Source organism: Anabrus simplex, chromosome 2 (assembly GCF_040414725.1).
Source record: "Anabrus simplex isolate iqAnaSimp1 chromosome 2, ASM4041472v1, whole genome shotgun sequence".
In the NCBI taxonomy this organism is placed as follows: Eukaryota; Metazoa; Arthropoda; class Insecta; order Orthoptera; family Tettigoniidae; genus Anabrus; species Anabrus simplex.
The window spans coordinates 1,076,064,444-1,076,136,532 of record NC_090266.1 but is presented as its reverse complement, the minus strand read 5'-3'; positions in this window follow the sequence as shown (position 1 = coordinate 1,076,136,532).

Sequence of the window (72,089 nt, the reverse complement as noted above, 5' to 3'; positions counted from 1 at the left end):
TTTGAAGAAATTTTGTATTCATAAGTTTGTTCTTTACTAAATTACGTTCATTCATTTTTGGGTTGGCAATACTGATCTTTTCTTTCCGCCAGTTTTGAATTCAGCCAATCCCTAATTTCTGTAATTAATTTACGACCAATCATGTATTTCTTCTTCGATTTTGAGTGTAACTTTTGAAGTTAACCAATAAACACCGTGGATGTGTCTTGATCATTCTTGAAAGGTCTCTGATTTTTACGTCTCTTGGCCACTTGATAAACATCTAACTAAGTGTGTGGAGGTGAAGCTGGAGGCGGGTGGCGCCTCTTTCATCAGGCAGCAGGTCTTCAGCAAGGTAATGGCCGTTTAACTTCTTAATTTCTTGCTAGCTCAGCAGTTTAACCCGCGGGAAAGGTCCGAAACCTCTACCATATAACCTAGTTTTCTAAACATATAATTTTCTGCCGGCTTATATAAAAACTTAATAAAATCTGTAACTGTAATTCGGGCATAGAGAGCGATTTACCCTCTCGAGCTCCCCTTCGTATTGGTTTGAGGTGACGACGTTTTGGTAACTGATTTTCTTCCTTTCCATAATGTCTTAAATTACTCTTGTACGAGTCACCTCCATAGTTTGGGATTAGCCCCTGTATCATCGGCCTAGTGCCTTTTAGGTTTTAAAATGAGTATTTATGAGGGCAAGCACACGCCTCCATTCAATTTGGTATTTCGAGCCATTTACTTAACCTGTTCTTTTTCTGCTAAGGCCCAGTAGGTTGGGTACAAGATACCCCCGTTTTATTTTTGTAAGTTGTGCCTTGATGGCAATTTATTGTAAAGTCTGGTATTGCCTTTAATAGGCATGAAAAACTGACAGCACGTCTGCTCTTTTCAAATGTTCGAAAAGTGCCTCTAGGAGGCTCGATGTTGTAAATTAGAGAGCAAGTGCTCCAGGTATTAGGGGATTTCTACCCTTTTATAAATTTATGCCCCTCTGTAAAATTTGATCTTGAAAATCAAAATTGTAAAACTAGGGGCTTGTAGCCCAAGAGTGTTAAAGTTTTGAAGTCTTGGATTTTTTTCTAAGCCCTGTTTTTAAATTGCTATTTCATTGTTATCTCACTAAGTGAGAACTTGTTAACTTGTTGCTTTTTGAAAATATAACCTTCCAGCTCAGTTTAAATTCCTTCTTGACATAGTAGTTAGACCCATTCACCCCGGCACCTTCTTTCACCTCTGCTGATCCACCAACCACGGTAACAATAATAATAATAATAATAATAATAATAATAATAATAATAATAATAATAATAATAATAATAATGTCTTCGGCATTCTTAATACCGCTTATTTTATTTCAACTTTATTATGTCTTTTGTCTTTTAATTATATTTTATTTAAACTGCTTATTCTGGAAAGACAATAGAAATATTCAGGGGAGACGTTGGACGTGGCATGAAAGGGCCGAGGATGACTGCCGTGGTGACCCTCACTTTGGGGGGTTACGTTTCCGGAGTATCCGAGGAATTTCATGGCATGTCCAAGGAGTACGTTTGATTATTATTATTATTATTATTATTATTATTATTATTATTATTATTTTGTTTGTTCATTTCTGTTTATTGCGTGTATTACTTTTCTTTTTTTCTTCCTGTGCAGAATGTGGAGTTTGAAAGAGTGAATTTTGGTATAGGCTGGACATTGATATTTTTGTAATTTAACGGATCAAATGGGTATTTGTTACTGTCGATCTCGAGAAAAATAATAAAGTATCAAGTGAGCAGCCATACCATCCTTAACCATCCCCTTTCCCCACCAAAAGTGGTACAGTGACCACCATCCCACTGAGGTACTTCTGCTCATCCGAGAAAGGGCAGATGACACAACATCGCAAGTGAGGAAAAATGCCGAAGAAGTTGCAACATTAAGGGAGAAAATAGGACGATTGGAAGAGGAGACGCTGAAACTGAAAGCAGAAGTGGAAGCCAACACTCGAAATCGTAGGAAGAAATGCCTATTTATATATGGTGTGCCTGAGGAGAAGACAGAGGACAAAGTGCTTACAATTTATAAAGTGGTGGACCTAATTCAGGGGAAAATGAAAATTAATTTTAGTGAAGTGGATATAGACGACGTGCAGAGAGTCACAAGGTAAAAAAGATTGATATGGTCGAAAGAACACCTCCATTGGACTCCTGAAGCATGGACAAATTTCGCCTGAACTGATGAGTTGAGGTAGCAATTGAAGAGGTGGATTTCCAAAACGCACTAAGTCAATTTTCTGTTATTTTAAATTTGTTATTGTTTAGAAGGCATAGATGTATCTGTTGAGAGAATAATATTTGACAAGCGGTTCTTAGTCACGTAGATAATCAGGTGGAAAAATTGAGTTCTTTTCCAAACTGTGCTAAGGCAGTTGATGTAATATTCCATAATGTTCTTAGTCACGATCTGCTGTATTGCGCATGCTCAGTAGAAAACGCAGTGTCCACTTCTTTTGTTTACACATAGTTTGGTATTAGTAATATTTTACCACGACATTTCTTGTGGAACAATGTACGATTTTGATTTAGAGTGCTTATTTAATGCAAAGGAGAATGAGAAGAGTAGTAAGAGAAAACTGAATCCAGAAAATTGGGACAAAGCAAACGCAAGTATTCTCGGAATAGCAGTAGTGCAATCCTTTTATAACGAAGCAATGCATGACAGGGGGGTTTGAATAAAAAAGGCATTGTTGGTTTTCAAAGTAAGTTGTATGTTTTTAGAACCAAACCAGAGCAAGACCATTTTCTTGTCAGGTACGTCAGGCTGTTTGTGGAGATCCTGCTACGAATCCTGCTCATAAATCGAAGAGATCAAGATATGTGAGTTAAAGAAGAAGGATGTGAAGAAACTATTAAAGAAACTATTAACATTTGTGCAGCTAAATGTAAAGGACAAAGCCTTTTATGATAAAGCTCCGGGCCACTGCACATCACTAGCTAAACACTAGCTAAGAACTTTTTCAACCCTGAAGGTACCACTCAGGAACGCTTTTGTTTTTATAATCTACGTACTTAACCCAGTATTAAAATCCAGTAGTTTTCCGAGAATGCACGTTTGTATCATAAAAATAATAATCATTTTACCTTTAAGAGGCAATTAAGAAAGGCTGTGGTACAAACATTATGAATAATACCTAGATATATTTAAAAAATACTTATGAAAAACACTATTTTTTTACTTAGTGCGTTTTGGAATCCACTTCTTTAATTGTTACCTGTCCACAGTAGGGAAAGAGTATTGCGGCTAAGCACATGCAGAGAAGGATCCCTCTTGTTCGGAGGGTACAGTTCAGCCGGTGTTATGGGGCATGTTCACATATTATTAAATGGGACAACTGGTACATCTGGTAATGTTCTTCACCGGTAAATAATACAGGAATCTGCTGTCACATCATGCCCACCCATTCGTTCGCCTCCAGTTCCCTGCGAGAGACCTGTTCCTACAGAAAACTAATGCACCGGCCCATCGTCCCCGAATTGTGGCTGATTGGTTCGTTGAACACTCCACGGATATGAGGATTCTTACCTCACCCTGAATGTCGTCCGAGCTCAATCCTATTGAGTACATATGGGATGTCATCACGAAAGGTGTACCCACCATTAACTCTGCTCCGACCAATCCCTTGTACATTATGGGAGGCTGTGCATCGGTCATGAATCAGTATGGTTATCCAATGTTTACAGTGTACTGTGGCGTCCATGCCTCAACGCATCACCGCTGTCATCAAGTTGGAAGGGTTTTTTACATGCTAAAAAGCAGATATCTCCAATTAAGTTGCTCGTCAGTGTACAGATAGCGATAGTGTAATCATTCTGTCATTGAGGAAAGAGAGTCAGTTAGCACAGCCAGGAAATATATGACTGTGAAGTTTTCCAGTCTGTCGTAACTAATTAAAATGTGAGGGAGTGTCACAAAAACGGAGTATATCTCGTAGACGCATTAGAGAATTGCCGTATTGTGCGCCTTAACGTTATACAACCCTACGGCATCTGCACCCGTCATCCAAACACAGTTACCTGATAAACTACAACTTACTGTGCCGTCTTGCTCCACATCGCGATGACTAACATCAGGTGGTGGACTACGGGCTCACTGTCCCATGCGTAGGTTGCCATTAACATGACAGTAGAGACGATTGCGTTTGTCGTTACCAGGAGGCACGGATTGATAGCGAATGGCGTCGCATCATACTTAGCGATGAATCTCGATTTTGCATTACCGTGGTTGACCATTGTATGCGAGTATGTATGTGCCGACGGGGGGAGGACTCATTCTGAGAAGGTTGTGGGGAGACACATCAGCATCACTTCTAATATCATGGTCAGAGGAGCCATAGGGAATCACTTCAGGTTATTCGTGGCAGTGATTCGGGCCCACTGACAGTCCAGTGGTACATCAGTGATATCTTACGTCCTCGTGTCATATCATTTTACGCCATTTTACTGCCATGACACCATAGCACAATATTTTAATATGAGACACTGCATGCGCCATGATGAGGAACTCTCGAAGCCAGCAAGTTCCCACGATCTGCCCACAATAGAATATGTGTTGTTTAGCTTGGATGTAATCCCTTACCCGGTGCTGATCTGCAAGATATCGAGGACTGGTTACAAAATCTGCAGGCCGACTTGTATCAGGAAAGGATACAACGCTGAGGGATTCCCTTCTGAATCGAATCGGTACATGCATATACAGTATATCGGGGATGTGCTACATCTTTCCATTATGGGATCAGCAGTATGTCTATACTGCCAACTGTGTCGCCCATATTGTAATCATTGTATTACATTTGCATGACCATTTGAATAAGTGCGTTTTCGATTCCTTTAATTCTTCTCCTTCTGCGTGCTTAAGTATTTTCTATCAATGGGTGTGTTATAAAAACGAGAAATTTCTCGACTGGTTTGGTTTACTTGCTTGAATGTTTTTGTTTTAGTAGGACTTTAACCAGTCACTGAATACGTGGTATATTCTATACTAAACCAAACTTACGAGAAGACTGGGAAACATAAGACATTTCAACTGTGCTGCCTCATTTATATATTTCCATATTATAATTCATTTCTATGAGGCATAAAATTATATACATTTAATAGTAGATGTCTTGCAGTAATAACTAATCTCTAAACTTCAAACACAAAGTTTAGACGTAAATTTGCATGTCATATTCCAGCAACATGTCCAAGGAACTATGGGCCACGCAATTAAATGTTACCCAAAATTTGTTTTATGAATCCTGGAACGAGAATCTAACTTAAAAGTTTGGAATTCTGCAATGAACCCGAGTTCATTCCGCAAAATATCACGTCATAGATATAAAAGCAACGCAGGGGCCAGAGCGTTCATCTGTGAACTGTAAGTATGTTATACAAATGAATCATGTTTCTTTGAGATCACTTGACTGGTTTCCCAGAAATCACTTTTAATATTGTATACAGTTTTAATGTCAGAACTGTCAGTTCAAGTGGAAATCGTACCGTGCTTCTGATTAACGGAGGAGGATCTTGAGTTCTTCAGTACGATGTTAACAACTCCACTGAAACAGAGTATTCTTTGTAAGTCTGAAGCTAGAGGAACATCATTTCCTAGAAAGCCGTTTGTTCACTCTGTTACTTATATATCTAGCACCGACAATTGTTACGCGTCCACACCTTTCATATGATGAAGCAAGTGAAAACCGATCTTTTCCCAAATGAGATAGACTTCTATTCCTCTCAGGGAAGAAGTAAGGCTATGAGAATGCAATATGTTTACTGCTGGGCAGGAAGCCAAACATTTCCTGTCAGGGTTATATGGTCAAGTGTCAGTTATATGTTGCATAAGCGGAGACCTTTTCTTGGCGGCCTTGAGTATGAGAAGACGTCGTTAAGGGAACTCATATTTGAGCACATTTTTGTAAGCGTTTGGTTCGAGCTGCTGTATTAGTAGATAGAGTGCGCGGGGGCCTGGGCAGTGGGGGTTTAATACTGGGCTGTTCTTCCTGGCACCACGTGATTTTCAGGTCAAAATCCAGGCCGACTTTACCCGACGTCAAAAGTGGAATGTCGATCTACAATGACCAGTCTTCAGAAAATGGTTTTCTTTCCATATCTCTGAAATGAAGAAGATTAAATTTGCGTTGGCACTTCTCGGAAGGTTGAAAAGTGGGGTGCATGATTAATATAATGGATTAGTTTCTGGATTTCCATTCGGCAGCTGGGATTTAATTTCTTTTTTGCTAGTTGTACGTCGCACCGACACAGATAGGTCTTATGGCGACGATAGGACAGGGAAGGGTTAGGAGTGGGAAGGAAGCGGCCGTGGCCTTAATTAAGGTACAGCCCCAGCATTTGCCTGGTGTGAAAATGGGAAACCACCGAAAGCAATTTTCAGGGCTGCCGACAGTGGGGTTCGAACCTACTATCTCCCGAATACTGGATACTGGCCGCACTTAAGCGACTGCAGCTATCGAGCTCGGTGAGATTTTAATCCCGTTCGATCCTGGCTTGTAATTTTAACCCCCTGCCAAAACCATAAATGAGGTAGGGTGATTAAAGCGACCCTGGAAATACCTGGGTTAATCTGATGAATGGTCAGCTTACTAATCTTCGGTTCAGAGAGCTCTGGGATCGAATCCCGGCCAGGCGGAGGAAATTCGACTGCGTTTGGTTAATTTATCTGGCTTGGTGACTGGGTGCTCGTATTTATCTTACTACCTCCTCTTCTCCTACATAAAACCCACCTCGCTACCAACCATCAGAGAAACACACGATAGGGAATACATCCGTCCAGATAGGGTTGGCGTTAGGAAGGGCAAGTGACCATAAATCTGGGCCAAATGTCCGCCAAATGCCGACCCCAATAAAATGGGGAAAAGGAGGGTGGAATGCATAGGGAAGCACATTATGGTGGTCATCATAGAGCCTGGTGCTGTTTTGGATGCAAGTTTCAAGACTTTGCCCAGCTCATATTATACTAAAGTTGGCATGAAAGAGTGATGCGCAAGTGCGGTTGCGTTGATCTTCGAGGGATGTTTCCGGTTAAACGATGTCCTTCTAGGAGCGATTAAATCCGAAAAATCTTACATCTAACATTATTGCGCTTAATGAGAAGGTTCCTTTCTCATTTTACTGATCATAGACTACATTTATGGTTACCTTTGTTATTATTCCCACCGTACAGAAAACTTTTCAACTACCCGTTTTCTTCTCTTTTTCTGCTGTATTGCCGAGAAAATCATCCCACATAATTGCGTATTTTATTTCTCTTGACTATCTTTCGAGGGCATGCTGTAATCTTCCCTGAGGAAGAAAATTACAGAGAGGTACCAGCATGTTTTCTTCTGAGATAAATGCTTATGAACATTTCGTACTTTATGTGTATTTTACGACAACGGAGCACTACTTGAATGTTGAAGTTTACTACTATTGTGCATTTATGTTAGTCGACTTCTCTGCCGTTCCACTTGCTAGCAAGTTTGTCGGAAGAGAGAGGAGATGGCTGGAGAAATGACATGACAATTGCAGAATGATATGAAACAATACGATATTCCAACGTATCCACTGAAAATCCACCGATTTGAGGAACACAATATCAAATCAGATGCTCTGGAATGTAGTCCTGGAGTAAGTAACTGTTTTAGTAAACCCTCATTAAAAATGTCAAAATCGAACGCAGTGCTCTCTGAACCAAAGATCAGTAAGCTGACTATTCATCAGCTTATCCTAGGTATTTCTAGGGTCGCTTCAGCCACCCTACCTCATTTATGGTTTTGGCAGGGTATTAAAATTATAAGCCAGGATCGAACGGTATTAAAATCTCAGCTGCCGAATGGATATCCAGAAGCTAATCCATTACATTAATCATGCACCCCACTTTTTAACCTTCCGAGAAGTGCCAACGCAAATTTAATCTTCCTCATTTCAGAGATATGGAAAGAAGACCATTTTTCTGAGCACAGTCTTGTTATACGGCATTTATTGTTACTATTACGGAGTTACCCGTGGAACAGCAGAGGTGAAAGAAGGTTCGGGCTGGAATGGGTCTAACTACAAAGCTGAGATATTGATTAAAATTGCATTAAAGGTTATATTTTCAAAAAAGTAAAACTTAATAATTTTCACATAGAATTTGAACATTCAACAGATAAGTCAACAAATAATCAGGTACAAGACCAGGAGAGACAAATTAACGATCTGGGCTTCGAGCCCCACTTTTTACAATTCCTGAGCTCTCAGCTCACAACCACATATTTACCAAAGGGCAGAAACCCCCTAATAACATGGAGCACTTGCTCCCACCTAGCAATGTCAGGCCTCCTAGAGGCACATATCCAGATACTAGAAAGAGCTGACCCGCTCTCAATTTTTCAAGCCTATTAAAGGCAATACCAGACTTTTACACAAGATTGCCATCAAGGCACCACTTACAATGAAACAGGGGTATCTTGTACCCAACCTACTGGGCCTTAGTAGGAAAATAATAGGTTAAGTTAACGGCCCAAAATGCAAAACTGAATGGGGGCGTGAATCTGCACTCCTACATGAAACTTCTCAAAACCTAAGAGGCACTAGGCCGATGAATCAGGGACTATTCCCAAACTATGGAGGTGACTCGTATACAGAATAAATTTAACACATTAAGGAAGAGTAGAAAAACGGTTACGAAAACGTAGTCACCTCAAATCCAGCATGAAGGGGAGCTCGAGAGTGTAAAGCACTCTCTATCCCCGATTTACAGTTAAATATATGTGAAGTTTTACAAAAAGCGACGGCAAACTACATGTTTCAAGACAGGTTACATAATAAAGGTTTCGGACCTTCCCCGCGGATTAAACTGCTGAGCTAGCAAGAAATAAAGATGTTAAGTGGCCATTACCTTGTTGAAGAGCTGCTGCGGGATGAAAGAGGCGCTTCTCGCCTCCTGCTACACTTCCATACACTATGCTAGATGTTGTTCGAGTGGCCCAGAGACAAGAAAATCAGCAGTTTTATACCCTCGTGGAAGATTCGAGACCTTTCATGAATAATCAAGCCACACCCTCTTTCTTTATTAGTCCGTCTTGAAAATACACTCAAAGTCAAAGAAGAAATACATGATTGGTCAAAAATTAATTGCAGAAATTCTGGATTGGCTCAATTCAAAACAGGCGGAAAGAAAAGATTAATATTGCCAACCCACAAATGAAAGAACGAAATTTAGTAAAGAGAAAGCTTATGAATACAAAATTTCCTTAAAAGGTTTCTTAACTTCGCACCAGGGGGCATAATCATAGTTTTTTAGTAGACACATCTATAAGAGAATGTCCACACTTCTTGATCAATGGAAAACAAAACAAGTTGAACTCCACACAGTATTGACAACTTCGTAATCACAAAATTTACTGTAGTGACATCTTCTGAGAAACTACAGAATTGATCCAGTTTTTAAAGTTCAGAGTTTCTCCTGTAGAGGAGTACTTATTGGCGCAATATTTAAACTTGCGGCGTAGAGGTGTACCTCCCGGTACAGTTACACTTACATCCTCATGGTGTACTATGTGCTTTACACAGTGGAAAAAAGGGACTTCTATTTCGTTTCAAAGTCTATACCATTCTTGTATTTGCATTATTGTTCACGGAGGGCATTGTATCTTAAGGAAACTAGTGTAATATTGTAGTTGTTAATGAACGCTCTAAAGACCACGACCTGAAAGGTTGTAGTCAATAATTCTTTCTAAGTAGAGAACAATATTATTTATTGGTTTTAAAATGTGTCTATATCCGTCCTCGTGGGCCTGACGAAGTACATAGTTCACTGAATGTAAGCAAAGATATCACAACCCCCCCAACATGTAATGTATGGTTAACCTTAATTATTTAGTTATGAAATGCCCCATATGCAAAAATAATCACTATTTTGAGCTAGAGAACTGTCATAATTTCAAATCATTTCCTTCTCGTGAAAAATCACAAATGCCGTTATACCACTTCAGCATACTGAACACCGTCAGTCAAGAATATTGACACTTCTTAGTTGTGATTTATTTGATTGAAACCCTGTGAAAACGTGGTGTAATATATGCTAAATTTGATCACCTAGAAATATTGTGATAAAACATCATCCATCAAGTTTTGCTCGTTTGCTGGTACAATCTGCACACGAACTTTGTGTTTGAATATTGTAAGCGCTCATCATTCGTATTTTTTCTTTAAAGTGTAGTTTAATTACATATTATGCTACATAATTAGCAGTTTGTGCTATGGCCGGGGGTTATATGGGGAAAGTAGTCCTACCCCCTCCGATATTACCTTCCAATTTACCCATGCTGGACGGTATACAAAGGTGTCTAATAGTGCTGTGAGTGCTATGACAGTGATAAATTCACTTTCTACCTACGACTGTAATATGAAGTAGAGTTGTTCATCTGCAGTGCCGGCAAAGAATCTTGCTTTAGAAGAGCTTCAGGCAACACTGGGAACAAGGAAGCAATTACACCAGAGGTAATACTTCAGAACATGTATATATTCACATAGTGATGTAATGTATAGTTCATCTTCTAATCAAGACAATAGTGTTTCTACTTCGACTGAGGCACCTCCTGCGCTTCCTCCTATGAAAAGCAGAGCACTGCTTCGGATTAGTGCGTGCGATTATAATAAGGCTAACCATGATTATTCCGGACCTTACTACATCTGCTTAAAGGGGAAAGATGGAAACAACAATGATCTTGGTAAAGTGATTTATCGCGAGTATCCATCTCAGCGTCAAAATATCAAAGATATTTCTTCTGTCGGGAAAATTAGTATTGAAATGGAATTTCATTCTGCACAAGGATGAACCTGTTTTCTTCTGCACATCAGTTTGAAGGTTATATTCCTTCCCACGTCGTCACTCGACTGGGTGTCATTAGGGATGCGCATACAACTATCGAGGAAGAAAAACTATTTCAAGTGATACATTCTTCCTTTAACTCCACGAACCTGCTACGCAGGCGTAGCAGGGGGAGAGGTGATACTCCCATGTGGCGTGCCCCAGATGGCAGATAGGGGGTCCTAACCGGCTTGCCGGCGGACTTGAGGGAAATAAAATACCTCTCGCGGACCAAACACCCCCCCTGTGGGTGGAGGAGGCAGACGAAGAATTCACCCATGGTATCCCCTGCCTGTCGTAAGAGGCGACTAAAAGGGGCGACCAAGGGATGATCCAATGAGAACCATGAAACTACTTGTAATTAGTACCATCACGCAGGGAACACCATGGGTTGCATTTACTTGCGCGTAGTACCACTATGTTAGGTACGCAATAGGTTTGTGATTAGTAGCGACAGTGTGTGAATCAGGATGGGGGTCCTGCAGTACCTTGTGATCCGTACCCCTATATGAGCGACACCATGGGATTAGCGACACCATGGTTCTGCCTTACCTATGCTCAGTTCCCACGATGTGAGGAATTCCACGGGATAGTACGGGTCCCTGTGGTTAGTCCACTTATGTGAGGAACGCCATAGGTTTGCGTTGCCTGCAAATAGCGCCGCAATGTGCGAAACACTATAAGTCTGTGTTACATGTGCGCATTGCACTACCTGTGAATAGTACCCTAATGTGTGGAATACCTCGAGTCTCCGCTACTTTTGATTAGTACCGCAACATTACACATAGCATGGTTCTACTTTCCTAGCGATAAATACCATTATGCGGGGCTGATGACCTGGATTTTGGACCCGTTTCGACTATACGCACAATCGATTCAGCATCGTACTATAGAAGCAGTCCCTGGGTCGGTAATACGATTGTTTTGTGCCAGCTTCTGTGCATGTGAGGCACTGTGGGGCGGATCGACTGAACGTTTTAAATTCATCTCCATCCATTCATTCTTCGTCCTCATGCTTTGAATTCTGGTCAGTGGAGGATTTTGGAATTTTAAGTTGTCATTTCATTTCGTCTCATTTAGTACCATTAGGGGCCGATGACCTCGATGATAGGCCCCTTTAAGCAACAAACATCAATCATCAATCAATCTTCCTTTAACTCTGAGACTCTTCCAGAGAGTGTGTCAGTATATAGGGCATGTTGTGTGGTTCCTCCGTATGTGGTGCCAGTGCGTATTTTTTTGCTATTGATTTTTATTTATTTATTTTATTTATTTATTTCAAAAGGGGCACCTGAGCCAAGGCTCATAATGGTGCAGTACAAATAATTACATTTGGCAACAAAGATGAGATTTTTAACATCAGCTTCTAGGACAAAAGTATAATATACTGTACAATGAATAATAATAATAATAATAATAATAATAATAATAATAATAATAATAATAATAATAATAATAATAAGGTATCCTAGTGATAGAAACCAAATATGAACAGCAGTGATATAGTATACTAAATCAGTACTCTATAGGCTTGGCATTTTTACTTTTAGAAAATTAACAAGCTTGGTTTTAAAGATGGGTAAGTTAGCGGCTTCTCGAATATGCTCAGGAAGGCTATTGAAAAACTTTACAGAGAAATGCCATAAAGAATTCGTGCCATACTTCGTAGACTTTGATGATTTACAGTGAATTTAGTAGATCCTCTTGTACTGTATGAATGTATATCAGAATTCAAGTTGCAAAGTGTGTTCGAATGAGGTTGTCCATTTTTCAATTGATACAACATAATAGCTGAAGCTTTTTTACGAAGACCATCTAGTGACAGCACATTACAATACTGGTAGACCTGTATGGTTGGTGTTAAGGTAGGTAAGTTGAAGAGTATTTTCTGTGCTCTTTTCTGTAAGATACTGAGCTTTTCAAATTGTTCTTTACTGCAACATGCCCAGATATGAATCATATAATTCAGGTGGCTTTCAATTAGTGCACGAAAAATACTCTTCAACAGTCCACGAGAAACTTTGTATTTTAATCGGCTGAGTACACCAATAGCGGGAGTTATTCTATCACACAGCATTGTGATGTGATTCTCCCAAGTTAGCGACTCATCTATGCTAAGTCCTAGAAATTTTGTTGATTGAACACGAGGTACCACTTGGTCATAGAAACTTAAGTTGATGTCCAGAGGAAATGTACATAATGGTTTGTGAAATATGATATAGTTTTATTATGATTAATTCTTAGTCGGTTGGTAGTAAGCCAGGTCTGAATTAAAGATATGTCATGTTGCATCTTTTCTTCAAGATTATATATACAATTCCCTGTGTAGAAAATATTTGTGTCATCAGCAAATAAAGACAATTTGCCGAACAGCGGCAAGTTACCAATATCATTGACAAATACAAGAAATAATATTGGTGCTAGAAAAGAACCTTGAGGCACACCAGTTGTTATAGTCTGCAACGTGCTTTCTGCTCCCATACAACTAACGAACTGTACCCTGTCTCTGAGATAATCTGTAAACCAGTTAAGTGCCAAACCTCTAACCCCTGCTGCTTCCAACTTCAGTAAAAAAATGTTATGGTCAACTGTGTCAAATGCTTTCTGCAGATCTATAAAAAGGCCTGATGCTACCATACACGAGTCTAAGGGCTCCTGTAACTTAATAATAATGTCTTCCACAGCATTGTAGGTACTAGAGTTAGGCAAAAATCCGTACTGGTATGGATAAAAATAGTCATTACATTGTAGGTATTTTAATAACCTATATTTGACCACTATCTCTACGATTTTTGACACAATGGGAAGGACTGATATTTGTCTGTAGTTACTAAGATCGAATTTATCAGACCCTTTATACACAGGAATGACCTTGGCAATTTTTAACTCACGTGGAACAATACCTTCACTTAACGATTTGTTGATTAACTTTGTAATGCACGGAATTAAATGTCCAGCTGGACTCTTAAGTAGGTTATTACTAATACCGTACACATCACTACAGCTGCTATTTTTTAATTTTCTTATTATTTCCGCAACTTCAAGGTCATTAGTAGGTTTCAAAAACAATGAATTACTTGGCCCATTTCCAATATTAGGTGATTTGTGGGTAGGAGTATTGGTAGCTAATTTTTTTCCTATATTAAGAAAGTGGTCATTAAATAATTTTGATATTTCTACTGGACAAGTCACAATATTATCTTGAACTTTGAGTTGGAAATTCCTGTTTTTGTTAAAATTTGATGCTAAGATTTCATTGACAATTTTCCAAGGAGTGTTTTTGGCATTACTTAATCTATTTATGAAATATGCATTTTCCAACTGTCTTTCAAGCTTAGTTACCTGATTACATAATAGTTAATAGCCATTTATCAATTGCTGTGATGCATAATAACAGCCCATTTTTACTCCAAGTTGTTGTCTTATTATTTGCTTTATAGTTCTGATTTATAGGCCTACTGCTACTATTGGCTTCCTGCAGATAATTGTTAAGTTTATTTACTATCACATCACAACTATCACCTTCACTGATGATCAGGGGATTGGTAGACATATAAGCATTCATGGTCTTCACATTACATGTTTTTGGTTTCAAATATGAAATATATGCTCTCACTTTCGATAACAAATTTGTATCGCAGACTAATAAATTATGATCACTATAATCATTAATTATATTATACAGTTTGCACCTGTACAGCTTATTGACATAAACATGATCTAACAGACTAGTTGTACTGTTAGTAATCCTGGTGGGAAATCTGCTGTTACATGGATTTTGGTTATAGCACTCACATAACCTCTTAAGTTCAGACGCTAGTAGACTCGGCTGAAGTTTGTCAATATTGAAATCTCCTACAGTAAAACACATAATTACTATATTTATTCCATATATCCTTAAGTACATTAAGAAACTCTTTGGAAAATTTCAGATGGGGATTATAACATCCCAAAATAAGAATATCCCTATCGAGACCGCTGACTTTAACCAATAAAAAATTGTACGGAGTACCAGGAGTGTTAATCTAAACTAATATTTTAGCTTTATAGGGTTCTTTAATGTACATAGCAATCCCTCCCCTCTATCTTTTGTTCTGGAACAAAAATAACATTCATAACCTTTCAGATTATAATATTTCTCATCTTGTGGGAATAACCATGTTTCTACTATAATAATGATTTCTGGCATCTGTACATCTACAATTAAACTGGTTAAGTTTAGCCATTTATTACGGATACTTTGCGAATTAGCATAAAAATTCTCAGATGGCAATCTCTGGTTTTAAGTTGTCTTAAGTTTGTTAACTGAGCCTCTACAATTTCCATGTCATAATTCAACCTGATTCAAGATTAAGAACATCTTCGATATTTCGTATGCTTATCACATTAGAGTTATCCACCTTCCTAACAAAAATCTTACCTTCCCGTGTCCACACATACTTATAACCTTTCATTCTTAAATCCTTGGCCCTCTTAAGAAGACCTTTGGCTCTGGGTGTAAGATGATCATTGATGTAAATCATATGATCTGATGCATTGAAGCCCACTGCCGGACATTCTTCTTTGCAGCCATAAATTCCTGTTTTTTCCATCTGTTCACAAATTTAACAATGATGGGTCTGGGTAGTGTCTTGTTTGCCGAGGGAATTCTATGAGCAATGTCTACATCACACTTATTTAATTCAAATCCAATAGCTTTACCAATATTTGTCACGACACTATAAACGTCTTCATTCGGAAGTTCTGGTGCGCCATGGATTTCAATATTGTTTCTCCTTAGGTATTGGTTAACATTCTCCACTTCGTCATGGGAATCGGCCTTCATCTTGTGAAGTTCCTGCTGAAGTTCCTTGATCCTTTCATCCCGTTTATTAGTTTCCAGTTTTAAGTCTTCAGTTACTTTAGTATTGAAATCAATACTTTCCTTCAGCCTGTCAATAACACTGTCAACTAATCGATCCATAATTGAATCTAAAAATGTTGACTCACGAAGTATTTTATTCACCGCGGCCGACAGATCCTCTGAGCGACTGTTTGTTAGGTGGAGTCCTCACATTCCCATCCGCTGCACTGCGCTGCTGTGGCTGTTGCTGCTCCAAGCTTGCCATCTCCTTGCTACCGCGACTCTTTTGTTTGTTCTTGGACATAACCTCAAACAAAAATTCCGATCTGAAACACTGTTTCACACTTAGTTCACGTAAAATAAATTATATTTCTTATTCACCCGTGACAATTTTCACACACACCGGTCGTTGTTACATATAACTTAGTCACCAAGAATCACTAATATCCATACGAACACAATAAATCTTCAGTCTAACCACTAATGCACTCTTACTCGGTTGCCATGTTTATTTACTGTCATAGTTTACGCTTCGGACACATTAGTGAAAAACTGTTGATCTCAGGCTAGATGAGACTTGTCGCATGCTCAAAACCCTTGCCTACAGCTTCAGCCTACGTGCGTACAATGTCACGTTCCACATAACGCACTAAGTAAACAGTGCCCTGAGTATGATGAACTATTAGAGATAAACCAAATTTCGGCCAAGTCTAACTTACTCCTGTTATGAAATGAAAAAAAGAAGCAAATAACCGCGATGAGCAAACTTTTCATTCCTTACCAGGACAACAAATCGAAGAATCGAAGAATCACCGTTTTTAAACGACGGCAAATAACCGCGATGAGCAAACTTTTCATTCCTTACCAGGACAACAAATCGAAGAATCGAAGAATCACCGTTTTTAAACGACGGCGGTCTCCTCCTTAGTTTCCCAGACTAACCACCCCCTCCCCCACCCACCGTTATTTTACCAGCCTCATGAAGTCGGTGGGGGTTCAGATGGCCCTAACCCCTACCTACCTCAGCCATACTTGATTTGAACCCGCCGTGACAGTCCTCTTCATTCCCCACGCATCTCTTCAACATTACTAGCATCTATAACCTACGTAGTTAACTTCTACAGTGTATTCTTCTATTCAATCGTGGTATCCCTTCAGAATCGAAATTACGATAAATGATAACACATAACATTCATGGAGGCTTCTAAAATAGAAATATTGAAGTGGAATGGACAATCAGCGACAGCTCATAAAAATAGCCTTCAGAAAGAATTAAACGATCGATATATCCCCTTGGCAGTATCAACTGAAATCTGGTTTCGTGCAGGTATACCAGTTATTTTTCCTTGACATACTGTTTTGCGATCATGTAGAGATCATGGAATAGAGGAAGTTGTCTGCTAATAAGCAAAAATATTCGCCACCGCGAAATGTCCCTTAAGATTCCCGGAAATTTCTCATTCCAAGAATTCGCTGTCTTTTCTTTCTCCCTGTGGTTAAATTTACATTAATAAGTTATCTATCTTTTGTTCATCACGTATTATAGTTAGGCCAGCAGAATGGGGCATTTTATTTTACCAATTGTAACCTCCGAATATAATATGTGTGGAGACGTTAAGGTGCATAGTGTAGGTTGGTTATATGCTTTTACGGACCGAACTCGGACAACCCTTCTTGATATAACGGACTGCCGCCACCTCCTTATACTCAACAACGCCAGTCCTACCGTTATGATTATCTCGCTCTGGATATCACCTTCGGCAGTGGATGTAACTATCAGTTCTCCGGCAATTGCTGCCAGCCTCTGTTGGAAAACATTACGATACTCGCTGGGATCTGATCATCTCCCTATCGAAATGTATTTTCAAAATAGGTACGCTTTACCTTCAACTATCTACCCAACCACAAAATGGAATACCAAACGCGCAAACTGGATTGCATTCAACAGGGAAATAATAATAATAATAATAATAATAATAATAATAATAATAATAATAATAATAATAATAATAATAATAATACCTCTTTCTGAAGGCTATTTCTGTGAGCTGTCGCTGATTGGCCATCCCACTGTAATATTTATATTTTAGAATTATTATTATTATTATTATTATGATTATGATTATGATTATGATTATTATTATTTCGTTGTGCTGTTGCTATCCTGGTGCAACTCTTTTAAGGCAGACCCACCGACAAGCGTGGGCGGCAACTGTCGTATACAGGATGCTGAGTGTAATTGTATTGGAGGATAGTGTTGTAGTGTGTGTGATGTGTGAGTTGCAGGGATGTTGGAAACAGAACGAATACCCAGTCCCCGGGCCAATGGAATTAACCATTTAAGGTTAAAACAACCGACCCAGCCGGGAATATAATCCGGGGCCCGCTAATCCGATAATAACTACGTTGACCATTCAGCCAAGGAGCCGGACGTGAACTATAGTGTGTAAAGGAAAATGAACCTTACCATACTCTAGGAATGTACAGTATGTTGGCATGACTTATTTACGCATTCCTACAGCAAAGTGGATTTAAGGTTAATTTTCCTTTACATCTTTGCATAGGAAAATGAACACAACGAAAATTGTTCTGATGGACTGAATGTTTATATGCGGCTGGGAGGTGTGACCAGTCGTAAGGAAAATAATGGATAGAAAGAGCACTGTGATATACGAGATACTTTTTTACACCGACGATATGAAGACCCCAGATTAAATGAAATAGCCTGACGCCCGGCTATATAGGCACACCACCAAAAGTTTCTCTAAAACAGTGTTGTATACAACAACCGAATATGAAAGATCTGACTGAGACTTTTTATGCTCGGTCATTTGTGTCTGTGTCAAATCTGTCCCTTCAGGTGATCCATTTGTTTGCTGTGGAATCGTACAACAACCACCACCACCACCACCACCACCAGCACCACTATAGTCACACGGTATGATGTTCTATTGTGTTAATTCCTATTATGAATGAGATTTTTTGTTTCATTTGTTGTACACTAGTCATTAATTAATGCAATTATTTTTGTTGACAGAGTGAAAACATACGAAGTACATTATTTAAATTTTTAGGAAAAGAATGACCCCACCCCCGGCTATAACATTAATCCTAGGGTGATTTTTTGGCATGTCGCTTTCCTATGGGCACAATCTATATCGCCGCTTAGCTGAAGTACCAGTACCACGTAAGGACACTACTCTATTCTTGCACCAGAAGGAAGGAAAGATATAAAAGTGTTAAAATGGTCCAGAAGTCTTAGGAAGTTGGCCCTTACAATTAAATAGCTCAACTGTTTCAAGTAAGAGAAAAAACATAATTTCTGTAAGTATTCGTTCATGTGAGTTACGTGATATTGAACCGCTGCATTTGGTTGTATTCTGTTAGGTACGTGGTGTTGTTTCTTATGCAACATTTGCTCACGCTGGGCATTCCGTCCCGCGGGCGTCCAGCACGGTAAGTTGGCAGGCTGCCGGCGATGAGCGTAGTATGCTATTCAACCAGAACGACGTTGTGGTTAGAGCTCTCTAAAGACTAGGTATTCTCGCCCGCCCTTATGGTTCATTCCTGCACTACGTTGGTAAGGCAGTTGATCTCCCCAGCCTTATATATCCCTCTTTTTTACTCTTCTCCACGCTAGAAAATAAAGCTACACTAACATACTGTAAAAATACTCATTCTCAGTATTACTCAAACTGTTACTCAATATAAATGTTAGTGTATTTCGTACATTATTGTGTACTTTTTACTCGAGACGGTGATTGTAAAAGCAACTTCGCCGGGCTGAGTGGCTCAGACGGTTAAGGCGCTGGCCTTCTGACCCCAACTTGGCAGGTTCGATCCTGGCTCAGTCCGGTGGTATTTGAAGATGCTCAGATACGTCAGCCTCGTGTCGGTAGATTTACTGGCACGTAAAAGAACTCCTGCGGGTCTAAATTCCGGCACCTCGGCGTCTCCGAAAACCGTAAAAGAGTAGTTAGTGGGACGTAAAACAATTATTATTATTATTATTATTATTATTATTATTATTATTATTATTATTATTATTATTATTATTAAAAGCAAGTTCGTTGATAATTTGCCTTTTAACAAACGAACTAGACATGCACTCTCACTTGAGAAATATTATTATTATTATTATTATTATTATTATTATTATTATTATTATTATTATTATTATTATTATTATTATTATTAGTTAGAATAGGTTGTTCGTAAGCTAAGCGCCGCAGTACCGTCAAATGAAATGAGCGACACCGTGGTATTGATATAGGATACTGTCATTCTTAAATCGTGGAATTTGACGTGGTGATCGGTCAGTGTCGAAGATATATAACTTGAGATAGAAGATTTTGATACCATATGATCACACTCGGTATTTCATACTTGCGTGAAATTGATTCAGCGCCATTTTCAATGCTGTCGAAATAACAAGAAAAATATTCTTCCAACAAAAATAACGCTGAAGTGTGATGTACGAGGACGAACACACCCAAGTAACTAGGATTCTTTAAGCTTATTTCTGTCTTCTAACATGTAGTCCCTTTCCTTATTTACTAGTATTTAAAAAAGACATTATGTGTAAAATAAACTTAATTTTTAGTGAGTATTATGAATCTTATCAGGTTATGCAGTTGTAATGAACAGAGGATTTTAGTTTATTCAACCGAACATTCATGAAACAAATGTTATGTTATTATAAATTACATTCAGGAAGAAAATAGGAATAGAGTAACAACTTCTATAGCTGTATAATCTCTGCCAACCTGAAATATTGCACCGATAATCAGTTATCAGTGACTTGTAAGGGGAGTGACCCACGAGCTGTGGAGAATATTGAAAATTTTTGTTCAAAGTTAACAGTACTTTTTTTAAAAACAGAGATTCCTCTGGTTTGAGGAGAAGTAGTATGATTTGTCAACACGACTCACCTCATTAAACTTCAAAGGTTTGAAACATTGCTTAACTTGCTCAGGCAGCACATTTAAAAATAATGAATGATATTTAAGTAATCTTTTACAAATTTTCAGTCTCCTTTTATTACAGTATTTACAAAACAATAACATTCCATTCCGTGTTTACATTTTTTTCTTCTTTTCCGAAACAGGCCCATACATTTTACCTCCTCGTTTCCGTACATTCTTGTTAAAGTCCACAAGAGCATAGGATCGAATTTTAAATTACAGCACGTTGGAGAACATGTACGGGTACATTTATCGTTCAAAATTTTCTCCATTACAAGATTTGCACCATTTTGCATTATACAATGGTTATTGTTCTTATAGAAGACCTCACAGTTATAAATTAATTTCATAACTTCACAATTTGTTTTCTTTAGACCACCCAAATTAAAAAAAGTATACGGATGTTTCAGAGCTTGAGTCAGAAAGCTCATAGTCTGCATTTAGGCCTACCACAGATCTTGGTTTTCAATAATGCATTTGTTGTACTACCACCAATTTTAAACAAATTATTTCTGTCATATGAAGTTAATTTTGACAAATATGTTGTTTGGATGTTTAACTCCTGTTGCCGTACTTTGGGGACAGAACTGAATATTGAATTATCAATGTGACTGAATTAAGGGATGTAGCAATGCCAGTGGGAGCTGGATGCACGTTTAAGTCAGCAGTTCAAGTAGAAGGTGTAGCAGAGGCATTGGAGGCATAATGCGGATCACAAGGGGATCTAAACAACTTGTATCCTGCAGTAGAGACATTACCACAATTAGGTTCAGAACAACCCACCATTGTTGTTGTTGTTGTTGTTGTTGTTGTTGTTGTTTGAGTCATCAGTCCATAGACTGGTTTGATGCAGCTCTCCATGCCACCCTATCCTGTGCTAACCTTTTCATTTCTACGTAACTATTGCATCCTACATCTGCTCTAATCTGTTTGTCATATTCATACCTTGGTCTACCCCTACCGTTCTTGCCACCTACACTTCCTTCAAAAACCAACTGAACAAGTCCTGGGTGTCTTAAGATGTGTCCTATCATTCTATCTCTTCTTCTCGTCAAATTTAGCCAAATCGATCTCCTCTCACCAATTCGATTCAGTATCTCTTCATTCGTGATTCGATCTATCCATCTCACCTTCAGCATTCTTCTGTAACACCACATTTCAAAAGCTTCTATTCTCTTTCTTTCTGAGCTAGTTATTGTCCATGTTTCACTTCCATACAATGCCACGCTCCACACAAAAGTCTTCAAAAACATCTTTCTAATTCCGATATCAATGTTTGAAGTGAGCAAATTTCTTTTCTTAAGAACCCACCATTATGTAAGAAATATCCACACAAATATGTGATTAAAGCAAAACGTTCAATGTGACGAAGCGAGCGCTCGTAGGAGAAACTAGAGTTTGATCACATGGCCCATTGCGCATGTATGAACCAAAATGGCGGATAAGCATACCCATCTTATAGAGCCTTAGTTGTGGTGGCTACGTCACAGGCCGTGAAGGCTGGGCGAAATTCTCCCAGTCACTATCGATCACTGCGGAGATACCCGAGTTTGAAATGGAGCCAGAAAATAATGAAAGGAGGAGGGCAGAAATCGACGTCATTTTCAATTTACGTTGTAAGAAATAAGTTATTTATGTTCATTGCAGTTTATGTATCTTGATCGGATACAATAAAAAGTTAGGAGTACAATCTCAAATATTTTTATAATGTACGTAATGAATTACAATTTTCACTATTACATTTTCAGAGATGCTTTAGAAACAGTTCTAATATAATACGGAGTTAAGGTGTGTAAGCTGTGGCTTGTGGTTGTTTGGGTTTAAATTATCAGATAAACTCACCAACAATCCCATCATGGTTACCGGGAATAACATCAGTTAGGTTATTTATTTGAAGGCATACTGTATATCTATCTGGTAGGTATATTTACATAGTTGTTGTACTTTTAACTTGGATAATAAATATCTATGTCCCAACTCGCACTAAAACTTCCTTTCGCCATTTTGAGGCTACCTATTATCAACGGACGCCTGTTAAATTTTAAATACTATTTTCAGAAATTCATTGAACAGGGAAAGTCACACAGCACTACAACACTGTGCAAAATCGTTGTTGCATGACGTAATGATATTACTTTTTGCTTAATGAAGAACAGGAATTTTACATTTAAAATTGGAAATACTGTCATTCCCATCCAAGGAACTGTAAATCGTAGCTTGTACAATTAAACCCTGTACCCTTGTAGACTGTAACACACAAATTATAAAGTGTCAGTTTTCCTTGAATGAATAAATATAAGAAAATAAAACAGACTGTTTATATCGAAACCAGAATATCTTGAAAATGTCAGTTTTTGTTGCGATTATGAAGTTTTATTTTAAATAATCTACCCCAATCAACACTTCGCTGAATAGTGGAGGAGAGCTTCGTAATCACAGTCGAACGTCAATGCTCCCTCGCTTCCCTGCAAAGTATGTTCGCTCTCTCGCTTCACTGTGACGTATGCTTCCTACGTAAGCTGCCCGCATTTACGTCATGCCAGGCCGGCCGCACTAGGCTAGCCTCAACGGGCGCCAAGCTGAGCACCTCTGGTATACAGAGATGCAAGGCTGGAGCGCAATCAAATGTTTGGCCGAGTGCAGCCACGGTAGAAATTGAACAGTGTTTAAACCGGTTCATGCAAGACTCTAGTCAACGAAAACCTATACATACGTTTGAGTAACGCTAGCAAAGAAAGAAAAACGTGTAAACGTCTTGAAGTATGCACACTTTAAAAACAAACGCAGAAAATGATTCCTTTGATTCATACCTGTATTTGATACATAGAGCTATAAAGTTGTGAGTTGTAGTCAGCGGTGATATCTGGATATTAAAAAATCCAACGCAAAACAACGAAGTGTATGGGTTTGCATGACTGTTGATATCATGATCATAGCCACGGGACCTCAAGTTTTACGTAGAATCAGAACCACAGCTGTGTGACTTTTCATTTCAGAAATCTGCACTCATTAGCGGAATACGAACCGTTGCCGCTTTGATGAGAAGCCAGTGAAATTGTCGGGGTTTGTCTGGAATCCGTGACAAGTATTCAGAGGGGCTGTAATGACAAGTCGTGAATACTGAAGGATGCATATTCTGTGCTTTTAGTCTTTCATCGCTCTAGAATTAAGGCGCTACATTTAAATGGTATATGATCCTCAAAAGTAACAAACTATTTTAGAAAATATAGTGGAAATCACAGAGGAAAGCAATGAGGGACGTAAATATGTAAAGAACTTAAATGCAAATATTACTGGATTATAACCTTTGAACTTACCTTTATTAACTACGAGCTTAAACCGTCTACGCTACTAGACTTTTAATACATCATTTTTAATTTTGTCGCTGTGTTTGCATAATATTGGAATATATATTTACTCTTCCGGATGTGAGCAGGTGATCATTTTGTGATCACTTGTTTACGTGTTGACCTCACCTCATGTGGTACAATGTGTGCCTTAAGAAATTTTCTGTATCCGGGACCATTCCTATGAGTGAACATGTGGAGTATTTTAAAATATAAAATATATGGAACCCATGCGAGAAATTTCGCAAGTTCATAAAGTATTTGGTGGAGTAGCCTCCTAGTGAACTAAGGAATACATAAATCAGTACAATATCAGACAGTCTTACTTATTACTTAATGTAATCTTTGATTTTTTAATATTTATGATATCCACTTGAACGGAAGCAGATGCTAGTGCATTATTATACTGACGAATGTTCCGGACGTAAATTTTTGTTTTACTGTCATTCTTTTCTTAACTGATAATTACAGCATATTATAATATCATAAAAACAGGCGTTCCAGCGGCCAAAATATAAAGTGGACAACAATGATGGTGCGTATTTTCCTACAGTAACAATATTTGCAAATCGCATACTTCGTACAATTTTTAAAGTAATTTTTAATGGAATTATCGATATAAATGAGTGCAATTCGTCACTGCTAATATCTATTCTCTTTGAGTACTCATTTTTTCACGATCTGTTACTTGAGAGCACCGCAAAATGTATCTATAATACTGAAATAATCACAATATGAAGATAAATTTGGAATTCAATAGTACAAATTGGGGCAAATATTCATTTATAGGAAGGGGAGTTAGGGATTGGAATAACTTACCAAGGGAGATGTTCAATAAATTTCCAATTTCTTTGAAATCATTTAAGAAAAGGCTAGGAAAACAACAGATAGGGAATCTGTCACCTGGGTGACTGCCCTAAATGCAGATCAGGATTGATTGATTGATTGGTTGATTGATTGATAGATAGCATATATGACATAAACATGACAGCACAACACTTTCAGATCAATTCTTATGCCCACAGGATCTCACGAATCGAGCGTTTATCGCTTATACATTAGTGGCATAGTACTATCGAGAGTATAATTTGTTGGACTAAAGAACGCTTACTATGAATGTACACAGGCTAAGGAAAATAAGAGTACGAAGTGCAATTAAGCCTACTAGTATGATGTGCGGCTCTCCATTTGCAAGCTTCCTTGTGGATCTTTCCGTACTCTGCACAGGGATGTTACATTGATTCTGATGGAAGATTTCATTCTCACTGAGTGTGGTGTCGAACTATTTTTGTTATAGTAATGAATCGGTGAATGACTTGGCTAGGAATATACATATCTGTCTTTAAAGGCCCCCATACACGATCAAACAATTTGTGCAACAAAGGGTTTGTGCAACGTCGTGTTTGAGTAAACTTTGGCACATACACGTTGCAAGGGTTTGTGCAATCCTCGGTTCTTTTTTGAAGTTCTCGGGAGAGGATGTCCGACACAGAAGCTGCTTGCGCCGGGCTAGTTATTGCTTGTTTGACGGAAAAGAAAACAACAAGCGAAAAACAAAGCAGAGAATATGGATGAAGGAATGGTTGAAGAAGGGGAGTGACTTTAGCCATGACCGTTCAGTAGCAGAGCTATAAATAAGCTCTGCAGTATATTAAAAAAACTATCTTCGAACGGATTTGCATTTGAGTCTCTCGGTCCCTCAGAAAATCTGTATCGGTGAAATGCCATAAATGGGGTACATATACATCTTCACTTCCTGCACCGCATTTTTTGCTGCTATTGAGTTTCTTAATTTCTGTACGGTACCAAGTACGAAGGGTATGAACTTTGGTACGCACCAGGTCCTTATCTGCTTTGGGGTCAATCTCCTTCATCTTCCCCACCAGTTTCTCATACGCCGCATCCTTCATATTCCTTATTTTATACACCTCATCCTTCACTTTTCACAGTTCAGGCAACTCGCGATAAACTGAGATGAACTCTCGCTAGAATTCTTTATTAACGTTTTCTGTTGACGCCATACTAAACCGGACGCAGGTACATACAGGAAAGGTCTTCACACGGCCAACTATCGTCAAACACTGCCATAGACATTCGAACCGCTTGTCAAGCAGAGAGTGTTGTGAAAATTATTTCGGTCTCTCCCGATTTGTTTCAAACAGTTGTCCAGTTAGTCGATCCATGCCATACACCATCAAAATGTTTGGGCAAAACCCTCCGTTGCGCAAATTGCTTGATCGTGTATTGGGGGCCTTTAGGAAGGTGGATCCGACTAATTGATTTGGTGCCAGTCCAAAAGTCTCAACGATGCAGCCATTTTATCTCTTCTTCTTGATATTGACTATGGTATGCCTAGAAATGATGTTCTCGTTTAAGATTTATCTTCTTGTTGACGTAGACTATGCATTTCTTATCGTTTACATTTTATCACGCAAGGAAAGTGACAAGCAAGCTTCTATGTTTACGTGACTGTTGATACCGTGATCATAGCCACGATACCTGTTTTACATGGAACACGAACGACAGAACCATGGGATTTTATTGCGAAAATCCCGCGTGCGTTTGCCGAGATTCGAATCGCTACCACGTTGATGAGTAGCCAGTAACAATGCCACCGAGATATCACACTTCCTTTCACGAATGAATTCCAGTACCTTACAGTGCGGACTGGTAGTCAACAAGGCTTCTCCCCGAAGTTGTGATGGAAGTCAATGCAATTAGAATTCCCGAAATGAGAGAAATAAGATAAAATAACCGTCGCTGTGATTCGGGTTTCACGTATAAGGGCTAATGACTATGATTACGGTAAAAATCAATAAAAGTAAACCGCTTCCTTTCACCATCTGTACGATTATGATTCTTGTCTTGATTGGTGAAAAGCGTGTAGCAGTTGACTGATAAACAGGCATATACTGTAGTTTTGCTCGACGGTTGATATCATATTTCAGTGGAATGTGATCCACAGGGATGTGACTTTCCATTCCAAACTTCCCATGAGCACTATTCGGTATTCGAATCACGACCGCTTTGTGAAAGTTCAGAGACAATACCACGCTCCCAGTCAGATAGGTATGCACCACAATCTTAAATAAACGCAGTGTCCATATCTGAAGATAGTTCAGTCTCTGAATCGTTTTGTTTGAAGATATACTCATAGCTTAATTCAGGTCTGTGGCTGATTGCCCATAATTTATAAATAGATTATGTATGATATGTCTAGTTGAAATTGTTGGCTGTGTGCCTCTTCTGATAAACAAAAAAAAGTTAAATTGCATTGGCGCATTCGGCAGGGTACTGAAATTGTTATTTAGAAGGTTGGAGATCAGCCGTTAAGCTCTAGAATCTACGTAATTGGCCTATAGAGCAGAATTTGTAACTTGCCTAGTGGTAATAATTTTACCCAGGTACAAAAGAAAAACTTTCCACCCACTCGTTCCCCAGCCTTTGGGGAAGAGGGGGATCTACACCAACTCGATGCCAGTCCCAAGTCCGGTTAAATGGCAAGGTAAGCGTAGTGGGTGAATGTGTAATTTATTGTTTTGAATATTTCTCTTTAAATTATGTATACTATTATACTAACGCTATTAAACACGTAGACACAAAGTTCGTACTGAAGTTCACTGGGCGAGAGAAGAACAGGTCACACAGAACGAAAACACAAGAAGCTGAACTCTACGACAGTTGGGAATGGAATGTGCAGTACTATCTGAAAGGAGGTCAGACACATAGTACTGTTTATTAGTCCCTCTTTCGCTCTCCAATTTATCAGATTATAAAGATGTTTAGACTGTGGTAGTTGGTTCCGCGGCTAAGCTTGCATTCAGAAGATGTCGGGTGGAACTCCACCGTCGGTACATTTGAAGTGGTTTTCCATAGTTTTCCATTTTCAAACCTGGTAGTTGCCTGAAGGATTACTTAATGAAGGCAACGGCTACTGCTTTCCCAGTTCCAGCACTTTTCCCTTTGACAGTCACCGAAATCCTTTAAGTGTTAAAGCGGCATTAAACTGTAAGCAAAAGGAGAGTTAACACGCACACATAGAGGGGTACAAAGAATTGTTGATTCCGACTCCCGGTAATGTAAGAAACGTATTCTCTCCATTCGAGGTTCTAATATAGAAACTTAGTTTTGGAGTTTTGGGAGAGTCTGGAGTTTGAATTGCAGTTTGCCATCCTCGAAATGGTTATCTTCAGCTTTAGATTTAAGCTCCTGGATAGTAATGGGATTGTTTCTTCCTCGATGCCATGAACACCTCCTTTCCAATTTTAACGTGGATAAATTAGGAACATATAAAATCAAGCATATGTCATTAGACAGTCACATGTACAGTAATTCAGCAACACTGGGCGCTCTAAGCTCCTAAAATAAAATAACAATGCACAGTCAACAGAAAGTCATCACGTATTTACGTCCTGAACACTCACAATGTCATTAAATTTCCTAGATCTCGTGGGAACCTTCGTGTAAACACAGCCGACGTGTCTATCACTAGATTTTCCATATAATGGGATTTGGTTGTTTAGTGAAGTGCAGTTAGTGAGTGGTTTAAACATTAACAGGGATGGAGTATACGTCGCATTTTGTGTAGAAATATATTTCGACACCCAAACTGTTGATCGAATAGTGTTGCGGAGGAGTATACATTTCTCGTTGCAACTTACCGTGAGATGGCGATGCCAAAGCAATTAGCCCATGGATCGAAGTTAATAACTGTCCAGGGTCCTAGTCAGATGGTCGACTGCAATTGGCGTGGTCTGGAATTACAGACTTCATTATATACATTTACCTCATTAGGTGATAGTAATTTAGCATGCCGGATATTACTAATTTCGTCCTATTGGATAAATATTAATGGATTTCAGACGTATGCTATCTTGATTTATAGCATTTTCTTCGAGTATTATTTACATAATATTATCAGTATCATTAGACAAAGGAATTTTTCGGAATAGGGTAGCTAAGGGGCATCATTATTAGCATTTCATATACCGGGCCGCGATTACAATCTGGGTAACTCATGGCATATATTTGACATGTAACGTCACGTCTCACTTCCACGTGAAAGTGATGCTACTTTGGGCAATGATGCCAAGTTACTGTCCCCAAATCTCCACAGACCAGTCCAGACTAGTAGGAACCATGTAGAGCCATGAACCGAACCTATCATTTGGGAAACCTTAGATATTAAGGACATTTTCAAAATACGATAAAATACTCTGTTTCATCACAGAAAATGGTCTGTTAGTAAAACAATATTGAACTTACTTATGACCATATAATATGTCTGAAAATGTTCTATGTCTACAAAATGTTCGAAAGCTGCACTCCTATAATAACAGGCCATGATAAAGAGGATGTACAATTAAAATAACATGAAAACAGGAACCAATTCTTAATTCCCATACAGGTTAAAGTGGTACTGTTTAGTTGCTTGGATCTTCTTCGGCCGCGCGGAAAGGTAAACAGCTGGTGACGAGCACACCGCTGTGCTATAGTGACAGGATAGTACTGACCAGATGCAAAACACAGCTTGAATGTTCACAAGCAACATACCGTATGCCTGACCAAATTCCAAACGATGCCTTCCGAACTAAGTGTAGTCACGCTGACGCAACCAGGTTGACTATTCTCCCGTCACCGAGAGAACCGAACCTGATGTAAACAAAGAAGAATGTGTATCCGTATGTATCCATCCGCGGTCTAAACGCTGATTGGAGAATCACTGGGCTACTCCCAGACACATGGCAGGAACCACGTGGGCAGTCTTGAAACTGTCGTTACTTCGCTTGATTGCGGCGATTACATCCGGAATAGTTCTACATAGACTGTTGCCAGATACCACTGACGTCAACATGTACAGTAGTTGACAGGCAATTGTGATGCGGATTACGGCACAAATTATACTCACTGTACGCGAAAAATAAACAACGATGAATGATAAATGGCATCTCGATATTTAACATATCAGAAAAGAAAGGCAGATTTGAATTTATATCCGAAAAGTAAATACGTAATAAATCAATCATAACAGCGCATATAAGTAAAACTTCACACATGTAATATTCTAATCAAGTAAAATTTTAGTGAGGAACTTAGAAGAGGCAATATTAAAACAATAAAATTACAGTACCGGTACTTTACCTAATCAGAATATGATAAAGGACGAACGCCTTCCAAGAAAGCGCTTGTTCGATTTCTCAGGTGTTCTTACCAATCCTTGGTGCAGTCGTTCGCTGCGCGCGGTATTAATGCTCCACTCCGAAACACAAGTGAACTCGGATGTCAGCTTCGCAAATCCTTTATAGCTAAAGTCCTGTATTTTTTAAAAAAATTATGAAACACATTCAATGTAATTGCCTTCTCGCCACTTTTCAAAGGTTTCCCTGTGCGATGCTTAACGAACTCAACTCGGTGATCCACATTGCACAAGAACAAGTAATGTCTGGCTCGCTCACTCACTCACTCACTCACTTACTCACGCACTGTACTGCTTGCTTCCCAAGCTCACAGCTTAACAAAATGGCTGGTCAAGCATGAGCAAATGCGTCCCTTGTGCTCTTCAATTTGGAATGCTTGTTTATATTAAATAACATTGAATACAAATAGTTTTTTGTATATTTCTCTGACTTAAATTATTTGAGGAATTATATTTCGGATATTTTGCATCTAGGATCGCATTAGCCATGATGTGGCTAACGAACTAGTTTCATGTCTCCGCGTAGGTGTGCCGCGGCAACACTAACCAATAAACGTTAACCCAAGCACGTGCTTATGTTTACATCACGACTGGTTCTCTGGGTGGTAGGTATGCTCCCTCGCCAGTTTGGTTCTTACCTGCTCTCCGTTCGTAAGGCTGCCATCAGCCTCAACCCTACATATTCCTCTGTGCTGCTGTTTCTACACTAGCCAACAAGTGCAAACGAATACAGTGTTAAATTACTCATCCTAGGTATTAATCAAAATGCTAACTTTAACATAAAGTGTACATTATGGTGTAAGTTTCATTCGAGACGACGGTTGTTAAAGAAAGGACGTTGACAATTTGTTCTTTAATAAACAAATTGTATTCTCGGTAGGGAAATATGACAAAAATAGCTTACTAGCAACATGGTTTATTATTATTATTATTATTATTATTATTATTATTATTATTATTATTATTATTATTATTGATAAGTAGAACAGTTGTTCACAAACTATGCACTGCGATATCCGCCGAATGAAATAAGAGACACCGTAGTATTGTCCTTTTGTTGGGCTGAATAGCTCAGACGGTAAATCGCTGGCCTTCTGACACCCAAGCTGGCAGGTTCGATCCTGGCTCAGTCCGGTGGTATTTGAAGGTGCTCATATACTCCAACCTCGTGTCGGTAGATTTCCCTGCACGTAAAGGAACTCCTGTGGGGAAACAATTGGCACGTTGGCGTCTCTGAAAACCGTAAATGTAGTTAGCCACACGTAAAACCAATAACAATTAATTATTGTGTCATTCTTTAATCGTGAGTTTTTATTAGTGGGACGTAAAACAAATAACATTATTATTAATCGTGAGTTTTGAAGTGGTAATAAGAAACTCTAGATGAGTAACCAGTGATACGCGGGAGCCTTCCATTTTTCTGTACTGTACGATACCTCGTAGTACTTATGTAAAGATGATCCCATACTATTTTCAATGTACAAAATCAAATATTTTGAAACAATATCTAAAACCTAACGTTAAAATGTGATGTCCGAAGACGAACACACATATTATTGCGATAGTTTAAATTGTAATAACTTTTTCTAAAATGCAGTCAATTTTCCCATATATTAATTGGACATTCTGGGTACTGTACTAAACTTTGACGTTTGGTGAGTAATTATGAATTTTATCATCTTATGCAATTTTCTCTAATGCACAATACATTTTAACTGATCTATCTCAACCTGTATGAAACAAATGCTATGTTTATATAGTTATAAATTACATTCAAGGGGGAAACAGGATTAAAGCAATTACTTCTCAAGACGAGTCGTAAGTATTCCACTGAACAGCAGCTATCAGTGACTAGTTGGTGAAGTGACCCATGACCAGAGGAACATATTGAAAATCTTTGACTTCGAGAGTGTTATATATTATAATGGTCCGCTTTATCCATACTTACATATATGTAACAATTAATTATTATTCGCATATTCAGTTTAGGTACATGTTTCAGGACTTTTCTAATCCCTTCATCGGCCAATTATACAATATCGACATAACATATCAAAGAGCCTTTCCACTGTGTATTAACACTTTCAACACTACCATATTTTAACATGGATCCTGGCTGTGAACTGTGTATTTTTGCTAATTTTTAACACGTTGTTATGGAACAGCGAAACGTATTACATGCCTGATTTTTGTACCATATGTAGGTGTCAACCGTCCAAAATGAAGATGTTAATCAACAAGTGAATATCTGAAATAATTTAATTATACTAGTCTTATGAAAAACATGAAAAAAATAGTACAGAAAATTTTTTTACATTGAGGTTATACCAATAAGCTTGCTCAAACAATAAAAAATAATCATTTAATGCGACTACATAGGCCACATATAAACACAAATGCAGTGGAATAAAATATTTACCTATTTAGGAATAGTTTGTTTTCGTATGGTAGTCCTGAAAACATTGGACTATAGTCTACACAGTCCTACTTTGCACTCCTTGCACTACCACCTACTCTCTTTTCTGACGCACTTACCACTTTCCTTCTTGCCCCTGTCTGAGCATACCTTGCAATAACGAGTAGCTTTCACACATATGGAAAATTGTTGCAAAAAACCAATAAATTTTGTGAAATTTTACTGCAGACCACCGGTGCCACATGAAATTTTCCTTCAGTTTGCCCTGACGTTTCATTGCCGCAATTGTCATACCTGCATATCTGTTAGTTTCTGTTTTTTATATTTTTGATCACATCGTCACCAAAAAAATTACTGAAACAATCGATTTCGTCACTCCCCGCGCAAAACTAAGTAGAACCAGATGCCAACTGGAAGACAGGTAGCTGTAGTTGGTCATCTGTTTCTGACCATTCATCATCAGGTTCAGATGATCTAGCAGATGTTCCCAGCACAGGTGAATCATCAGCCTGCGTCTCTTCATCTAAACGAAAAAGATAAACCCAAATTTCTAGGTGAAGTATTTCTATCGTTTGTATTCGGAGTAAAATAATACAGCTAAACACTTACGTTCCAAAGTGACGTAATAAATAAAAATCTTACCTGAACTATCGCTTGATACGTTATCCGGTTCGTAAGTAGGGTCGTAATCACTTTCATCCATCTCTGAACCCGCTTCTCCCGATAAAATATCACTATCATTGAGCCGGCGTAAAGACATGTTTACACAGTAAACACAGCTGACAGGCTGACAGATTTGGCGCGCGTAGCACACGGCACACCGAGTGCTTCGGTAGAGGTCACGGCAAGGAGAAAATACCCTGTTTATCGTTTCATTTCGAAATTCCCGAAAACTGCTGCATTCTATTGGTCACTAGATGAACTATTACCTCCAACCAAGGGACGGGAACCGTACGTGATACTTGCAGCTGGATATAAACACACGAGAAAATCACGCCCGTATCATATACGGGCGCCGTCCAGAAGCAGGAAAGCAGCGCGCCCGTATCCCGTACGGGCATAGTGTGGAAAGTGTTAATACATTCCACTTAAAATATCTAAAACCCTGGCTGTGTTATTAATATTACACGGATACTCTTTAAGGGATTATGCTTGTCATTAAAACAGTTCTTTCTTTCTTTCTTAATCTGCTCAATCTCCAGGGTCGGTTTTTCCCTCGGACTCCGCGAGGGATCCCACCTCTACCGCCTCAAGGGCAGTGTCCTGGAGCTTCAGACTCTGGGTTGGGGGATAAAACTGGGGAGGATGACCACACTAACCACTACACCATAGAGGCGGACTAAAACAGTTCTTATAGTTTAAAAGTGTGCCATACTTCTTCAGTTCTATTCAGAAGCTCTAAACTGTTAAAATTTATAGTTCATCTATTATATGATGATGTTCCACTGCCCCCCTTTTTTTTATTCTTATGACCAGTACAAATAAAAGGCTCTTCAACTAATACTCTTATGCTTATCCTATGTAGGTCTAAGGTGGATCATTATTTCTTTTCCTATTATTGCTAGTCAGCCGGGTTGCTCCTCACAACCTACAAGCAAAAATTAATAAATTGATGAAGGGATTGGTGAAGTCCCGAAACATGCACATAAAATGAACAAGTGAATAATAACTAATTGTTACATGTGTGAGTATTGATAAGGAGGACCATTATAATATTGTAATAGTCAATACGGAACAATCGGTCAAAAAATGGTCAAGAAATGGAGAGCGCTAACAGTACGATAGGTAAGAAAGTGAATTTCTTTTGGTTTGAGGAGAAGTAGTCTGATTTCTCAACATAACTCATTAAACTTCAAAGGTTGCAATATCAGTTAACTTGCTCACGTGGTATTTTTTTCGTAAATACCAAATTTAAGCAATATTTTATTATTTTCCACTCTTTCTCTTAATACAATATTTACAACAACAAAAAAGTCACCTTCCACTCTACATTCACATCGTTTCTGCTTTGCTGATGCAGTTCCATATATTTCACCTCGTTTATGTGTACCCCTTTGTCCCCTTTGTCCCGTTTCCTGATATGGGGTCGCGGATTAAGTGAGATAAAATTTTATGGCATATCTTTACGGTTGGATGGTCTTTCTGGTGTCAATCTCAGGTGCACATCTAATGCAGATGAATTGAATGAAATTAGGTAAAGAGGTAGAAGGAATCGGTTTTGGTCTACGAATATGAATCGTCTTGACATTTACCTGGAAGTGAAAATGGGGAAATCACAGAAAACCATTCTCAGGACAGCCGACGGTTGGGGTCGAATCCACCCATCTTTCCGAATGTGGAGTTTGACTCTATGGCCGTAGCGCGTTAACACGCGCGTACATTCCGCTCGGTTACCTCGTTCCTGGATATTGCTGTTTTTTTTCTATTTGTTTTTAACGTCGCACTGACACAGATAGGCCTTATGGCGACGATGGGATAGGAAAGGGCTAGGAGTGGGAAAGAAGCGGCCATGGTCTGGTGTGAAAATGGGAAACCACAGAAAACCATCTTGAGGGCTGCCGATAGTGGGGCTCAAACCAACTATCGCCCGGATGAAAGCTCACAGTTGCGCGTCCCTAACCGCACGGCCAACTCGCCCGGGGATATTCCTGTTAAAATCCAGTGCAGCATAAATAATAATTTCGTGTGGCTCTTTTTTAGCCGCCGTGGTGTAGGGGTAGCGTGCCTGCCTCTTACTCGGAGGACCCGGCTTCGATTCCCGGCCAGGTCAGGGATTTTTACCTGACCTGAGGGCTGGTTCGAGGTCCATTCTGCCTACGTGATTAGAATTGAGGAGCTATCTGACGGTGAGATAGGGGCCCCGGTCTCGAAAGACAAGAATAACGGCCGAAGGGATCCGTCGTGCTGACCACACTACACCTCGTAATCTGCAGGCCTTTGGGCTGAGCAGCGGTCGCTTGGTACGCCAAGGCCCTTCAAGGGCTGTAGTGTCATGGGGGTTGGTTTTGGTTTTTTTCTAGCCGAGTGCAGTCCTTGTAAGGCTGAGCAGCGGTCGCTTGGTAGGCCAAGGCCCTTCAAGGGCTGTAGTGTCATGGGGTTTGGTTTTGGTTCTTTTTTAGCCGAGTGCAGCCCTTGTAAGGCAGACCCACCGATGAGGAAGGGTGGCATCTGCCATGTGTAGGTAACTGCGTGTTTTTATGGTGGAGGATAGTGTTGTGTGTGGTGTGTGAGTTGCCGAAATATTAAGGACAGCGCAAACACCCAGTCCCCGAGCGAACGGAATTAACCATTTAACGTTAAAATCTCCGGCCAGGCCGGAAATCGAACCCGGTACCCTGTGGACCAAAGGCCAGCACGCTAACTATTAAGCCATTGAGCCGGACTACAGCATATATGATGGAACTCTGAATAAATGTTCAACATATTGTTAATTTTTAATTACAGAACGGGGGAAAGGATGTACTTCATTTACAACAATTTGCTTTAGGTCGCACGGACACAGATAGGTCTTAAGCGAAGACGGATAGGAAAGAGCTAGGAGTGGAAAGGAAGCGACCTTAACTTCATTAAGGTACAGCCCCAGGATTTGCCTGATGTGAAAATGGGAAACCACGGAAAACCATATTCAAGGCTGCAGACAGTGGGGTTCGAACCAACTATTTCAGAATGTAAGCTCACTATTTATTATTCACGGTTTGCTTTATTAGGCACTATTTTGCATTATACATTGCGGATAATGCCTGTACATAACCTCACATTACGAGCTAACTTCATGATATCAAACAACACATTCAGTGTGAAAGTGAACGCTTGTAGGAGAAAATGAGGTTTGATCACATGACCCTCACGTGCGTGAGAACCGAAATGATGGGTAAACATAATCATAATCTGAGAGCCTTACTTCTGCTCTCTGCGCACAGGAGGTGGTATGACCGCTGTAGCACTCCTGCAGAACTCAACGTCTGACAGAAACGTAAATTGTTTAGGTGAGGTCTGCGTCCCAAATGTCTCCACGACGTCTTAAATCACAGTCATGTTGCGAAACCCACTTTCTCGATATCTAGTGGTCATGAGACGTCAGATCCGTCAGAAACCGGATGTCGATATTTTTCAATAATACAGTACTCCCTTCGATCACACAGTCGTTTAAAAAGAAATAAAAAAAGAAAAGAAAATTGAACTCAGACCAAGCATAAATTATCTAACAGTACATTCCCCCTGTTGACTCTGGATGAAAATTGCGAGTTAGAGGGATGGTTCCTATCCCAATTTAATTTGTCCTTATCACCACCAGTGATTACTGGAAGTCATTTTCGCTACAATTCGTATATTTTGTCTTCAAATTACTAATTAGCGTACTTCCCGCAATAAGAATACATTTTAGTAAATGTACTATATGTGACTTATACAAAATTATAACACAGAAAATACTTCGATTTCAATCGATAATAAGAGAAAAGTTACAAGTGACATCAGATATTTCAAATAAAATATTTAAAAACATATTATTAGAGCTAAGTGAATATTTAAACATGTTTTGTGCTACATTGTTGGAAAAGACAATATATTCGAACAATTTTCAATGACATGTTTAACATTTCATTACAGCCGGGTTGAATGGCTCAGACCGTTGAGGCACTGACTTTCTGACCCCGACTTGACAGGTTTAATCCTGGCTCAGTCCGGTGGTATTTGAAGGTGCTCAAATACGTCATCCTCGTGTCGGTAGATTTACTGGCACGTAAACGAAGTCCTGCGGGACTAAATTCCGGCACCTCGGCGTCTTCGAAAACCGTAAAATTAGTTAGTGGGACGTAAATCAAATAACATTATTATTATTATTATTATTATTATTATTATTATTATTATTATTATTATTATTATTATTATTTAAGACTTACTTTAGTGGAGGATTAATAATTGTGATTGTATGACGGTAGAGGGAAATTGGCGCGTTCGATCTCCGCTCAGTCCGATGGTATTTGAAGGTACTTCCTCGTGTCTGTAGGTTTGTCAGACCGTAAGAAAACTCCTCTGGAACAAATTTCCGGCACATCGGCATCTTTAAGACCCTGAAAAATATACTTACTGGGACATAAAATCAATATTTTTATTAATACTCATAATATTTCCGTTTTTTGTTATCTTCCGCAGGAGATGATTATATCCCAAAATTATATAAACGGTATTTTGAACTCTTCGAAAAACCTACATTTAATGCAGTGTCATAAAATTTACTCATTGCAAGACTGCACAGATAGATGTTAAACCATTCAGGGAGAGATGATTCCCCTAAAGAAGACAATAGGCCTGCATCCCAACAACAGAAAGTATGAATATAGACCTGTGATTTAAGCCTGCATGTAATTTTCGTGATTGATTCACAGAACCTACCCTACAGGAATAACTTTTTAGTTTGTGGGTGTAACAGCCTGTCTATAAAGAAAACCATAGTGGAAAAACAAACGTTCCTTTAATACTTCAACAATGAACGTAAACTTCTAGGCCGATATTGTACATGTGGTGAACATGCTTCCATCGGCCAGACTTCATAATAATAATAATAATAATAATAATAATAATAATAATAATAATAATAATAATAATAATAATAATAATAATGTTACTTTACATACCACAACTACTTTTACGGTTTTCGGAGACGCCGATGTACCGGAATTTAGTCCCATAAGATTTCTTTTACGGGCCAGTAAATCTACCGACATGAGACTGACGTATTTGAGCACTTTCAAATACTACCGGACTGAGCCGGGATCAAACCTGCCAAGTTGGGGTCAGAAGGCCAGCGCCTCAACCGTCTGAGCCACTCAGCCCGGCTGGCCAAAATTTTATCGTGCAGCTGGCTACCGGGATATTGCCTTCTCTCAAGATAACAGATTGACAATTATCATATTAAACTACTACTGGCTTTAGTTCCTACTAACTACTACGGTTTTTCGAGACTCCGAAGGAGCAGAATTTTCTTCCGCAAGAGTTCATTTACGTGCCAGTAAATTTAGCGATTCGAGGCTGGCGTATCTGAGGCTTCAAATACCACCGAAGAGAGCCGGGATCGAACCAACCAACTTGAGCTGAAAAGGCTGGCACTCTACTAAGCTCGGTGATAAATATCTGAGACGGCACACAGAAAATACAGGAAACATCAAATCACTGTTATTATTTCCTTTTTCAAAATTACAAGTTACAAGACTGCGTTTGAGCCACAGAGTTTGACAAGGTAGACGACTGTAACTTGAAATTTTTTAGGAATAAAATATGTTCATTTTAGCCCTTGTGATTCCACTTCAAGCCCATTAAAACACATGTTATTCTGCACACCATTCTCTAATTACAATGTAGATTCGTTAGTGTATACCGTGTCCTTGGGCTTTCAACATGCCAGAGAACATTTGTTGGAGAAAGGAACCCACGATCTGGTTTCGATTTAAATCTATGGCAGCTTCTTTTCGTTTTATCATTATTTCTCTGCAACCTTCTGCAGACCCTCGGGGATGAACTGCTGTGGTCTGTGTAGCACATGTAAACTTGTCCCAGTTTCACGGCTCGCTACCCTTCCTGATCCCAACCCTCTTTGAAGCGATGTATTCAAGTATTACGTCTTCCAGTGGTTGGCAATGCTTAAAATGAACAGGCGTGGATTAAGACAAACACAATCGTAGAGCCATAGAAACTAACCCAAATTAGCTAAAATCCCTCGGCAGACCGAGAATAAACCTGGGACTCTCTGAAACGAAGGAGGCACGCTGATCATTCAGACAAGAAGACAGACATAGACATTTAGACATTTATAGAGACATTGACGAGACTTCAAACAATAATGTATTATTATCATTATTATTATTATTATTATTATTATTATTATTATTATTATTATTATTATTATGTTCGTTTATGACATAATATCCAGTCGACTTAATGGCCGGTGAAGTGGTCTTTGGTTCAGAAGTCCCAGGGTTTAATTACCGACCGGCCGGGAGATTTTAATATTGAATGGACAATTTCTCTTGCTCGAGGACTGAGTATTTGTGCTCACCGTAGCACACACATCCCTTTGCCAACACACAACGTACCACACCACCAGTCACCATAGAAACACGCAATAGTCAATACATCCCTCCACATCGGGATGGGATCAGGAAAGAAAACCGGCCATAGAACTGGGGTTAAGCCATACTGGGGCCGAGCCTAGATGACTGGGATAAAGGCCAGGAAAGAAGTAGTTCCTATATGACATATTCGTTTACGACTCAGTCACTATTGATCTGCATTTAGGCCAGTCGCTCAGGTGGCACATTCCCTGTATGTTGTTTTCCTATCCTTTTCTTAAAGGATTGCAAAGAAATTGGAAATTTATTGAACATCTCCCTTGGTAAGTTATTCCAATCCCTAACTCCCCTTCCTATAAACGAATATTTGCGCCAATTTTTCCTCTTGAGTTACAACTTCATCTTCATATTGTGATCTTTCCTACTTTTAAAGACACCACTCAAACTTATTCGTCTACTAATGCAATTCCATGTCATCTCTCCACTGACAGCACAGAGCATACCGCTTAGCCAAGAAGCTCGTCTCCTTTCTTCCAAGCCTTCCCAGCCCAAACCTCGCAACATTTTTGTAACGCTACTCTTATAACGGAAATCACCCAGAACAAATCGAGCTGCTTTTCTTTGGATTTTTTCCAGTTCTTGAATCAAGTAATCCTGGTGAGGGTCCCATACACTGGAACCATACTCTAGTTGGGGTCTTACCAGAGGCCTATATGGCCTCTCCTTTACATCCTTACTACAATCCCTAAACACCTTTATAACCATGTGCAGAGATCTCTACCCTTTATTTGCAATCCCATTTTAGTGGTTACCCCAATGAAGATCTTCCCTTATATTAACACCCAGTTACTAACAACGATTCTCATAAGGAACTTTCGCCTCATCAACGCAGTGATTGGAACTGAGAGGACTTTTCCTATTTGTGGAACTCACAACATGACTTTTAACCCCGTTTATCATCATTCCATTGCGTACTGTCCATCTCAAAACATTATCGAGGTAATTTTGCAGTTGCTCACATCATGTAACTAATTTATTACTCTATACAGAATAAGATCATCCGCAAGAAGCCTTATCTCTGATTCCACTTCTTCACTCATATCATATATATAAGAAAGCATGAAGGTCCAATAATACTGCCTTGAGGAAATTCCCTCTTAATTATTACAGGGTCAGATAAAGCTTCGCCTGCTCTAATTCTCTGAGATCTGTTTTCTAGAAATATAGCCACCCATTCAGTCACTCCTTTGTCCAGTCCTATTGAACTCATTTTTGCCAGTAGTATCCCATGATCCACCCTATCAAATGCCTTAGACAGGTCAATCGCGATACAATCCATTTGACTTCCTGAATCCAAGATATCTGCTATATCTTGCTGCAATCCTACAAGTTGAGCTTCAGTGGAAATGAATGAATGGAAACCTACAACCTGTTTTCCAGTCAATGACCGGGCCAGGATGGAATGAATGAAGCCCCCAACTTGTGGCGAGGTTATGAATTGTGCCGGCTGGCCGAGGCCTGTCGCACTCCTCTGGGGCAGTGATTGATGACTGACAGATGAAGTGAAATGATAGTGGAGTGTTTCTGGAATGAAAGATGATCGGGAAGACCGAAGTACCCATAGAAAAACCTGTCCCGCCTCCGCTTTGTCCAGCACAAATCTCATACGGAGTGACCGGGATTTGAACCACGGTATACAGCAGTGAGAGGCCGGCACGCTGCCGCCTGGGCCACGGAGGCTCCCTTCAGGGGAATAACCTTTCCTAAACTAGAACTGCCTTCTATCGAACTGGTTATTAATTTCGGAAACATGTGTAATATAATAAGAAAGAATACTTTCCCAAAGCTTACATGAAATGCATGTCAAACTGACTGGCCTGTGATTTTCAGCTTTATGTCTGTCGCTCTTTCCTTTATGCGCAGGGGCTACTATATCAACTCTCCATTCATTTAGTATAGCTCCTTCATGCAAACAATAATCAAATAAGTACTTCAGATATGGTACTATATCCCAACCCATTGTCTTTAATATATCCGCCGAAATCTTATCAATTCCAGCCGCTTTTCTATTTTTCAACTTTTGTATCTTATTGTAAATGTCATTGTTTACATAGGTAAATTGTAATACCTCTTTCTTATTAGTAACCTCGTCTAACTGGACATTCTCTTTAACCAACAATCTTTACACACTGCTGACTGAATATTTCTGCCTTTTGAAGATCCTCGTATACACACTCCCCTTGTTCATTAATGGTTCCTGGAATTTCATTCTGACTGTAAGTACCTATAAATATCCTTCCACTTTTCATTAAAATTTGTATGACTGCCAATTATGCTTGGCATCGGGTTATGCTTAGCTGATTTCTTTGCTAGATTCAATTTCGTAGTATGTTCCCTCAGTTACTCCTTACTTCCACCAAAGACTTCAATATTACTTATCTAGAATCACAGGGCGCGCTGATGCTAAGTGGAATATTGAACACTTTCGCGCATCGCCATGTTGCGGGCGCTTCAGCTTCGAATGCACGTGGTAATGTTTACAGACCCTTGCATGTTTTCGATTTGAATCATGCCTGTTAGTGGATCCGGTTTGGTATTATATGTGACGGAGTGATAATATATTGTCAAATATTTTCGAGGAATGTGGGAGCTGATACATTACGTTAGTTAAATTGATCGGCAATATTAGGCCGAAAGTTAGGCATTACCTGTGGAATGAAAAGATATTCACGAGGGTGAATTCGTGTCCAGCCTTCATTTGTACAGACTATCAGAAGGGATCTGCTATTTTTTTTCACATGTGAGTAGAAATTGAACTGTTAAAAAATAACTGTCATTTACCATAATCGCGAACTGAACAGTTTATAGGGCGGTTGAATCAGAGATCGCTTGGACATGAAATTTAGAATATTTAGGCTTATTTTTCTTGTTTGCCTTTTTCCAATTCATCGGGGATAATTGTTTAGAACTAAAAAGCTGTTCTGAAAAAGACTACATATTTTTCATACAAACTGTGTAGCGGTATTACAAATTTGATAAACCTGGGCCTAGAATCCGTAATATATGATTGATACAATTTGATAAAACCTAATATTAGCGTAAGGATTTGCTTCAAATTATCAATTCTCTGAAAAATGATTTATTAGTATCGTATGTCTTAATTTCTCCAATTTTTCGCACATGCTTTATAATAAAATAATACAATTGTTAATATGCTATTCTGGTGTGAAAATGGGAAACCACGGCTGCCGACAGTGGGGTTCAAACCCACTATATCCCGGATGCAAGCTCACAGCTGCGCGGTCCTAACCGCTTGCATCCGGGATATAGTGGGTTTGAACCCCACTGTCGGCAGCCCTGACGATGGTTTTCCGTGGTTTCCCATTTTCACACCAGACAAATGCTGGTACAGTACTTTAATTAAGACCACGGGCTCTTTCTTCCCATTCCTAGGCCTTTCCTATCCTATCGTCGCCATAAGACCTATCTGTGCCGGTGCGACGTAAAGCAAATTGTAAAAAATAAAACTTGAGCCTAAACCACGCAGTGAAACTCAAACTAACCCTAGACATTATTTTCATTTTTGGAAATACACAATAGAAGACTAGTACCAGTGTAACGAATGTCAGGTAGCATTTACCTAAATCCAAATCACACAAACATGATAATTTAACTTCTACTCATCCAATTACGGTATTTCATATCCAAACCAAACCAAACCCCATGGCACAACAGGCCAGAAAGGCCATGGCCTACCAAGTGACTGCTGCTCAGCTTGAAGGCCTGCAGATTACGAGGTGTCATGTGGTCAGCACGACGAATCCTCTCGGCCGTTATTCTTGGCTTTCTAGACCGGGGAATGTACCTTTCATAGAAATATTTTATTTCACAGGTTTCCTTTTTGTTGATATTGAAGATTATTGTTATCGGTACATGAGTTTGTGTGTTCTCCAGTCTGCTGAGAGACAGGTAATTTTTTTTTTTTTTTTTTTTTGCTATTTGCTTTACGTCGCACCGACACAGATATGTCTTATGGCGACGATGGGATAGAAAAGGCCTAGGTATTGGAAGGAAGCGGCCGTGGCCTTAATTAAGGTACAGCCCCGGCATTTGCCTGGTGTGAAAATGGGAAACCACGGAAAACCATCTTCAGGGCTGCCGACAGTGAGGCTCGAACCCACTATCTCCCGATTACTGGATACTGGCCGCACTTAAGCGACTGCAGCTATCGAGCTTGGTAGGTAATTTTTATCTCACGATAAATAATCATACTTAAGTTGTAGACCGCGTTTTGAACATGTCTTCATATTTTCAATAAAGCTAAATAATTGTTGATCCTACGTTTCTCAAGAGACAGTGCCACGTGATTCTCGTCCTTTGAGTCTGGCCTTCTTGCCATGCGTACAATGTTCAAACGCATCAATTACGAACATGACCCTTATATTAAAGTGAGCAACATGATCATTTTCGAGACGAAAAATAATGAAATGGCGTATGGCTTTTAGTGCCGGGAGTGTCCGAGGACATATTCAGCTCGCCAAGTGCAGGTCTTTTGATTTGACTCCTGTAGGCGACCTGCGCGTCGTGATGAGGATGAAATGATGATGAAGACTACACACACACCCAGCCCCCGTGCCAGAGAAATTAACCAATCAAGGTTAAAATTCCCGACCTTGCCGGGAATCGAACCCGGGACCCCTGTGACCAAAGGCCAGCACGCTAACCATTTAGCCATGGAGCCGGACATTTTCGATATACCGCTAGTGTATTTTTGTAGTAGTGTATTTTTCAGTCTTCTTATTCAGTCTGCTAAAGGTTTCTTTTTTTTATGTGCGCCACCTATAGGCTATCCAAAGGATTTGTGTAGATTGTTCAGTTTTTATACAGAAGTACATTTTAATATTACCACAGTCTTGATATTATGTATATTTATTGCGTGTGTACACGGTAGTCGGTGTAGGCTGTCAGTTTTATAAGGCGAATGTTTTCATGTGTGCGAAATGTAAGTTAAAGCATGAATTCCATACGATCTCCGCGTCAAGCTGAGGAGCGCCCGCAACATGGCGGTACGCGTATGGACGTGTCTTCCCAGTCACATGCTTCTGCGCAGCCAGCGGTGTGGGGCCTTGACTTCCACAGCCATTTCTAACTCTTCTTTCCATCTGCACCTCCTTCTTAGTCTCTTTATTTCTCTGTTAGAATATAGTGCGTCTTTGCCATTCCTTACCACCTTTAAAGGTACAAAACCGTTTTCACAATCCTCAGCAATTGCTTTAAACCTATCCCAGAGTCGGTTTACATTTTTATTTACCGTTTTCCACCGATCATAGTTACGCTTCTCTTGGAGAAAAGCGAACAATACTAGGAAAACGTTTGTTTTCATTTGTCGACCTTCCAAAATATAAATGATTGATGTAGGGGTGATTGGTGGTGGTGATTACTGTTTTTAAAGGAAGTCCTACTGAGCAGTCCTCCTCGATGGTTAATGTAGGCTACAACTGATAAATTATTGGTTCGTAATATCAGTCAAATGTTCCGTCAGCAAAGAAGAATCACCCATGTCGCAAATGAGTAATAGGATCTTGTCTTCCAAACACTAGCATTCTACACCGTGTTCATCTTCGCCGTTTATCTCAAGGAAAGTAGACTTATCAGAAAATTTTATCAAAGCTTCTTGAAAACTGATGCATGAAATGGTCTTGGAACTTTGATCAGCCTCCAGCGTGGGGTACGTGATAGCCAAGTGGCATTGTCGAATGGCTTTTCACCTAGGTGGCCGCGGTTCGAAATACGGCCAATGCATTTGGGATTTTTAAAATTAAATTTCAAACCCTTGTGGTATGATTTCCATATAAAACTGAAGCTCTCGTTGTTATTACCACGATATCAATAGTTATAGAAGACTAGTCCCAAACGCGTTTCTTCCTAACAAGGTTCAGTGAACTGCTTAAATATCATTGCTTGACATCCGAGATATGAAATTGTATCCTCTTTACACGCAGGTACTTGAACTACTTTTTCGGGAACCTGGTGAACAGGAACAAAAATATCACTTCCTGCTCATTTCCTGCATGCGTGTAACCTTTCACGCATAACCATAGCCACTACGTCTGAGCTTAACTATGAGCATGTCGGCAAATTATGAAATGATTAGCAGTGATCTTCACTGGACGGAGACACTTGATACTCTTCTCTTTTATGCATACATGTCATTGTTGTTCCGAAGAATCTGATAACCAAGGCCAGAATTTTGTTGACCTAAAAATGTTTTAAAATGATCTATAAAACGACGGCAAAATTCCAGTAAAATTATCCGATTAAAAAAGACATATAAATTTTAAACGAAATGTTGCAATCAATTTACTAATTGCATTGGTAGTGGCTATATTTATGTTTTTGACATAATTTTCACACACAAACAAATGCAAACAGACTGCGTCTTTCTATACTAACTTAAATTTAATGGATGTCTGTCTGTTAGGTCATCGGTCCAGAGGCTGGTTGGATCCCCAAATAGCACCACCAAAGGCTATGCAGTTATAGGGAAACCACAAAATCTAATGGCAGAGCCTAAATGAAGCGTACTAGGCAGGATGAAGAGTGAGGTAGTTTTCCATTGCTTTCCTCACTGGACCAGAAGGTGTTACTGCAATATGACTGATCCTATGAGCAACACCTTTCATAACACTCAGACACACTGATTGTGCTCCAAATGTCATTTCATTACTCAGCACCACCCATACCCCAGCAGCTTCCATATTGTCACAGCCATGGGTGAGACTGGGACTTCGATGAAAGCTACACTTTTCTCTGGCCTTTACCAAGAGACGGACACAAAAATACTGCATCCATCAAGAAATGACAATAGACAGATACCTAATCTGATTTCATACTTTAATGAATATGCACATAAATATCGGTTAATATTTGAGCCTGTTGTTTAACACTGCAAATTCAGTTTTTATTTCAATAATGTGTTTTCTGTGATGTGGTCTGGTAAGTCGGGAACTTCTGAATAACAAAAGAAAACAAAAAATGCGACAATATCCAATACAACAAAATAATTCAAAATCCTTAAACATGTAAAAAAAAAAGAATTAAAATGTATAAATTAGTCAAATAAATTCCATAAAATGACCAAATAATGACCTACAGTTTTAGAAAATGACAAATACAAAAAAAAAGACCTAATGAATTAGCATTTCTACAATGTGGAAACTATGATCACGATTTATGTACAAGTTAGCAATGTTTATTGTCAACCAATTAAAATATGGCATGTCAAAAAATTCGTAGTCCCGCTGATAAGAATAACCATAAACTACGAGTGAAGTCTTCGCTGGGTTTGTTGTGATAATCTTGACATAATAATTTACACTCACCTGTGACAATACAGAGTTCTTAAACTACTACTTGCCGGGATGAGTGGCTCAGACGGTTGAGGCGCTGGTCTTCTGACCCTAATTTGCCAGGTTCGATCGTGGCTCGGTCCGGTGGTATTTGAAGGTGCTCAAATACGTCTGCCTCGTGTCAGTAGATTTACTGGCACGTAAAAGAACACATGTAGGACAAAATTCCAGCTCCTGGGCGTCTCCGAAAACCGTTAAGAGCTAGTTAGTGAGACGTAAAATAATAATAATAATAACAATAATAATAATACTAATAATTTATTATTATTATTATTATTATTATTATTATTATTATTATTATTATTATTATTATTATTATTATTATTATTATTGAACTGCTACAGGAAAATCCTTCAACGGGAACTCGCAAATCCGTTTGAGAATGACAGTGAACAAATAAAAGCTGTTCTTAAGTTCCTAGGAATAATCAGGTCAGGGAATATTCCACTTGGGATATTAAAAGAAATCACCCTCATGAACACAGCAGTGACTAATAACTGAGCGAGTAATAATCTCGAGTGGTATCGATCATTCATCATTTGAGGCAGGCCCGTCAATTCATAAGAAGATAACATTAATTAGGTCTGGATTTACCCACAGGTTACCTTTGGTTTCAACGGTCGCTAGATGAATAGCTACATTTCTAGGTGCTCGACAGCAAACAACATGGACTCACCCCCGCAATCATCTTCACTATTCTGGATGCAAAGCTGATTTACTTATTGTCTCTGGTAATGTTCATTGTGGAATACAAGGCCTGTTCAAAAAATAAGCAAAATAACTGAAGCCAATTTTAGCTCTGTCACCTTCGAAGTACTCTCTTCCTCTACTGATACAACGCTCTGAACGACGCTTCCGCTTATAGAAGCCGATCTCGTAGGTAATTTAGGGAATCGCGTGATTTTCCACCTGCAATTTCAGTTTGATCTTCATTAACTGAAATCACTGTGCCTACAGGGTTACTTTTAGTTTGAGGACTAAATATGTCTGCCAGGGCTAGGTTAGGTGGGTAGAGTAGATAAAGCAGTACAGTTGCCTTTGTGTTCTTCAAACATTCTCATATCAACTGATGTCCTGGTATTCTCTCTTAAACGTGTGAAGACTTCAAGATAATACCAGGAGTTCACCGTTTAATTCATTGTACACAACACCACTGATGTAAACAAAAAGCTGTTAACGACACTTTCACGTTAGATCTGACTTGCCACACTTTCTTCTATCCCGGTGGATGATTTCAACACTACTGTGTGTCTCCGTAAATGTTTTCCCGAGTTTAAAGCTGAAGCGAATGTTGACACACTGTTCGTAATATTCAGTCATCTCGACAGTCGTAACACATACTTTATATACTCGCATACTTGGAGCCACTGAGGGATAACTGTTCAAGGAATGTTTGGCATATGTCTAGTTACTCGGAAAGTAACCAGCATATAGCGCCACTTACAGGGAAACGCTAAGATTTACCATTTGCACAGGTTTTTAATGTTGGTTTGGTATTTGATCGGACCTCCTGTATCATATCAGAACACAATGAAAACACGAGATAAATGCCTCCATTATTATTATTATTATTATTATTATTATTATTATTATTATTATTATTATTATTATTATTATTTCCGAAAATTGTTGATACAAATCGTGGACGGGAGATGGAGAAAGAGCAAGGCCTACATACGCAGAAGTGTCCCCATCTCGGTTTATTAAATATAAGTTACTGTACATGTAAAAATCTCCGTATGTTTTCCTTTACCTCCCACATAAGAAAATGAACACAACGAACATTGTTCTGATGGATTGTGTGTCCATATGCGGCTGGGAGGCGTGACCAATCTTAAAGAAATAATGATCAGGAAGAGCATTGTGACATAACAGGTATTATTTCCTCACCGGCGATATATACAATCTTACACTTTCAATTTGTATGTACATAACTCCTGTTCATGACCCCATTAACACATAGCGTATAAAAAAAATGGGATAATATCCGACCCCTGTGATACTCCCGAAGTTACCACTGTATTCTGTGACCTCGCCCCGCCATACACGATAAACTGCGTTCGACCCACCAGGAATGACTTCAACCATGTCATCAGTGTGCCTTCGATGCCATGTTTGCTAAGTTTTAACAATAGTCTTTGATGAGGAACTCGGTCAAAAGCCTTGCCCAAATTCAGAGCAACGCAATCTACTTCGGAGCCGTTAGTCAGTTCTAGAGAGTTCTGTCAATCATAAACACCTTTATTAAAATAGTTGAACAAGATTTTCTCAGAACGAAACAATGTTGGCTTTGATTTAACAGGGTTCGTTCGCTCAGGAATTGCGGTATGTTCTTGGCAACCAGGCGCTCCATCCGTTTACAGATGCCAGACGTTAGTGAAATAGGGCGATAGTTGTCCATGTCTTCCCTATCCCTATCTTTGAACGCAGCCCTATCTTTGAACACAGGGACAACGTTAGCATGTTTCCATTCCCGTGGAAGAGACCTGGTGTTAATGGATAGCTTGTACACTAGTGCAGAGCACACGATGAGGGCGCCAGCGCGTCTGCAAGTAGTGGAAAATCCGAGCAGGTATAAAGTCTGGGCCTGTCACAGCATGGAGGCGGGTTCTCCGCAAGCTATTTCGAACTTCCTGTTCTGAGAAATATAGAATGGCTAGGTGGCAGGTGGAGATAAATTATTTTTGAATTTACAGTTAAACGTGTTTGCAGTCTTGCGATTTGGAAAGGGAGAGTCCGTTGTATTTAAAATTCAGTGGTGCGTTTTTGCCAACTTTGCTTCTAATAAATGGCCACATTTCCTTTGGACTGAAGCCTAATCGTACGTTCTGTAAGCTTCGTGGATTGTAGATTTGTATTGTTTCTAACCAGCCTATATTATTTTCCTTCTGCTGTCGCTTGGGCTCTCTTTCCACATAGTGTAGAGTCGATTTCTCTTCCTTATGCTGGATATAATTTCCTTCGAAATCCGAGCTGAGTTCTTGCTCATTTTAATAGTATTATTAGGGATCACTTGATCGACGCATTCGGAAGGATATTCTCCCACGTCTGCCAGATGTCTGCATGATGATAGACGTGTTCCAAGCACTTTACACGAACCAACAACAAAATCAAGGAACGTTATTCACAAGGATGGCAATTCAAGTCGTATTTTACATGCATATTAGATTAACACGATGTTCAAATTTCAAGGAGATGGATGAACGCGGGCATTCGCACAGAGTTGTATCAAAATAGCTCATAAGCTGAGAAGCAGAAATATGATGATGATGATGATGATGATGATGCTTGTTGTTTAAAGGGGCCTAACATCGAGGTCATCGGCCCCTAATGGTACGAAATGAAATAACAAAAAATTCAGATTCATCCACTGACCAAAATAAAATAAAAAATGTCGTGAAGAATGAATGGATGGACAGGAACCCTACAAAAAACAAACAAACAAAAACAGTGGAGCAGACGCTAAAAAGATCGTGAATAATAGTATTACTGACCAAGGGACCACTTATAAAGCACAATGATGATTGATGTCTAGAGGGGTGCAAAATCCACGACTAAGGCCCCACAGAATGGTACATGTCGCGAGTAAAGTAGAACCATGGTATTTGTCATTTTGGGGTACTAATCAAAAGTAGCGAAGACTCACGGTGTTCCACACAAGACGGTACTACTCACAAGTATTGTACTTCGTACAGGTAACGCAGACCTATGGTTTTTCGCACACAATGGCGCCACTTACAGCCAACGCAAACCGATGAGTTTTCTCACCTAGGTGTACTAGTCACGGGTGCCGGTCCCAAGCGCCCCGTGGTGTTCCTCACATAGTGGGTACTAATCACAGGCAACGCGGACCCACGGTGTCGCTCATATAGTGGTACAACTCACAGGCTACGCCCAGACCCGCGGTGTTGCCCACATGGGTACAACGCACGGGTACTGGAATCCACCAGGCCAGGCTTTTTACTGCAACTAATCACAAACCTATTTCGTACCAAGTTAGTGATACTACTCGCAAGTACATGCAACCCATGGTGTTCCCCGCATGATGGTACGAATCAAGAGTAGTGTCATGGTTCTAATTCAATCATCCCTTGGTCGCCCCTTGTAGTCGCCTCTTACGACAGGCAGGGGATACCGCGGGTGTATTCTACATGTGCGTCCCCCACCCGCAGGGGGTGAAGCAGAAAGAACAAGTGTGGGTGTTGTGGAGGCTTGGTCGAGAGAAGCGACAGAGTAGTAAGCTTGGAGTTGACTGACAAACATGAGGGAGCAGCTGTCCGTGCGTGACAATTTCCTGTAGTTTGTTCGCTAATATTTACCAGTGCACTTCAAACACGCCGTGTTACACAAGGAATTCCAAATTGGTAATGGAAGGGAGTGATTACACAGTGCATTTCTCCCTCAACGATGCCTTTCACTCAAAGATTTTCAGTCAAATTACATATAGTTACTGAACTGTATAAAAACTTAACGTATGATCTGCAATACTTGCATTCTTAGCAAGTGATGAGAATATTTATGGAACAGTCTTCGGTAGTTCATTTCCTGTTGAATATCAGTTTTGTCTAGTTGCCCGCCGATGAAGCCAAGAATCTTCGAACGTTGGACTTGACTGAAGTGAATCAGCAGTACGAATTTTTCAGAGGTATTTTGACTCAAAGATCATGTCCTTTTGTCAGGCAAACGTACCAAGCAACTATTCTGGGGATGAAGTATGAAATCTAAAAGTTTTTACCACCAGCATACTTTTCGTAAATTATGTATTGCAAAATAATGTGTTGTATTGAACAAAGCTCACCTGTCCGACTCATTGGCTGAATGGGCAACGTTGAGGCCTTCGGTTCAGAGGGTCCCAGGTTCCATTCCCGGCCGGGTCGGGGATTTTAATCGACTCTGATTTATTCTCCTGACCCAGGGACTGGGTGTTTGTTTATTCTCTTCATATTCAGACAACACACTGCACTACGAACCACAACAGAAACACGCAAAAATGATTACATCCCCCCATATAGGGTTGCCGTCAGGGAGGGCATCCGGCCGTAAAACAGGGCCAAATACACATGTGCGATACAGTTCGCACCCGCGACCTGCAGGTGTGTGAAAAGCGATAGAAAAATAAGAAGAAGAATTGAACAAAGCTTGTCTGCCGTATTTACACGGCAAGTTTGCTCTTTCATCACAATTACCGACCAGTTCTTGTTTCAAGAGAGCAGCATCCTGGCAAGAAAGAGAACAGGAGCATTTTCTTTTTTTTTTCTATTGGCTTTACGTCGCACCGACACAGATATGTCTTATGGCGACAATGGGATAGGAAAGGCCTAAGAATGGGAAGGAATAGGCCGTGGCCTTAATTAAGGTACAGCCCCAGTATTTGCCTGGTGTGAAAATGGGAAACCACGGAAAACCATCTTTAGGGCTGCCGATAGTGGGGTTCGAACCCACTATCTCCTGATTACTAGATACTGGCCGCACTTAAGCGACTGCAGCTATCGAGCTCGGTATAACCATTTTCTATTATGCCTACCTCGTACAATGACTGTGTGAGTTTCATGCACATAAAGGTGAAAAGGCTTACCAAGCACTTTATGGACACCTGTGTGCCAAACCAAAACCAGGAGCAGAAAATATTTCCTACTGACAAGCGGGAACTGATACTCACGTGTCCTTGAATGCAGAGTGAGCGTATATCGACACTCCTGTGCCAAAACCGCGAATGAGACAATGTTCTTCCTATGCATTATTTGCCTTAAGACTGATCACGCCTCCCAGCCATATATTGATATGCAGTTCATCAGAACAATTTTCGATGAGTTCATTTTCCTATGCGCGAGTGAAAAGGAAAATGGACCTTAAATATATCTCACTCCAGGAGTTGGTAAATATGTCATGCAAACATACATTCCTACAGTACGGTACAGTAAGATTCATTTTCCATTCATTTTCATTTTCCGCGCCGGCCTGCCACCGCTGGATGCCGTGGTTCAAATCCCGGTCACTCCATGTGAGATTTGTGCTGGACAAAGCGGAGGCGGGACAGGTTTTTCTTCGGGTACTCCGGTTTTCCCTGTCATATTTCATTCCAGAAACACTCTCCACTATCATTTCATCTGTCAGTCATTAATCATTGCCTAGAGGAGTGCGACAGGCCTCGGCAGCCGGCACAATTCATGTCCTCGCCGCAATTTGGGGGCTTCCTTCATCCCACCCCTGACCCGGTCATTGACTGGAAAACAGGTTGTGGGTTTTCATTTTCAGTATGTGCATTCAAGTTAATACTTTATTTGATATAGTGAGTTTCTCTCATCGATTGACCGGTAGCTTATCTGCCTCCCGTTGACTCATCACTTCCCGTTACACAGCTCAGCGACAGCACGGGAATGCCCGGACTTCGCAGTTCAGGTCCGTGCTTAGAATGTGTATTAAGTGTTGATCTGTCGTTCCAACTGTTCTCGAGTTGTGAAGTGGTATAATTCTCATAATCCCCCCTCCCCCGTGTGTACACGGTAGAGGAAAGGGTATTTATGTACGATAATTATATGAAAACTGAGTCCTGATGAGAAGTCGTTAGTTGATTTGTAACACAATTTCCAAATGTACGCCCTCCACATAAAGAGACCGTGCGGAAACTCGTAAACAAATTGAGAGAAACTGGTTCTTTACTCGAAAAAATCGAAGTGTTAAAACAGTGTACTTAACGAGGAAAAAGTAAGTGAAATCGCAAAAAGATTAGGACATTCGTCAACAAAATCCCTAAGACAACTTGGAAACGAAGGTGCGGTTTCGAATAGCACATACCATACAAAGTAACTGTAATCTAAGAATTGCATCCTCGTGATCATAAGCTTATTTTCTTAATTCTTAATTACTAATTTTCTTAATTCTTATTTTCTTAATTTCATTTGTTAACTCATGTCATGCATGATAAAGTGAGCGAAGTTCTCTCCTTGTTGCTATGCAGCGGAGCGGGGAGCGATGAGTCAACGGGAGGCAGATAAGCTGGGCGCGCCTGCCGACCAACCGATGAGAGAAACTCAGTGAACATTCTGAATGTTACATTTGTAAATATTTGTAATTTTGCACGCTTGTCAATGAATATTTGTGAGAAGGAAGACAGTCGATGTTGCTCAACGCCTAATTCCAGAAATTATTCTATCACAAATAAAGACAATCCTTTTCAGTTTTCCAAAAGACTACCAACGACAAGTAAAAAAGAGCCTTTTCCTTTAATTAGTTCTCTATATTCGCGCACGCAGCGATAATTTTGACATTAACACTCAGTTGCTCCTCGGAACCAGCGAAGAGGTTCAATTTCAGGACTGAGGGCACAGGGTTGTGAAACGTAAGGAGGGTGTGCGCAGCGAGAGGCTATGAGGAGCAGGGAAAACGTAGCCCAGGAATGGTTTGCAACTGGACCAGCGATAGACACGAGTTACATCGAGCAGTTCTGAAATTAGCCGAAGCACTGACTCAGAGCGCGCGGTTAATATTTGCAGTATGTTTTGAAGGGATTTTAATTTCACGATTTTCCGGTTCTGATGTAATTAACCGCAATGATAATCCGGGATGCTCGGGGATATGCCATTGCCGGATTATCAAATACGCCGGATTATCAAGGTCATTGTGAAACTTGGTTTAGACGAAGGGATAAAAATTAAAAAACTACAGTTTTGACATACAAAAACGAGTAATTGTTGTTTATTAATACAACAGAAGATATTAGAAAAACAAAAGCAAAGTCACCTCCGTACAGGCCATGACGGCCCTTGGAGGAGCGTAAGGTAAAGGCTTCCACCATTGTTAACCTCGGCACGTGATGGGATAGAGCCCTAGCTCTACGCCCGGCCGCCTTTACCCCCAGGAATTAACCTGGTACTCATTTTTGGTGTAGGCTGAGTGAACCTCAGGGCCATATGCACCTCCGGAAGTGGAAATCTCATTTCTTAAATTTTACGACTTCCTGACGGGGATTCGAACCGAGCACGCCTTTACCGCCTCGGCCAGGCAGCCCCTAGTAGATATTACAGTACAGAAAATTAAAGTATATGGTACTGCAGATTTAAATCACTTTAAAGCTGAAAGTTTTAGCAAACTTCAATTTCAGTCTTTTTTGTAGGCCTATTATAAAATAAGAAAACACAATAGTTTTGAAAAAAGCAAGAACATGTTAATTTTAATCAAATAATAATATTATTAAATTTCAAGAATTTGATACAGTTCAATCTGAATCACTGTCTATAGGCTTAAGGCAGGCGCTTGTTGAGGCCGAGGGCGCGTAACATCTCGGACTGGTATCTATCACTGATGGAATAACTTGAATTTTCTTCTGAGCCATTTGTGACTTTGTGGGGATGTTAAAATCATTCTTGGATTGAGCTCTTTTCGACACAAAATATTTCGTATAATGTGGAGTTTCGTAACTTCAGCAACGTCGTATTGTTGTCTCTTCTCCGCGAATTTCGCAAAGGTGTTAAAGGCTGTCGAATCCTCAGCCCATGTTCTGTTTAGGAAAAATATTCGCTATACGTACAAACTTTTCACTGTGCTGCAGTCTATTAACAGTGAAAATATTTCTTAGAAGACAAACCTAAATCGTAAAATTAAGCAATTTCCTCAATTATGCCGAATGTTGAAGAGAGAGGTTTCAAATTGTGAGTCTTGGATAGCTCTATCAAACTAAACATCGCCCGTTCCTTAACTCGTTTTCTTTTTTATTTAAATCCTAGCCAAATTAAACATAGTCATTTCTGGAATATGTTCCCTGGTTCAGTACCATCAGGCGATTCTTGATTTTTTTTTAAATGTCCACACCGAATGTGGTTATAAGGGCTTAAGTGAAACTCTGAATTGACTAATATTAGCGCTCGTAGTGGTAGAATATGGCAAACTGTTAATCTAATCGACCGGATAACAATGATTAAGAAAAGTTGTAACTTTTAGAAATAAAGAATATATCCTCATAGTTTATTGTATTTTATTTGCCTAAAATTCATAACTCACATCCCTAAGATATTTTCAACATTGAGTTGCTTGCCTGTGGATTTTTATCAGTCGTACACACAGCTGAACGTTGATAGAGTACAAGGAATTTATTAAAAAGCTGTAAAAGAAAATCTCACCGCACTGATCCAAATGTAAGTACTGTAACTGTAGGTCTACGTGAACGAAGAATCGTAGTGATACCAGCACGATAGCGACTGGCTGATTCAGGCAAGAGCATGCTCGCGCAGTGATGCAGACAATAGTGACTGACGGAACGCCGAATGGATACGATACCTCTCAAATGCGTCCGACTCTACTACCAACCGTGGCAAGCGATAAATCCCTCGAAATACGAGAAAATGTCGATTTCTGATGCGTGCCGGATTATCGCGGTCCGACTGTAGAATATTTTGGTAACTACGATTTGTAGGCCTATAGCATCAATAGGCGCACGTAGCATAAGTTCATGTAATTAATGTCATTTTAATTTATAATACGTGTGTTTTATAAAAAGTAAGCAGCAAAATACGTCAAGATATACATAATAGTAGTCTACCTAACACGTTCCTGAAGCAGTTATTCCTGCGCAAGCAACGTCTTCCAAATCAGAGGAAACTGGATCAGCTTAAAATAATTGCACCTTGGGGTGGGTGGGGTATATTCTCCCTCTGTCATTCTTCATTGTTTTAGTAAGATTTTCGGGCTGCAGCCGTGTGCTTTATAAGGAAATTCGCGTTGCAAATCAAGCATTGTAACTATTTTACATCTATGTAAACATTAAGTAACAACAAATTTGAACACGTTATTTTCCAAAGCAGTGAACCCCCAGACCTTTTATCCATGCTCCGCAACTGGTATGTTATAAAGTTTGCCATATATTTACATAAACATTGCACAGTTTGTGGTGTGCAATTTGGGACATCTGTTTTATATTTTTTAAACCAGTTGCTGCTTCAACATTATTCAGCACACCAAATCAACAAAATATAATATTAAGAATAACTAACTGAAAATAAGTAGGTGAACAGGAAATTATTATTATTGAAGCATATGCTAAACTGTACTCCTTGGTCTCATTATGAGCCGTTTGTGCCAACCTTACTTAAATGAAAACTCAATTCAGTGGGCTCATTCTACTTCTGTACAAAGTAGACAGTAAAACAAATGTATGTATTTAATTTAACATGTCTTGTTGTTTAGGATGAAAATAATGGAATTTCTAGCACCAGTAAAGTTTTCACAGTATTGTAAAGCAACTGCTTTGTTGAAGTTAAGTTGATTTATTAGTTCACAGCCCTGGAGGAGAAAAATTGAAGGCAATTAAAATTGCTCCGAGGATAAACTCCAGAATTTACAGAATAAAGTATCCAAGTCTAAAACAGACAATAGTACTGATTTTCAGTTTACGGGTGTGAAAAGTTACCAATTTAAAAGTTTGTGTAATAAATGTTTTATCAAGAAGACTTGTGAAAATTCAAGTTTATTAAGGGATCGTAACAATAAAGGAATGTGATATCAAGAAATTTCAAGGTATGGCTCTAACGTTTTAATGCTTACAGTATAAGTTAATGCAAAATATACTATACTATACTTGCCCGCAGTGATAGTAGTATCCTCTTGGACCAATTATTATTATTATTATTATTATTGGGTACGAGGTACCCCTGTTCCATTATAAGTTTTGCCTTGATGGCAGTTTAGTGTAATAATCTGTTATTGCCTTTAATAGGCTTGGACAATTGAGAGCGGGTCAGCTCTTTCTGGTATTTTGAAAGGTGCCTCTAGGAGGCTTGACATTACGAGGTGGGAGCAAGTGCTCCATGTAATTAGGGGTTTTCTGCCCTTTGGTGATTTGTCGTTGTGAGCTGAGAGCTCAAGAATTGTTAAACTTTGGGGCTCGTAGCCCAGAATTTGTGAAGACCCCTTAACTTGTGCTTTCGTTTGTAAAGTTGCATTGTACCTGATTTTTCTTTGTTATTTCACCTAGTGAAAATTGTTAAATCTTGTTATCAGTTGAAAATATAACCTTTACTTAAATTTTAAATTCATCTTTCGGACTTGTAGTTAGACCCACTCCAGCCCGCACCTTCTTTCACCTCTGCTGATCCACTAAATCCGGTAACAATTATTATTATTATTATTATTATTATTATTATTATTATTATTATTATTATTATTATTATTATTCATGGCCTTTTCCCAGTTACTTAAGAACGGCACGATATGTGGTTAGATCAGTTAGTTCATATCCACCGAGCGTGTTAGGGGAGCGCACCTGTGAGATTCAGAGGATAGCGGTTTTGAATCCCACTGTCGGCAGCTCTGAAGATGGTTTTCCGTGTTTTCCCATTTTCACACCAGGAAAAACCTTAGTTAAGGCCACGGCCTTTTTTATATTCTGAGCCCCAGTTTCATACCCCCAATCCTACCAACTCGACCCCTCAAGAGAGTTTTGGAAATTTTAAAATATTCTAGGGACATTGGCGGTTTCAGATTCTCTGGTGTTAAGTTTTTTAAGTTTCTACATTGCCTGAAAGCGCCTCAGCTGACGTCTGCCTCGCATTTACTCGGTTTCAATATGGCAGCAAGCGATGGGTTTGGTTGTTTGCTGCTCAAAAGAGCCTTTCTCAACTATCCATTCTGTATGCTTCCTACTCTGTGGCTCTACACAGAAATGTTATGTGATGTCTGACACTTAGATCTTTCTCTACTCTTCTCAATCCTGGTGTTTTTAATAATAATAATAATAATAATAATAATAATAATAATAATAATAATAATAATAATAATAATCATAATAATGTCCGCCTCCGTGGTGTAGTGCTTAGTGTGATTAGCTGCCACCCCCGGAGGTCCGGGTTCGATTCCCGGCTCTGCCACGAAATTTGAAAAGTGGTACGAGGGCTGGAACGGGGTCCACTCAGCCTCGGGAGGTCAACTGAGTAGAGGTGGGTTCGATTCTCACCTCAGCCATCCTGGAAGTGGTTTTCCGTGGTTTCCCACTTCTCCTCCAGGCGAATGCCGGGATGGTACCTAACTTAAGGCCACGGCCGCTTCCTTCCCTCTTCCTTGCCTATCCTTTCCAATCTTCCCATCCCTCCACAAGGCCCCTGTTCAGCATAGCAGGTGAGGCCGCCTGGGCGAGGTACTGGTCATTCTCCCCAGCTGTATCCCCGACCAAGAGTCTGAAGCTCTAGGACACTGCCCTTGAGGCGGTAGAGGTGGGATCCCTCGCTGAGTCCGAGGGAAAAGCCGAACCTAGAGGGTAAACTGATGATGATGATGATGATGATGATGATGATGATGATGATGATAATGATGATACATCCCTTCGTTGTCAAGACCTATCTGTGTCAGTAAAGCAACTTGTAAAATAATAATAATAATAATAATAATAATAATAATAATAATAATAATAATAATAATGGTTTCCGTTGTTTTTAGCTCTCTTTCAATACCCAGATATTTTAAGAGACTCCAGGATGTCTAAATTTTTCCAGAAAAAGTTATTTAACTCGCTGGAAGCCATCGAACTAGAGTTGTAGCATTAAATACACTCAAATACTGTCGATCTCAGCTGGGATTGGCTGCTAGAAGTACAGAACAGAACGATAGCGACTAGCAGACTGCACTACTGAAGTGGCTAGGCGTTGTTTACAGTACACTTCCTGACACACAGACTGAGTGGTCTGTTATATGGAAGAACCAGCGTTAAATTTTGTATGCCTCACCCCATGCTGCCGTCTTCCGTAATAAAATATTCCCCGTCTTACTCATTAACATACGTTTGTCTAATAACTTAGCCAATAAACCTGTGTAGTTCTATTATGTACAAAAGTGCCAAGCAGCTTTTGGTACAATTTGTGGCGAATGTGATAATTTCAAATAATGTAGAATTATAGGCAAACTATAGACGAATCTCTACACATTTTATTGGCGATGTGTAGATAAACCTGCTGTTCGTTCTTGTGCTCTGTACGCGGAACGATATCCCAATAGACGTCACCCATACCGACAATTATTTGTGAATGTTTATGGTGATTATTGCTTTAAGAGGAATTATTTGTGAACCTCTTCAACCAACCACGTGAAACTGGAAGTGTAACACCTAGTAAATGTAGCAGAAAGAAACGAGTGAATGAAAAAGTGGATGAAATTAATGTTCTAGTTGCTGTTACTGTAGAGCACCATGTCTCTGTCCATCAAGAACTGCATGGAAACGGTTTTGAGAATCGTTAACTTTAGTGCATGGATATTAAGATACAAGGTAAATCTTGTGCCCCTTGTTTAGTGACGAAGCAAAAATTACAAATCATGCCCAAGTAAACTTTCGAAACATGCACTATTGGTCCGTAAACAATCCCCATTGGTTTCGTCAGGTCGAACGGCAGCGTCCATGGAGTTCAAATATGTGGTGTGGAATAGTGAACCATCAGCTCATGGGCCCTTTTTTCATAGGAGCACTAGATTCTCGCAAGGATCTAAATCTCCTAACAGACCAACTTCCACAGATGTTAAAATACGTTCCACTGCAGACTAGAAGGAACATGTATCAGCATAGTGGCTATCCAGCACATAGTCATGACGTACTACAGCTTGTCTTCACCAATTGTTTCCAAATCGTTGCATTGGACGAAGGGGACCTGTGCCTTGACCGGCCCGTTCACCAGATTTAACACCTTTAGATTTTTGCTCTGGAGAAAGATAAAAGACACTGTTTACAAGGACATAACGACTACACCGGATGATATGAAACGACTTATTTCTACTGACTGGGCTGAAATATCTGATGAAATGTCAGGACGTGTGCGTCAGTCTTTACATGGCAGCAGGCCCCGATTTCAAGTAGTTAGCGCCATGGGCAAACAATATTTAGCCGCACCCCCCGCTCGTTTCTCTGTTCCTCTAAAAATAAATTGTTTACAAATTAGAGATTTCAGTTTTCAAGATTGAGTTTTAAAACAGCATATTATGAAAATAAAGTTAATTCTCTTAATAACCTGATCAAGCCAAATAAAGGTAACAGCCAAATAAGAATCAGGCTGTTTTTATTTAGAGAGCCGTTGGTTCAGTTTGATAGTTTGTGTGTAAGTAAATAATTTTAGAAATAAGACACATAAATTATCATTAATTTATTGTAATTTATTTCGATCACATTTAAAAATATAAGTTTTGTTTATAGGCTACTTGTATTGAATGCTACTTTACATAAAAAAAAAATTCCTTGATATTTTCCTAGCAAACTTTTGAACAATTTCATCATAGTTGGTTTTAAAAGTTAAATCTTTTTCAGTGCACATAAGGACTAATGAGCTTAACTTTTCATTAAGAAGAGTTGCCCTCTTTGCATTTCTTACTCCGTTAAAACTGAAAAATCCCTTTCTGCAGTACAGTTGGTTATTGGTAAGGTCAAAAACAACCTAATTGCATTTTCAAGGTTCGGAAAGGTACTTGACAAATTGTTTTCTTAATAAAAGAATACACTTTAGGCAAGTTTTGGAATCCCTCGAGTTCAACATAAAGTGTACACACTCATTTACAAAATCTTCAGAGTACAGCGAACTAAGTTTCAAACCAGCGTTCCTCACTTCTGATGATTCGGATGAGCAAGTCAGTTGTAGAGGCAACACTTGAAATCTGGAAGCTACGAATTCATATGCTTCTTTCCTTCTTGCTAAGTTTCCTATAAGTGTGTCCATTATTTTAAGGAACACATTACTTTTGAAATTTGTTCTTGCATCTAGGTCTCCTTCAATCTCCCATGTTTCATCTGCAAATATTTTCCGTTTTCTTACTCTTGAGTAGCTTGGAACATCACATCCATCTAATTTCAAAGCAGATTGCTCATATATGTCAAACTCCTCCCTTTTCGATTTGATGAATCCTTCCAGCGTTTTCAATTGTTTTACTCCTCTCAAGATTAATATTTTCATACTGCAAGTTTTTAGGACACTTGTGAACTCTTTCCAAAATGTCATTCCACACAACTAATAGAAAAGTGGTCTCTAAATTCTGAAATTTAGTTTCAAGGTTTTGTGCCTCAAGTCTACAAGCACGTTTTACACTGGAGTCTTCAGATAGCTGCCTCAACGATTGTCGTATTTCTTCACAACCTTTTACCAAAGCTATAACAGCGTCTGCTCTTGCAGACCATCTGGTTTCAGATAAAGATTTTACCACTGGCGTATCGTTTTTTGCCAAGAATTTATTCGAAATATTGCACCTATACGTTGACACAGAAAAGTAATTATACAACTCCTGGACGAAGCCAAAGAAAACTACTGTGGCAGTGCAGCATTCTGCGGAAGCCGAACCAACAAGATTTAATGAATGTGCTGCACACGGTATGTACTCAGCAAGGAGAGTTTGCTGCTTTATTCGGGCCTGAAGACCTGAGTAAACTCCTGACATAATGGAAACATTATCATAAATTCGGTCCCTACAATTCTTGATGTTGATTTCGAAACTCTCCAGACAGTCAACTACAGCCTTTTCTAGTCCAGCAGATGTGTGTGATATTCCAGACAGAAGCTTAATGAGTCTTTCTACAGGATTTGGCTCTGTTTGAGGTACATATCGTTAAACAATAGCCAACCTGGTCAGTGTGAGAGCGATCAGGCGTCGAATCTACAATTAGAGAGCAGTATCTAGCTTCTTTTACTTCATCAATTACAGTTGTAAGCACACAGTTCCTCATAACTTCAATAAATTCATTACATATTTGAGAAAATAGGTATGAGGTTTTCTCTTGACCTTTGTTACCACATTTTTTGATGTGCTGGCATGGAAAAGGTCATATTCACTTATTAAATCGAGGCATCCAAGATATAAATCATTTAAAGTTGATCCAAAATCCTCATTTTCTCCTCACTGCCAAAAATCGTACAAGAGAAACTATTCTTGAGATTATGCTTCGCCAATAGTTTACCTCTTCTCCATACTGAGTAAACAGAATTTTATCAACCTGCATTAACTGTTTTTGTATGGTGATGTACGTAAGAGCATTACGCCTGTGGTCATGAGAATGTTGATGATTTTTTAGTAGTTCGTAGTTGTGCTTCCAGTCACTAAAGCCAGTACAAAATGTGTTTTTGCATTGTCTGGTTGAAATAAACAGAACTGAATACAGAATACTTTCCCAGTTGACTGTGAATACAATAACCAATCTCTAAAAACGTCTCCATTTGAGGCAATGTTATTTTACCATCATTGTAAGTTCGCAGAGAATTCGAAAAATCCATCATTACGTTTTGTTTTGGACAATGTTCAATAACATTCTCAACTAGTGAATTTAACTTGATATTCCAAGTAGCAGGATCCTCTATAGGAAATGAATTAGTCAAGTTTACCTCAGGTTGTGATTGTGAAATAGTTCCAAACGGCTGCTGGACAACTTCAGGCTCATCGTTCAATTTAATACTAACACAGGGCTGATCAGTCTGTATATCTAAGCCTTGTACGTCTTCTTGTGTCAAGTTAAATGGGACCGATGACGAAGTCCAATGTTTTGTTAAGTCATTTTGGCATTCCGATTCCGAGGTTGGAGTTGAACAAGTCAAAGTAAAGAACTTTCCCATTTTAGGCACTTTATTGAGTATGTAGTTCAAGTTCGTCACTCTGCTTTTTAGCAGCGCGTTTTTTGTATTCAGCAGCACTGAAATTTGTCCTTATGGTTAAATACTGAAAAACATGAGTTGGCTAGGTGAGGTGGAATAATTTGTGGAACGTAAAGGTAATTTGAGTGTAATGAATTTAAGACGTAATTCACGCAGGCCATAATTACTCGATCCGCCGATCGCCGCCCCTCAAAAACTGGCGCCCTGGGCAAATGCCCAGTCCACCCATTTGTAAATCGGGGCCTGCATGGCAGACTAGAAGCTTGAATTGATGCTGGTGGTCGAAATTTTGTACACAGACTTTCTTGTTAAGAATCCAAAGAATGTGTGTATTCCCTTTCTCTTAAGTTAATGCTGGCACGGGAAGCAGACAACCGCCGGTATTTATAATTTTTAATACTACGATAGCTCGTAAACTACTTGTACTTGAAAAAATCATAATTACCATTCTAATTTATTCTAGCTTTATTTTGTTAATGCCAATAGGCGTAGTTCTATTAAAAAACTGTAAGTTTCTGAAATAATTAATTCATTCTGATAATTACTAAAGTCTCCGTATGGGCTGCAATTATGAGCCCTTCATTACATTTCATTTCTGTGAAAACAGTACCTCAATAGAACCTTCCATTTTAGAAATATTGGGGCGCAAGTTTTAAGTGATTCATCCTGTATAGATTAAAGATATGGTTTATGAAGATTAAAACAAGTAGCGGTAAATGTTTCTTTTACAAGGGAATACACATGTGTTCATTATTGCTGGTGTTTCCTGAAACAGGGAATATGGCAATACCTTCCTATCTTATTATGTCATTAATTTCTGAGTTAATGATTAACATAAACACTGAAGTCATATCTTGATTAAAACTTGCAATTACAACCCAATAACCTCAGAGACAAGGCAGATACTACAGGAAAGGCTGGAGATATAGTTAGATGTAACTTTATTTCCTCTATTTGACAAAAAATTCGCCACAATTGGTCTGCGGAATGGGAAACATCACAACTGCACAAAGGTAGAGCTTATGCTCTTGTACAACCCAACATCCCTCCTAAGCCGTGGCATTGTAAGTTTCATCGGTCTCGAAGTCTAATGGTTTCAGTAATTCGAATGAGGGTAAGTCATGGATCATTCCCTTCACATCTACATCGCATGGGGTTTTTGTATTGTTACGAATATAAACTCCATCTGTTTGATTATTCTAATTTATTTCAGGATGGCCTAATACATGCACACACACAACTGGACACAAACAATTCTAACCAGTTATGAATGGCCACACACTAATTATCAGTCTATTTAAAAATCTCTCCTCTGTACACACAGTAAAAGGTCCAGCCCGCTCGTCTACCTGCGGACGCTTAAGCCTCACTCTCACTTCCCCAAGACGAGTCCACCATAAACTCATACAGCCGCTGTGCGTAGACAGCTGGATTTGAACACAGCGCCCCTGGCTATACGACACATGACGACTGATTCGTCGGTTTGTCTCCAATTATAGTCTGGTACTTCACACAGTCACATGAAGTGAACAACAATCAGCAACAGCTCAACAGTAGCCAACGGCAGGACGATGCTCACAGCAGCGAATATTAACACTCGTCCAATTATCCTCACACTCACGACAACTGCTTCAATCGCTGATTCACGGCGGTCCTCAATCTACAGAAGTACACACACACACATTACTCTAAGGCAGTACACAGTCTTCTGTCCCGTACGCCGTCTCCAATGCAGCTACTCACTGGACACTCCGACACCACAACAACAGCTCCTGGTTCAGACCTTGGTGGGACACCAGCGACAGCGAACACCTCTGTCACCCTCAGCCCAGCCACCCAACCCCAACTCACTGTCACACTGGCTCCACATCGGAACCCAACTCTCACTCACTCTAACACGGACTCCCACACGGAGTCCAACTCTGACTGACTCTCCGGGGCTCGTCTCCCTTTTTGTAGTTCGCGTAATGTGATCGAGAAGTTTCACGATGTCACTGGAGGCAGAACATTCCCGTTGAATCTCAAAGAAACTCGCGGGTAAGCCAGCCGACGAGAACAATACACGGGAAGGCCGGCCCCACCCCACAGGCCGGCTGGGAGATTCCAGGTCGTCTGAGTCACCAGGGCTTCCTGGAAATACCTAAAGGAGCTACCACGGGGCTGACACGTAACAGTATTCACCGCGCTGTAGATGTCAGTATGCGGAGGGTGAAGATCTCAACCACATTTTGTTTAAGTTTGGCCTTTGTGATGCTTCTCGAAGCCGCTTTCTGTCTGAACTATGTTGTCTACAAGTACCGTTCCCGACCAACGCTGCATTGGTGTTGCAAGGTGAAAACAATGCAGTTTTCAATGCTGTGATGAACTTTTTGAGAACCGCGGATAATTTGACTTTGTGCTCATCGCATTGTTGGCAGTGTTCTGTTTGTTCTCCCCCTCTGCTCCCGGAAGAGAGATTCAGTGTGGTGTTATGTACTTCAGGAATGTGGACGATTTGGTTTTCATTTCTTATATGTATTTTGCGCTTACAATTTATATTTTTGTATGTGTGCTGTGAGTGGTCCTTGTACATGGAGGATGACCACATGTTGTACAACAAAGGTCTATTAGCAAAAAAAAAAAAAAAAAATTAAAAACGCGAAAGCGGACATGCTTATTCCTTTGCCTGCTATCAGCCAGTTGTGAAGGACTGCTTCTGTCCCGTTGTTCATCTCTACCGAGTTGGGCCAGTACTGTAGAGGAAAATAGCGAGGGAATGGAGAGACATGGTGATCGGACTGTGGGTTTCTGTCGGGGATATCGCTTTCTCATCTTCCCTCTGTAAAAGCGGTCACAGGGGAGCAGGCAACATTGCTATTTAGTACTGAGAGTGCCAGTTGAGACTCCCTGATGTATACCACGAGATGGAAGGGTACACAGCACTATTGCGAGCACCACCACTGGTGTAATGTAAACCAGATGGTGCCAATCAGTGCTTTCTGTCAATCATGCTCGTTAGTTGCCGTGAGCAATGATCTATATTCTACTCTCAGTCGCTTTGTGAGTACGATCTCACACTTTGCACAGATACATACATCTTTATTATAGACTCTTATGCCTTCCAGCGTTCAGTCTGCAAGCCTCTGTGAATTTACTGACCGCCACAATCCTCTATTTGTAACTAGTTCGGTGGCCTCGTTTAGTTCTCTACCTCTTATTTTTTACTATTTGTTTTACGTCGCTCCGACACAGATAGGTCTTTTGGCGACGATGGGATAGGAAAGGCCTAGGAAGTGGAAGGAAGCGGCCGTGGCCTTAATTAAGGTACAGCCCCGACATTTGCCTGGTGTGAAAATGGGAAACCCACTATCTCCCGATTACTGGATACTGGCCGCACTTAAGCGACTGCAGCTATCGAGCTCGGTCCTCTTATTTCTAAATAGTTAGAAACTGAGTCTAACCATCGTCGTCCTTGTCCCCTCTACCAGTCTTACCCTCCATAACAAAGTCCACTATTCTCATAGCTAACCTAGCCTTACATGACCCATCACCGAAGCCGGTTTATGCGTAGGCCTACAGCTTCATCCATTGAGTTAATTCCTAACTTATCCTTTATCTCCTCATTCCGATTACCCTCCTGCAATTGTTCCCAGCTGTTTTTATCAGCAATCATTCTTGCTCATTTCATGTCAGTCACTTCTAACTTATGAAAAATTATCTCGAGTCCACCCGGCTTTCACTCCCGTGAAGCAAAAGAAAATTAATAGAATTGTTGTTGTCAGGCTGAGTGTCTCAGATGGTAGAATATTGGTTTTCTGAGCCCAAGTTCGCGCGATCGACCCCAGATCAGTCTGGTGGCATCTGAATGTGATCAAATGGGTCAGCCTTTTGTCAGTAGGTTTAATGGAAACAAGCGGGACAAAATAACAGCACCTTGGAGTTTCTGACAACTGTGGATACCAACAGTAGTACTGCTACTGAGGTCAGTGCTTACTACGTATGGTAAATATGTACCACCAATTACATTTAATTTGATCTGCTACCGTAATACTGCAGTGATGCATCAATGGATGTTGCCATGTTTTAGACCTCATTAAATTATGTGGTTATGCCGACCCTCTGGGTAGTTCGTTAGTCGTTGTGTTTCTGTTTCCAAGATAGGATGCGCATTGCTAAAGTCTGCATTCCGTGTAAGATTCGAGTGTATATCATATGTCTTTCTCCTCGTGGCGTTCACCTATTTTTTCTTGTCATTTATTCCATCTCTCGCATTCTTTTATTTAATTCATTTTATTTATTGTCAGTTATTTAAAAGCCTCACATGTTTATATTTTATTCTTATGTGGTGCGTTATTAATTAGATGTCCACCTCGGTGGTGTAGTGGTTAGTGTGATCAGCTTTCATCCCGGTGGCCCAAGTTCGATTTGCGGCCCTGCCACAAAAATTTGAAAAGTGGTACGAGGACTGGAACGGGTTCACTCAGCCTCGGGAGGTCAACTGAGTGGAGGGGTTCGATTCTCACCTCAGCCATCCTCGAAGTGGTTTTCCGCGCTTTCCCACTTTTTCTCCCGGCAAATGTCGGGGTGGTAACTAACTTAAGACCACGGCTGCTTCCTTCTCTCTTCCTTGCCTATACCCTCCAATCTTCCCATCCCCCACAAGGTACTGGTCATTCTATACAGTTGTATCCCCTACCAATGTCTCACGCTCCAGGACACCATCCTTGAGGCAGTAGAGGTGGGAACCTTCATAGAGTCCGGGAAAATCCAATCTTGGAGGGTAAACGGATTAAATAATAATAATAATAATAATAATAATAATAATAATAATAATAATAATTTAATCTGATACATAAATACTGTACGTACAGTACGTACATATTCATTATAGCCTGCTAAGCCTTTCAGCTTTCAGTCTGCAAACCTCTGTGAATTAACTACGCGCCTCCACATTTCTCGATTTGCAACCAGCTCTGTGTCTTCGTTTAGTTCCACAGTTCTTATCATCAAATCATGAAGAACTGAAGCTAGCCATCGTAGCCTTGGTCTCCGACTCCGTTATTTTCCTAGGTAACCTCTCTTCCTCCATTCACCTCACATGACACCACCACTGAAGCTGATTTGTGTGTACAGCTTCATCCATCGAGTTCATTCTTAAGTTAGACTTTGCTCATTCCGAGTACCTTCCTGGCATGTTCCCCATCTGTTTTTACAAGAAATCATACTCGCTACTTTCATATCTGTTAAGTCTAACTTATGGAAAATATATCCTAAGTCCACTCAGCTTTCACTCTTACACAGCAAAGCTGGTCTGAAGAACCATCTGTTGCAAAATGAAGTTTTATTCGGGAGCTGATGGTCGCTTGGTTGCAGTTAAACTTTCCCTACTTAACCCTGTCTGCTGGCCTCCCCGGTGTCGGAGTAGCGTGCTTCTTACCCGGAGGCCCCAGGTTCGATTCTTGTCTAGGTCAGGGAGTTTTACCTGGATGTGAGGGCTGGTTCGCGGTCCACTCACTCTACATGATTACAGTTATTGAGGAGCTATCTGATAGTGAGATAACGACCCTGATCTAGAAAGCCAACAATAACGGCCCAGAGGAATCGTCTTGACGACCACAGGACACCTCGTAATCTGGAGCCTTTCGAGCTGAGCAGCGGTTGCCTGGGAGGCGATGGCTCTTCGGAGCTCTTGCACCATGGGTTTTTTACTTAACCCAGTCTAGACGGAAAACTATTCACAGTACGCTCACCAAATACGGTAGGAATAATGTGCAAATTATAGGATACAAGATTTGCATGGTTCACGGTTAACTGAAAGGCAGGGTTTGCCAAGAGAGGTAGCAGGCATACTCATGGAGATGCTTGGCACAGCCGTGCAACGTGGTCCTTTATGCCTTCAGACTGTGCTAGACGGTGATGGACAGCAGTTGGAGCACACTTTTTAGTATGACGGATGATAGTCCATAACGACCAGTCATACTGCTTGATACGAAAACTCGTTAAACATGCTTCATTAGACTCGCTTAAGCATTATTTCTCTTCCGCATGTCCTTGGCAATGTTGGGATTAAGTTCACGTTCATACAACTGCTGGTTTTTCACATAGTCAGTTAAGTAGGGAGGGTAATTATAATCACCCAGAATATCTTACAGAATACTGTCAATTGCAACCGCGAGCTCACTGCATTAGCTTTACTGCACCTTGATTCAGTTTGACTTACAAGGGAAGTAATCGAAGTACTACACTCGGATCCTAATGAAACTCAGTATATGAGCAGCGGAGAAGTTGTCCATTGCTAAAGTGAAACCGTATCGGCCCAGATTAACTTCCAGGACTAGTACTGAAATACGAATTTTGTGAAAAGAAGGCGCACGCCAAGGCGAGGTTGATGAAAGAAGTGGAGGAGGTAATGAACACAAACCATCGACTAGATTTTTTTTTCTGCTCAGCGATCGAACGACGCACGACATATAGTACTATATATAACAGTACATCTTGTAGGTAAACGGTATGGCAGGTACTTCTGCGCGTGCATTTAGCATTTCATGCACGTGTATTGCGAGGTTTGATTCCGTGGCAACGAACATTTCTTACGGATAATGCACCTACTTTTGAAGGAAGAAAAGCCATCAACCTTCGGAACGTTGTTCTTTGCCTTCAAAACTGCTTTGATGCGTGCAAGAATATGAACACAACAATCACAACTACGAACATGAAGTTGACGTGCGGATCATACTGTAAGTACTGAACATCTAAAAATACACGAACTTCGTAGCTAGAGCGGGTTTTAGTGTTTAATTAGTTTCATTAATGGACTAACCGGAACCCAAGTTCGGGTTAAGACGGGGGATACATTAGTTATAACTTACTTGATCTCCACAAAGACCCAGAGTTTGGCGGCGAACATGATGTACCTGCAGAAGGCAATGGTGGTAATATAAGCGTTCGGTAGATACAGGCTATATACAAGACGCTGTTAATTTTTTGGCGCAATGTTGGCGATAAATAAATTGTCAAAAATGCGTCACCCTTTCATGAGGCTGAAACGACAAAATGATCTTAACGTATGGGGGCAGCAACAGAGCGTGGAGGTGCGAAAAGAGCGCTCCCTTATTAGGAATACTGTATAACACCATTAATAGGTATGGAGTACGGTGATTAGAAACAGGACACTGTTGCTGGAAATACAGCATCGTTATTAGGAATAGAGCAATGTTTTAATGCGCTAGATATGCAAGGAACGTTCTTCATCTCACTGATATAAGGAAATGGCCTCTTGCGGCAAACAGATGAGAGGACTTTCCATGCATCGAAATTTTGGCTTTCGAAATTTAAAATGACTTGCCGTATTATGTCAGGAAAAATGGAAAGATTTATTTCTCACCATTACACAACACATCATACCGATCTCCTAACAAGCGCCACAACTTTTATTGTAGATGTTAAAACCATTGTAATCTATATATCTTTAATACGGGTCAAAATGAGTTCTTCATGGATTTTCACTCGGAACGCACTCTCCACAGTAAAAGTAACAACCTTATCTTTCTCTGAAGCACAATCCATAAAATCATTAACCCATAGTTAACGTGTATTTTTTGTATTATGTATAGTGCGCCGTCCGAACTGCAGGGTGTATACGGTGTGTATTCGCGTCCTGCTCTGCTTCCTTCATCGCGCTTGCTTTTCGCAGGATTCATATTATAACACTCTTCCAGTTTTGTATTTCCGACCTGGCATACATTCCTCTTAGGTTATTTCCCTACTGACGTCATTTCTAATTCCTAATTTTCTTAAAAAAAATCTGATTTACGTCGCACCTGTGTAGATATATCTTAGGCGACGATGGCATAGGAAAGGGCTAGGAATGGGAAAAGAAGCGGCCATGGCCTTAATAAAGCTACAACACCAGCATTTGCCTGGTGTGAAAATGGGAAACCATGGAGAATTATCTTCAGTGCTACCAACAGTGTGGGGGTTCGAACCCACTATCTCCCGAATGCAGAATCACAGCTACGCGACCCTATGACCAACTCGCTCGGCACCTCTTTTCAACCTCCAAGGTATTCTGCTCAGCAGAGTCCACAATTAAAAGACCAAGTTGTCGGAGATAAACATCTGCTCCAACCAAACCAAACAAAACCCATGGCACTACAGCCCTTGAAGGGCCTTGACCTACCAAGCGACCGCTGCTCAGCCCGAAGGCCTGCAGATTACGAGGTGTCGTGTGGCCAACACGACGAATCCTCTCGGCCGTTATTCTTGGCTTTGTAGACCGGGGCCGCTATCTCACCGTCAGATAGCTCCTCAATTCTAATCACGTAGGCTGAGTGGACCTCGAATCAGCCCTCAGGTCAAGGTAAAAATCCCTGACCAGGCCGGGAATCGAACCCTGGGCCTCCGGGTAACAGGCAGG